Source organism: Petromyzon marinus, unplaced genomic scaffold (assembly GCF_048934315.1).
Source record: "Petromyzon marinus isolate PM22_M1 ecotype Great Lakes invasive population unplaced genomic scaffold, UKy_Petmar_22M1.pri1.0 PM_G_Scaffold_1, whole genome shotgun sequence".
NCBI lineage: Eukaryota > Metazoa > Chordata > Hyperoartia > Petromyzontiformes > Petromyzontidae > Petromyzon > Petromyzon marinus.
The window spans coordinates 1,446,151-1,518,239 of NW_027422650.1; positions in this window are offsets into that span (position 1 = coordinate 1,446,151).

The window sequence follows — 72,089 nt, forward strand, 5'->3', positions numbered from 1 at the left end:
GCTGACTTGGAAGTCACCTATACAAGACAACCAGCACAATGTCCCCCAAGCAATATGGCTGACTTGGAAGTCACCTATACAAGACAACCTGCACAATGTCCCCCATGCAATATGGCTGACTTGGAAGTCACCTATACGACATGGTCACCAGCACAATGTCCCCCATGCAATATGGCTGACTTGGAAGTCACCTATACAATACAACCAGCACAATGTCCCCCATGCAATATGGCTGACTTGGAAGTCACCTATACAATACAACCAGCACAATGTCCCCCATGCAATATGGCTGATTTGGAAGTCACCTATACAACACAACCAGCACAATGTCCCCCATTCAATATGGCTGACTTGGAAGTCACCTATACAAGACAACCAGCACAATGTCCCAAATGCAATATGGCTGACTTGGAAGTCACCTATAGAACATGGCCACCAGCACAATGTCCCCCATGCAATATGGCTGACTTGGAAGTCACCTATACAAAATGGCAACCAGCACAATGTCCCCCATGCAATATGGCTGACTTGGAAGTCACCTATACAATACAACCAGCACAATGTCCCCCAAGCAATATGGCTGACTTAGAAGTCACCTATACAAGACAACCAGCACAATGTCCCCCATGCAATATGGCTAACTTGGAAGTCACCTATACAACACAACCAGCACAATGTCCCCCATGCAATATGGCTCACTTGGAAGTCACCTATACAACATGGCATCCAGCACAATGTCCCCCATGCAATATGGCTGACTTTGAAGTCACCTATACAACATGGCAACCAGCACAATGTCCCCCATGCAATATGGCTGACTTGGAAGTCACCTATACAACATGTCAACCAGCACAATGTCCCCCATGCAATATGGCTGACTTGGAAGTCACCTATACAAGAAACCAGCACAATGTCCCCCATGCAATGTGGGTGACTTGGAAGTCACCTATAGAACATGGCCACCAGCACAATGTCCCCCATGCAATATGGCTGACTTGGAAGTCACCTATACAACATGGCAACCAGTACAATGTCCCCCAAGCAATATGGCTCACTTGGAAGTCACCTATAGAACGTGGCAACCGGCACAATGTCCCGTAAGCAATATGGCTGACTTGGAAGTCACCTATACAACATGGCAACCAGCACAATGTCCTCCATGCAATATGGCTGACTTTGAAGTCACCTATAGAACATGGCCACCAGCACAATGTCCCCCATGCAACACGGCTGACTTGGAAGTCACCTATACAAGACAACCAGCACAATGTCCCCCATGCAATATGGCTGACTTGGAAGTCACCTATACAACACAACCAGCACAATGTCCCCCAAGCAATATGGCTCACTTGGAAGTCACCTATACAACATGGCAACCAACACAATGTCCCCCATGCAATATGGCTGACTTGGAAGTCACCTAAACAACATGGCAACCAGCACAATGTCCCCCATGCAATATGGCTGACTTGGAAGGCACCTATAGGACATGGCAACCAGCACAATGTCCCCCATGCAATATGGCTGACTTGGAAGTCACCTATACAACACAACCAGCACAATGTCCCTCAAGCAATATGGCTCACTTGGAAGTCACCTATACAACATGGCAACCAGCACAATGTCCCCCATGCAATATGCCTGACTTGGAAGTCACCTATACAACATGGCAACCAGCACAATGTCCCCCATGCAATATGGCTGACTTGGAAGTCACCTATACAAGACAACCAGCACAATGTCCCCATGCAATATGGCTGACTTGGAAGTCACCTATACAACATGGCAACCAGCACAATGTCCCCCATACAATATGGCTGACTTGGAAGTCACCAATACAATACAACCAGCACAATGTCCCCCAAGCAATATGGCTGACTTGGAAGTCACCTATAGAACATGGCCACCAGCACAATGTCTCCCATGCAATATGGCTGACTTGGAAGTCACCTATACAAGACAACCAGCACAATGTCCCCCATGCAATATGGCTGACTTGGAAGTCACCTATAGAACATGGCCACCAGCACAATGTCCCCCATGCAATATGGCTGACTTGGAAGTCACCTATAGGACAATGCAACCAGCACAATGTCCCCCATGCAATATGGCTGACTTGGAAGTCACCTATAGAACATGGCCACCAGCACAATGTCCCCCAAGCAATATGGCTCACTTGGAAGTCACCTATACAATACAGCCAGCACAATGTCCCCCATGCAATATGGCTGACTTGGAAGTCACCTATACAATACAACCAGCACAATGTCCCAAATGCAATATGGCTGACTTGGAAGTCACCTATACAACATGGCAACCAGCACAATGTCCCCCATGCAATATGGCTGACTTGGAAGTCACCTATAAAATACAACCAGCACAATGTCCCCCAAGCAATATGGCTGACTTGGAAGTCACCTATAGAACATGGCCACCAGCACAATGTCCCCCATGCAATATGGCTGACTTGGAAGTCACCTATACAAAATGGCAACCAGCACAATGTCCCCCATGCAATATGGCTGACTTGGAAGTCACCTATACAATACAACCAGCACAATGTCCCCCAAGCAATATGGCTGACTTAGAAGTCACCTATACAAGACAACCAGCACAATGTCCCCCATGCAATATGGCTAACTTGGAAGTCACCTATACAACACAACCAGCACAATGTCCCCCATGCAATATGGCTCACTTGGAAGTCACCTATACAACATGGCATCCAGCACAATGTCCCCCATGCAATATGGCTGACTTTGAAGTCACCTATACAACATGGCAACCAGCACAATGTCCCCCATGCAATATGGCTGACTTGGAAGTCACCTATACAACATGTCAACCAGCACAATGTCCCCCATGCAATATGGCTGACTTGGAAGTCACCTATACAAGAAACCAGCACAATGTCCCCCATGCAATGTGGGTGACTTGGAAGTCACCTATAGAACATGGCCACCAGCACAATGTCCCCCATGCAATATGGCTGACTTGGAAGTCACGTATACAACATGGCAACCAGTACAATGTCCCCCAAGCAATATGGCTCACTTGGAAGTCACCTATAGAACGTGGCAACCGGCACAATGTCCCGTAAGCAATATGGCTGACTTGGAAGTCACCTATACAACATGGCAACCAGCACAATGTCCCCCATGCAATATGGCTGACTTTGAAGTCACCTATAGAACATGGCCACCAGCACAATGTCCCCCATGCAACACGGCTGACTTGGAAGTCACCTATACAAGACAACCAGCACAATGTCCCCCATGCAATATGGCTGACTTGGAAGTCACCTATACAACACAACCAGCACAATGTCCCCCAAGCAATATGGCTCACTTGGAAGTCACCTATACAACATGGCAACCAACACAATGTCCCCCATGCAATATGGCTGACTTGGAAGTCACCTAAACAACATGGCAACCAGCACAATGTCCCCCATGCAATATGGCTGACTTGGAAGGCACCTATAGGACATGGCAACCAGCACAATGTCCCCCATGCAATATGGCTGACTTGGAAGTCACCTATACAACACAACCAGCACAATGTCCCTCAAGCAATATGGCTCACTTGGAAGTCACCTATACAACATGGCAACCAGCACAATGTCCCCCATGCAATATGCCTGACTTGGAAGTCACCTATACAACATGGCAACCAGCACAATGTCCCCCATGCAATATGGCTGACTTGGAAGTCACCTATACAAGACAACCAGCACAATGTCCCCATGCAATATGGCTGACTTGGAAGTCACCTATACAACATGGCAACCAGCACAATGTCCCCCATACAATATGGCTGACTTGGAAGTCACCAATACAATACAACCAGCACAATGTCCCCCAAGCAATATGGCTGACTTGGAAGTCACCTATAGAACATGGCCACCAGCACAATGTCTCCCATGCAATATGGCTGACTTGGAAGTCACCTATACAAGACAACCAGCACAATGTCCCCCATGCAATATGGCTGACTTGGAAGTCACCTATAGAACATGGCCACCAGCACAATGTCCCCCATGCAATATGGCTGACTTGGAAGTCACCTATAGGACAATGCAACCAGCACAATGTCCCCCATGCAATATGGCTGACTTGGAAGTCACCTATAGAACATGGCCACCAGCACAATGTCCCCCAAGCAATATGGCTCACTAGGAAGTCACCTATACAATACAGCCAGCACAATGTCCCCCATGCAATATGGCTGACTTGGAAGTCACCTATACAATACAACCAGCACAATGTCCCAAATGCAATATGGCTGACTTGGAAGTCACCTATACAACATGGCAACCAGCACAATGTCCCCCATGCAATATGGCTGACTTGGAAGTCACCTATAAAATACAACCAGCACAATGTCCCCCAAGCAATATGGCTGACTTGGAAGTCACCTATACAAGACAACCAGCACAATGTCCCCCATGCAATATGGCTGACTTGGAAGTCACCTATACAACATGGCAACCAGTACAATGTCCCCCAAGCAATATGGCTCACTTGGAAGTCACCTATAGAACGTGGCAACCGGCACAATGTCCCGTAAGCAATATGGCTGACTTGGAAGTCACCTATACAACATGGCAACCAGCACAATGTCCCCCATGCAATATGGCTGACTTTGAAGTCACCTATAGAACATGGCCACCAGCACAATGTCCCCCATGCAACACGGCTGACTTGGAAGTCACCTATACAAGACAACCAGCACAATGTCCCCCATGCAATATGGCTGACTTGGAAGTCACCTATACAACACAACCAGCACAATGTCCCCCAAGCAATATGGCTCACTTGGAAGTCACCTATACAACATGGCAACCAACACAATGTCCCCCATGCAATATGGCTGACTTGGAAGTCACCTAAACAACATGGCAACCAGCACAATGTCCCCCATGCAATATGGCTGACTTGGAAGGCACCTATAGGACATGGCAACCAGCACAATGTCCCCCATGCAATATGGCTGACTTGGAAGTCACCTATACAACACAACCAGCACAATGTCCCTCAAGCAATATGGCTCACTTGGAAGTCACCTATACAACATGGCAACCAGCACAATGTCCCCCATGCAATATGCCTGACTTGGAAGTCACCTATACAACATGGCAACCAGCACAATGTCCCCCATGCAATATGGCTGACTTGGAAGTCACCTATACAAGACAACCAGCACAATGTCCCCATGCAATATGGCTGACTTGGAAGTCACCTATACAGCATGGCAACCAGCACAATGTCCCCCATACAATATGGCTGACTTGGAAGTCACCAATACAATACAACCAGCACAATGTCCCCCAAGCAATATGGCTGACTTGGAAGTCACCTATAGAACATGGCCACCAGCACAATGTCTCCCATGCAATATGGCTGAATTGGAAGTCACCTATACAAGACAACCAGCACAATGTCCCCCATGCAATATGGCTGACTTGGAAGTCACCTATAGAACATGGCCACCAGCACAATGTCCCCCATGCAATATGGCTGACTTGGAAGTCACCTATAGGACAATGCAACCAGCACAATGTCCCCCATGCAATATGGCTGACTTGGAAGTCACCTATAGAACATGGCCACCAGCACAATGTCCCCCAAGCAATATGGCTCACTTGGAAGTCACCTATACAATACAGCCAGCACAATGTCCCCCATGCAATATGGCTGACTTGGAAGTCACCTATACAATACAACCAGCACAATGTCCCAAATGCAATATGGCTGACTTGGAAGTCACCTATACAACATGGCAACCAGCACAATGTCCCCCATGCAATATGGCTGACTTGGAAGTCACCTATAAAATACAACCAGCACAATGTCCCCCAAGCAATATGGCTGACTTGGAAGTCACCTATACAAGACAACCAGCACAATGTCCCCCATGCAATATGGCTGACTTGGAAGTCACCTATACAACATGGCAACCAGTACAATGTCCCCCAAGCAATATGGCTCACTTGGAAGTCACCTATAGAACGTGGCAACCGGCACAATGTCCCGTAAGCAATATGGCTGACTTGGAAGTCACCTATACAACATGGCAACCAGCACAATGTCCCCCATGCAATATGGCTGACTTTGAAGTCACCTATAGAACATGGCCACCAGCACAATGTCCCCCATGCAACACGGCTGACTTGGAAGTCACCTATACAAGACAACCAGCACAATGTCCCCCATGCAATATGGCTGACTTGGAAGTCACCTATACAACACAACCAGCACAATGTCCCCCAAGCAATATGGCTCACTTGGAAGTCACCTATACAACATGGCAACCAACACAATGTCCCCCATGCAATATGGCTGACTTGGAAGTCACCTAAACAACATGGCAACCAGCACAATGTCCCCCATGCAATATGGCTGACTTGGAAGGCACCTATAGGACATGGCAACCAGCACAATGTCCCCCATGCAATATGGCTGACTTGGAAGTCACCTATACAACACAACCAGCACAATGTCCCTCAAGCAATATGGCTCACTTGGAAGTCACCTATACAACATGGCAACCAGCACAATGTCCCCCATGCAATATGCCTGACTTGGAAGTCACCTATACAACATGGCAACCAGCACAATGTCCCCCATGCAATATGGCTGACTTGGAAGTCACCTATACAAGACAACCAGCACAATGTCCCCATGCAATATGGCTGACTTGGAAGTCACCTATACAACATGGCAACCAGCACAATGTCCCCCATACAATATGGCTGACTTGGAAGTCACCAATACAATACAACCAGCACAATGTCCCCCAAGCAATATGGCTGACTTGGAAGTCACCTATAGAACATGGCCACCAGCACAATGTCTCCCATGCAATATGGCTGACTTGGAAGTCACCTATACAAGACAACCAGCACAATGTCCCCCATGCAATATGGCTGACTTGGAAGTCACCTATAGAACATGGCCACCAGCACAATGTCCCCCATGCAATATGGCTGACTTGGAAGTCACCTATAGGACAATGCAACCAGCACAATGTCCCCCATGCAATATGGCTGACTTGGAAGTCACCTATAGAACATGGCCACCAGCACAATGTCCCCCAAGCAATATGGCTCACTTGGAAGTCACCTATACAATACAGCCAGCACAATGTCCCCCATGCAATATGGCTGACTTGGAAGTCACCTATACAATACAACCAGCACAATGTCCCAAATGCAATATGGCTGACTTGGAAGTCACCTATACAACATGGCAACCAGCACAATGTCCCCCATGCAATATGGCTGACTTGGAAGTCACCTATAAAATACAACCAGCACAATGTCCCCCAAGCAATATGGCTGACTTGGAAGTCACCTATACAAGACAACCAGCACAATGTCCCCCATGCAATATGGCTGACTTGGAAGTCACCTATACGACATGGCCACCAGCACAATGTCCCCCATGCAATATGGCTGACTTGGAAGTCACCTATTCAATACAACCAGCACAATGTCCCCCATGCAATATGGCTGACTTGGAAGTCACCTATACAATACAACCAGCACAATGTCCCCCATGCAATATGGCTGATTTGGAAGTCACCTATACAACACAACCAGCACAATGTCCCCCATGCAATATGGCTGACTTGGAAGTCACCTATACAAGACAACCAGCACAATGTCCCAAATGCAATATGGCTGACTTGGAAGTCACCTATAGAACATGGCCACCAGCACAATGTCCCCCATGCAATATGGCTGACTTGGAAGTCACCTATACAAAATGGCAACCAGCACAATGTCCCCCATGCAATATGGCTGACTTGGAAGTCACCTATACAATACAACCAGCACAATGTCCCCCAAGCAATATGGCTGACTTGGAAGTCATCTATACAAGACAACCAGCACAATGTCCCCCATGCAATATGGCTGACTTGGAAGTCACCTATACAACACAACGAGCACAATGTCCCCCATGCAATATGGCTCACTTGGAAGTCACCTATACAACATGGCATCCAGCACAATGTCCCCCATGCAATATGGCTGACTTTGAAGTCACCTATACAACATGGCAACCAGCACAATGTCCCCCATGCAATATGGCTGACTTGGAAGTCACCTATACAACATGGCAACCAGCACAATGTCCCCCATGCAATATGGCTGACTTGGAAGTCACCTATACAAGAAACCAGCACAATGTCCCCCATGCAATGTGGCTGACTTGGAAGTCACCTATAGAACATGGCCACCACCACAATGTCCCCCATGCAATATGGCTGACTTGGAAGTCACCTATACAACATGGCAACCAGTACAATGTCCCCCAAGCAATATGGCTCACTTGGAAGTCACCTATAGAACGTGGCAACCGGCACAATGTCCCCCAAGCAATATGGCTGACTTGGAAGTCACCTATACAATACAACCAGCACAATGTCCCAAATGCAATATGGCTGACTTGGAAGTCACCTATAGAACATGGCCACCAGCACAATGTCCCCCATGCAATATGGCTGACTTGGAAGTCACCTATACAACATGGCAACCAGCACAATGTCCCCCATGCAATATGGCTGACTTGGAAGTCACCTATAAAATACAACCAGCACAATGTCCCCCAAGCAATATGGCTGACTTGGAAGTCACCTATACAAGACAACCAGCACAATGTCCCCCATGCAATATGGCTGACTTGGAAGTCACCTATACGACATGGCCACCAGCACAATGTCCCCCATGCAATATGGCTGACTTGGAAGTCACCTATACAATACAACCAGCACAATGTCCCCCATGCAATATGGCTGACTTGGAAGTCACCTATACAATACAACCAGCACAATGTCCCCCATGCAATATGGCTGATTTGGAAGTCACCTATACAACACAACCAGCACAATGTCCCCCATGCAATATGGCTGACTTGGAAGTCACCTATACAAGACAACCAGCACAATGTCCCAAATGCAATATGGCTGACTTGGAAGTCACCTATAGAACATGGCCACCAGCACAATGTCCCCCATGCAATATGGCTGACTTGGAAGTCACCTATACAATACAACCAGCACAATGTCCCCCAAGCAATATGGCTGACTTGGAAGTCACCTATACAAGACAACCAGCACAATGTCCCCCATGCAATATGGCTGACTTGGAAGTCACCTATACAACACAACGAGCACAATGTCCCCCATGCAATATGGCTCACTTGGAAGTCAGCTATACAACATGGCATCCAGCACAATGTCCCCCATGCAATATGGCTGACTTTGAAGTCACCTATACAACATGGCAACCAGCACAATGTCCCCCATGCAATATAGCTGACTTGGAAGTCACCTATACAACATGGCAACCAGCACAATGTCCCCCATGCAATATGGCTGACTTGGAAGTCACCTATACAAGAAACCAGCACAATGTCCCCCATGCAATGTGGCTGACTTGGAAGTCACCTATAGAACATGGCCACCAGCACAATGTCCCCCATGCAATATGGCTGACATGGAAGTCACCTATACAACATGGCAACCAGTACAATGTCCCCCAAGCAATATGGCTCACTTGGAAGTCACCTATAGAACGTGGCAACCGGCACAATGTCCCCCAAGCAATATGGCTGACTTGGAAGTCACCTATACAATACAACCAGCACAATGTCCCAAATGCAATATGGCTGACTTGGAAGTCACCTATAGAACATGGCCACCAGCACAATGTCCCCCATGCAATATGGCTGACTTGGAAGTCACCTATACAACATGGCAACCAGCACAATGTCCCCCTTGCAATATGGCTGACTTGGAAGTCACCTATAAAATACAACCAGCACAATGTCCCCCAAGCAATATGGCTGACTTGGACGTCACCTATACAAGACAACCAGCACAATGTCCCCCATGCAATATGGCTGACTTGGAAGTCACCTATACGACATGGCCACCAGCACAATGTCCCCCATGCAATATGGCTGACTTGGAAGTCACCTATACAATACAACCAGCACAATGTCCCCCATGCAATATGGCTGACTTGGAAGTCACCTATACAATACAACCAGCACAATGTCCCCCATGCAATATGGCTGATTTGGAAGTCACCTATACAACACAACCAGCACAATGTCCCCCATGCAATATGGCTGACTTGGAAGTCACCTATACAAGACAACCAGCACAATGTCCCCCATGCAATATGGCTGACTTGGAAGTCACCTATACAAAATGGCAACCAGCACAATGTCCCCCATGCAATATGGCTGACTTGGAAGTCACCTATACAATACAACCAGCACAATGTCCCCCAAGCAATATGGCTGACTTAGAAGTCACCTATACAAGACAACCAGCACAATGCCCCCCATGCAATATGGCTGACTTGGAAGTCACCTATACAACACAACCAGCACAATGTCCCCCATGCAATATGGCTCACTTGGAAGTCACCTATACAACATGGCATCCAGCACAATGTCCCCCATGCAATATGGCTGACTTTGAAGTCACCTATACAACATGGCAACCAGCACAATGTCTCCAATGCAATATGGCTGACTTGGAAGTCACCTATACAACATGGCAACCAGCACAATGTCCCCCATGCAATATGGCTGACTTGGAAGTCACCTATACAAGAAACCAGCACAATGTCCCCCATCCAATGTGGCTGACTTGGAAGTCACCTATAGAACATGGCCACCAGCACAATGTCCCCCATGCAATATGGCTGACTTGGAAGTCACCTATACAACATTGCAACCAGTACAATGTCCCCCAAGCAATATGGCTCACTTGGAAGTCACCTATAGAACGTGGCAACCGGCACAATGTCCCCCAAGCAATATGGCTGACTTGGAAGTCACCTATACAACATGGCAACCAGCACAATGTCCCCCATGCAATATGGCTGACTTGGAAGTCACCTATAGAACATGGCCACCAGCACAATGTCCCCCATGCAACACGGCTGACTTGGAAGTCACCTATACAAGACAACCAGCACAATGTCCCCCATGCAATATGGCTGACTTGGAAGTCACCTATACAACACAACCAGCACAATGTCCCCCAAGCAATATGGCTCACTTGGAAGTCACCTATACAACATGGCAACCAGCACAATGTCCCCCATGCAATATGGCTGACTTGGAAGTCACCTATACAACATGGCAACCAGCACAATGTCCCCCATGCAATATGGCTGACTTGGAAGGCACCTATAGGACATGGCAACCAGCACAATGTCCCCCATGCAATATGGCTGACTTGGAAGTCACCTATACAACACAACCAGCACAATGTCCCCCAAGCAATATGGCTCACTTGGAAGTCACCTATACAACATGGCAACCAGCACAATGTCCCCCATGCAATATGCCTGACTTGGAAGTCACCTATACAACATGGCAACCAGCACAATGTCCCCCATGCAATATGGCTGACTTGGAAGTCACCTATACAAGACAACCAGCACAATGTCCCCCATGCAATATGGCTGACTTGGAAGTCACCTATACAACATGGCAACCAGCACAATGTCCCCCATGCAATATGGCTGACTTGGAAGTCACCTATACAATACAACCAGCACAATGTTCCCCAAGCAATATGGCTGACTTGGAAGTCACCTATAGAACATGGCCACCAGCACAATGTCTCCCATGCAATATGGCTGACTTGGAAGTCACCTATACAAGACAACCAGCACAATGTCCCCCATGCAATATGGCTGACTTGGAAGTCACCTATAGAACATGGCCACCAGCACAATGTCCGCCATGCAATATGGCTGACTTGGAAGTCACCTATAGGACAATGCAACCAGCACAATGTCCCCCATGCAATATGGCTGACTTGGAAGTCACCTATAGAACATGGCCACCAGCACAATGTCCCCCAAGCAATATGGCTCACTTGGAAGTCACCTATACAATACAACCAGCACAATGTCCCCCATGCAATATGGCTGACTTGGAAGTCACCTATACAATACAACCAGCACAATGTCCCAAATGCAGTATGGCTGACTTGGAAGTCACCTATGTGACATGGCCACCAGCACAATGTCCCCCATGCAATATGGCTGACTTGGAAGTCACCTATACAATACAACCAGCACAATGTCCCCCATGCAATATGGCTGACTTGGAAGTCACCTATACAATACAACCAGCACAATGTCCCCCATGCAATATGGCTGATTTGGAAGTCACCTATACAACACAACCAGCACAATGTCCCCCATGCAATATGGCTGACTTGGAAGTCACCTATACAACACAACCAGCACAATGTCGCCCATGCAATATGGCTCACTTGAAAGTCACCTATACAATATGGCATCCAGCACAATGTCCCCCATGCAATATGGCTGACTTTGAAGTCACCTATACAACATGGCAACCAGCACAATGTCCCCCATGCAATATGGCTGACTTGGAAGTCACCTATACAACATGGCAACCAGGACAATGTCCCCCATGCAATATGGCTGACTTGGAAGTCACCTATACAAGAAACCAGCACAATGTCTCCCATGCAATGTGGCTGACTTGGAAGTCACCTATAGAACATGGCCACCAGCAAAATGTCCCCCATGCAATATGGCTGACTTGGAAGTCACCTATACAACATGGCAACCAGTACAATGTCCCCCAAGCAATATGGCTCACTTGGAAGTTACCTATAGAACGTGGCAACCGGCACAATGTCCCCCAAGCAATATGGCTGACTTGGAAGTCACCTATACAACATGGCAACCAGCACAATGTCCCCCATGCAATATGGCTGACTTGGAAGTCACCTATAGAACATGGCCACCAGCACAATGTCCCCCATGCAACACGGCTGACTTGGAAGTCACCTATACAAGACAACCAGCACAATGTCCCCCATGCAATATGGCTGACTTGGAAGTCACCTATACAACACAACCAGCACAATGTCCCCCAAGCAATATGGCTCACTTGGAAGTCACCTATACAGCATGGCAACCAGCACAATGTCCCCCATGCAATATGGCTGACTTGGAAGTCACCTATACAACATGGCAACCAGCACAATGTCCCCCATGCAATATGGCTGACTTGGAAGTCACCTATAGGACATGGCAACCAGCACAATGTCCCCCATGCAATATGGCTGACTTGGAAGTCACCTATAGAACATGGCCACCAGCACAATGTCCCCCAAGCAATATGGCTCACTTGGAAGTCACCTATACAATACAACCAGCACAATGTCCCCCATGCAATATGGCTGACTTGGAAGTCACCTTTACAATACAACCAGCACAATGTCCCAAATGCAATATGGCTGACGTGGAAGTCACCTATAGAACAGGGCAACCAGCACAATGTCCCCCAAGCAATATGGCTGACTTGGAAGTCACCTATACAAGACAACCAGCACAATTTCCCCCATGCAATATGGCTGACTTGGAAGTCACCTATAGGACATGGCAACCAGCACAATGTCCCTCATGCAATATGGCTGACTTGGAAGTCACCTATACAACATGGCAACCAACACAATGTCCCCCATGCAATATGGCTGACTTGGAAGTCACCTATAGAACATGGCCACCAGCACAATGTCCCCCATGCAATATGGCTGACTTGGAAGTCACCTATACAATACAACCAGCACAATGTCCCCCATGCAATATGGCTGACTTGGAAGTCACCTATAGAACATGGCCACCAGCACAATGTCCCCCATGCAATATGGCTGACTTGGAAGTCACCTATACAACATGGCAACCAGCACAATGTCCCCCATGCAATATGGCTGACTTGGAAGTCACCTATACAATACAACCAGCACAATGTCCCCCAAGCAATATGGCTGACTTGGAAGTCACCTATACAATACAACCAGCACAATTTCCCCCATGCAATATGGCTGATTTGGAAGTCACCTATACAACACAACCAGCACAATGTCCCCCATGCAATATGGCTGACTTGGAAGTCACCTATACAAGACAACCAGCACAATGTCCCAAATGCAATATGGCTGACTTGGAAGTCACCTATAGAACATGGCCACCAGCACAATGTCCACCATGCAATATGGCTGACTTGGAAGTCACCTATACAACATGGCAACCAGCACAATTTCCCCCATGCAATATGGCTGACTTGGAAGTCACCTATACAATACAACCAGCACAATGTCCCCCAAGCAATATGGCTGACTTGGAAGTCACCTATACAATACAACCAGCACAATGTCCCCCATGCAATATGGCTGACTTGGAAGTCACCTATACAACACAACCAGCACAATGTCCCCCATGCAATATGGCTGACTTGGAAGTCACCTATACAACACAACCAGCACAATGTCCCCCTTGCAATATGGCTCACTTGGAAGTCACCTATACAACATGGCATCCAGCACAATGTCCCCCATGCAATATGGCTGACTTTGAAGTCACCTATACAACATGGCAACCAGCACAATGTCCCCCATGCAATATGGCTGACTTGGAAGTCACCTATACAACATGGCAACTAGCACAATGTCCCCCATGCAATATGGCTGACTTGGAAGTCACCTATACAAGACAACCAGCACAATGTCCCCCATGCAATATGGCTGACTTGGAAGTCACCTATACAATACAACCAGCACAATGTCCCCCATGCAATATGGCTGACTTGGAAGTCACCTATACAACACAACCAGCACAATGTCCCCCATGCAATATGGCTGACTTGGAAGTCACCTATACAACACAACCAGCACAATGTCCCCCATGCAATATGGCTCACTTGGAAGTCACCTATACAACATGGCATCCAGCACAATGTCCCCCATGCAATATGGCTGACTTTGAAGTCACCTATACAACATGGCAACCAGCACAATGTCCCCCATGCAATATGGCTGACTTGGAAGTCACCTATACAACATGGCAACCAGCACAATGTCCCCCATGCAATATGGCTGACTTGGAAGTCACCTATACAAGAAACCAGCATAATGTCCCCCATGCAATGTGGCTGACTTGGAAGTCACCTATAGAACATGGCCACCAGCACAATGTCCCCCATGCAATATGGCTGACTTGGAAGTCACCTATACAACATGGCAACCAGCACAATGTCCCCCAAGCAATATGGCTCACTTGGAAGTCACCTATAGAACGTGGCAACCGGCACAATGTCCCCCAAGCAATATGGCTGACTTGGAAGTCACCTATACAACATGGCAACCAGCACAATGTCCCCCATGCAATATGGCTGACTTGTAAGTCACCTATAGAACATGGCCACCAGCACAATGTCCCCCATGCAACACGGCTGACTTGGAAGTCACCTATACAAGACAACCAGCACAATGTCCCCCATGCAATATGGCTGACTTGGAAGTCACCTATACAACACAACCAGCACAATATCCCCCAAGCAATATGGCTCACTTGGAAGTCACCTATACAACATGGCAACCAGCACAATGTCCCCCATGCAATATGGCTGACTTGGAAGTCACCTATACAACATGGCAACCAGCACAATGTCCCCCATGCAATATGGCTGACTTGGAAGTCACCTATAGGACATGGCAACCAGCACAATGCCCCCCATGCAATATGGCTGACTTGGAAGTCACCTATAGAACATGGCCACCAGCACAATGTCCCCCAAGCAATATGGCTCACTTGGAAGTCACCTATACAATACAACCAGCACAATGTCCCCCATGCAATATGGCTGACTTGGAAGTCACCTATACAATACAACCAGCACAATGTCCCAAATGCAATATGGCTGACTTGGAAGTCACCTATAGAACATGGCCACCAGCACAATGTCCCCCATGCAATATGGCTGACTTGGAAGTCACCTATAGAACATGGCAACCAGCACAATGTCCCCCAAGCAATATGGCTGACTTGGAAGTCACCTATACAAGACAACCAGCACAATTTCCCCCATGCAATATGGCTGACATTGAAGTCACCTATAGGACATGGCAACCAGCACAATGTCCCCCATGCAATATGGCTGACTTGGAAGTCACCTATACAATACAACCAGCACAATGTCCCCCATGCAATATGGCTGACTTGGAAGTCACCTATACAACATGGCAACCAGCACAATGTCCCCCAAGCAATATGGCTGACTTGGAAGTCACCTATAGAACATGGCAACCAGCACAATGTCCCCCAAGCAATATGGCTGACTTGGAAGTCACCTATAGAACATGGCCACCAGCACAATGTCCCCCAAGCAATATGGCTGACTTGGAAGTCACCTATAGAACATGGCAACCAGCACAATGTCCCCCAAGCAATATGGCTGACTTGGAAGTCACCTATACAAGACAACCAGCACAATGTCCCCCATGCAATATGGCTGACTTGGAAGTCACCTATAGGACATGGCAACCAGCACAATGTCCCCCATGCAATATGGCTGACTTGGAAGTCACCTATAGAACATGGCCACCAGCGCAATGTCCCCCAAGCAATATGGCTGACTTGGAAGTCACCTATACAACATGGCAACCAGCACAATGTCCCCCATGTAATATGGCTGACTTGGAAGTCACCTATACAATACAACCAGCACAATATCCCCCATGCAATATGGCTGACTTGGAAGTCACCTATACAATACAACCAGCACAATGTCCCAAATGCAATATGGCTGACTTGGAAGTCACCTATAGGACATGGCAACCAGCACAATGTCCCCCATGCAATATGGCTGACTTGGAAGTCACCTATACAATACAACCAGCACAATGTCCCCCATGCAATATGGCTGACTTGGAAGTCACCTATACAACATGGCAACCAGCACAATGTCCCCCATGCAATATGGCTGACTTGGAAGTCACCTATAGAACATGGCCACCAGCACAATGTCCCCCATGCAATATGGCTGACTTGGAAGTCACCTATACAATATGGCAACCAGCACAATGTCCCCCATGCAATATGGCTGACTTGGAAGTCACCTATAGAACATGGCCACCAGCACAATGTCCCCCAAGCAATATGGCTGACTTGGAAGTCACCTATACAACATGGCAACCAGCACAGTGCCCCCCATGCAATATGGCTGACTTGGAAGTCACCTATACAATACAACCAGCACAATGTCCCCCATGCAATATGGCTGACTTGGAAGTCACCTATACAATACAACCAGCACAATGTCCCAAATGCAATATGGCTGACTTGGAAGTCACCTATAGAACATGGCCACCAGCACAATGTCCCCCATGCAATATGGCTGACTTGGAAGTCACCTATACAACATGGCAACCAGCACAATGTCCCCCATGCAATACGGCTGACTTGGAAGTCACCTATACAATACAACCAGCACAATGTCCCCCAAGCAATATGGCTGACTTGGAAGTCACCTATACAAGACAACCAGCACAATGTCCCCCATGCAATATGGCTGACTTGGAAGTCACCTATACAATACAACCAGCACAATGTCCCCCATGCAATATGGCTGATTTGGAAGTCACCTATACAACACAACCAGCACAATGTCCCCCATGCAATATGGCTGACTTGGAAGTCACCTATACAAGACAACCAGCACAATGTCCCAAATGCAATATGGCTGACTTGGAAGTCACCTATAGAACATGGCCACCAGCACAATGTCCACCATGCAATATGGCTGACTTGGAAGTCACCTATACAACATGGCAACCAGCACAATTTCCCCCATGCAATATGGCTGACTTGGAAGTCACCTATACAATACAACCAGCACAATGTCCCCCAAGCAATATGGCTGACTTGGAAGTCAACTATACAAGACAACCAGCACAATGTCCCCCATGCAATATGGCTGACTTGGAAGTCACCTATACAATACAACCAGCACAATGTCCCCCAAGCAATATGGCTGACTTGGAAGTCACCTATACAATACAACTAGCACAATGTCCCAAATGCAATATGGCTGACTTGGAAGTCACCTATAGAACATGGCCACCAGCACAATGTCCCCCATGCAATATGGCTGACTTGGAAGTCACCTATAGAACATGGCAACCAGCACAATGTCCGCCAAGCAATATGGCTGACTTGGAAGTCACCTATACAAGACAACCAGCACAATTTCCCCCATGCAATATGGCTGACTTGAAAGTCACCTATAGGACATGGCAACCAGCACAATGTCCCCCATGCAATATGGCTGACTTGGAAGTCACCTCTACAATACAACCAGCACAATGTCCCCCATGCAATATGGCTGACTTGGAAGTCACCTGTATAACATGGCAACCAGCACAATGTCCCCCATGCAATATGGCTGACTTGGAAGTCACCTATAGAACATGGCCACCAGCACAATGTCCCCCATGCAATATGGCTGACTTGGAAGTCACCTATACAACATGGCAACCAGCACAATGTCCCCCAAGCAATATGGCTGACTTGGAAGTCACCTATAGAACATGGCCACCAGCACAATGTCCCCCAAGCAATATGGCTGACTTGGAAGTCACCTATAGAACATGGCAACCAGCACAATGTCCCCCAAGCAATATGGCTGACTTGGAAGTCACCTATACAAGACAACCAGCACAATGTCCCCCATGCAATATGGCTGACTTGGAAGTCACCTATAGGACATGACAACCAGCACAATGTCCCCCATGCAATATGGCTGACTTGGAAGTCACCTATAGAACATGGCCACCAGCACAATGTCCCCCAAGCAATATGGCTGACTTGGAAGTCACCTATACAACATGGCAACCAGCACAATGTCCCCCATGCAATATGGCTGACTTGGAAGTCACCTATACAATACAACCAGCACAATGTCCCCCATGCAATATGGCTGACTTGGAAGTCACCTATACAATACAACCAGCACAATGTCCCAAATGCAATATGGCTGACTTGGAAGTCACCTATAGAACATGGCCACCAGCACAATGTCCCCCATGCAATATGGCTGACTTGGAAGTCACCTATACAACATGGCAACCAGCACAATGTCCCCCATGCAATATGGCTGACTTGGAAGTCACCTATACAATACAACCAGCACAATGTCCCCCAAGCAATATGGCTGACTTGGAAGTCACCTATACAAGACAACCAGCACAGTGTCCCCCATGCAATATGGCTGACTTGGAAGTCACCTATACAATACAACCAGCACAATGTCCCCCATGCAATATGGCTGATTTGGAAGTCACCTATACAACACAACCAGCACAATGTCCCCCATGCAATATGGCTGACTTGGAAGTCACCTATACAAGACAACCAGCACAATGTCCCAAATGCAATATGGCTGACTTGGAAGTCACCTATAGAACATGGCCACCAGCACAATGTCCACCATGCAATATGGCTGACTTGGAAGTCACCTATACAACATGGCAACCAGCACAATTTCCCCCATGCAATATGGCTGACTTGGAAGTCACCTATACAATACAACCAGCACAATGTCCCCCAAGCAATATGGCTGACTTGGAAGTCACCTATACAATACAACCAGCACAATGTCCCCCATGCAATATGGCTGACTTGGAAGTCACCTATACAACACAACCAGCACAATGTCCCCCATGCAATATGGCTGACTTGGAAGTCACCTATACAACACAACCAGCACAATGTCCCCCATGCAATATGGCTCACTTGGAAGTCACCTATACAACATGGCATCCAGCACAATGTCCCCCATGCAATATGGCTGACTTTGAAGTCACCTATACAACATGGCAACCAGCACAATGTCCCCCATGCAATATGGCTGACTTGGAAGTCACCTATACAACATGGCAACTAGCACAATGTCCCCCATGCAATATGGCTGACTTGGAAGTCACCTATACAAGACAACCAGCACAATGTCCCCCATGCAATATGGCTGACTTGGAAGTCACCTATACAATACAACCAGCACAATGTCCCCCATGCAATATGGCTGACTTGGAAGTCACCTATACAACACAACCAGCACAATGTCCCCCATGCAATATGGCTCACTTGGAAGTCACCTATACAACATGGCATCCAGCACAATGTCCCCCATGCAATATGGCTGACTTTGAAGTCACCTATACAACATGGCAACCAGCACAATGTCCCCCATGCAATATGGCTGACTTGGAAGTCACCTATACAACATGGCAACCAGCACAATGTCCCCCATGCAATATGGCTGACTTGGAAGTCACCTATACAAGAAACCAGCACAATGTCCCCCATGCAATGTGGCTGACTTGGAAGTTACCTATAGAACATGGCCACCAGCACAATGTCCCCCATGCAATATGGCTGACTTGGAAGTCACCTATACAACATGGCAACCAGCACAATGTCCCCCAAGCAATATGGCTCACTTGGAAGTCACCTATAGAACGTGGCAACCGGCACAATGTCCCCCAAGCAATATGGCTGACTTGGAAGTCACCTATACAACATGGCAACCAGCACAATGTCCCCCATGCAATATGGCTGACTTGGAAGTCACCTATAGAACATGGCCACCAGCACAATGTCCCCCATGCAACACGGCTGACTTGGAAGTCACCTATACAAGACAACCAGCACAATGTCCCCCATGCAATATGGCTGACTTGGAAGTCACCTATACAACACAACCAGCACAATATCCCCCAAGCAATATGGCTCACTTGGAAGTCACCTATACAACATGGCAACCAGCACAATGTCCCCCATGCAATATGGCTGACTTGGAAGTCACCTATACAACATGGCAACCAGCACAATGTCCCCCATGCAATATGGCTGACTTGGAAGTCACCTATAGGACATGGCAACCAGCACAATGTCCCCCATGCAATATGGCTGACTTGGAAGTCACCTATAGAACATGGCCACCAGCACAATGTCCCCCAAGCAATATGGCTCACTTGGAAGTCACCTATACAATACAACCAGCACAATGTCCCCCATGCAATATGGCTGACTTGGAAGTCACCTATACAATACAACCAGCACAATGTCCCAAATGCAATATGGCTGACTTGGAAGTCACCTATAGAACATGGCCACCAGCACAATGTCCCCCATGCAATATGGCTGACTTGGAAGTCACCTATAGAACATGGCAACCAGCACAATGTCCCCCAAGCAATATGGCTGACTTGGAAGTCACCTATACAAGACAACCAGCACAATTTCCCCCATGCAATATGGCTGACATTGAAGTCACCTATAGGACATGGCAACCAGCACAATGTCCCCCATGCAATATGGCTGACTTGGAAGTCACCTATACAATACAACCAGCACAATGTCCCCCATGCAATATGGCTGACTTGGAAGTCACCTATACAACATGGCAACCAGCACAATGTCCCCCATGCAATATGGCTGACTTGGAAGTCACCTATAGAACATGGCCACCAGCACAATGTCCCCCATGCAATATGGCTGACTTGGAAGTCACCTATACAACATGGCAACCAGCACAATGTCCCCCAAGCAATATGGCTGACTTGGAAGTCACCTATAGAACATGGCCACCAGCACAATGTCCCCCAAGCAATATGGCTGACTTGGACGTCACCTATAGAACATGGCAACCAGCACAATGTTCCCCAAGCAATATGGCTAACTTGGAAGTCACCTATACAAGACAACCAGCACAATGTCCCCCATGCAATATGGCTGACTTGGAAGTCACCTATAGGACATGGCAACCAGCACAATGTCCCCCATGCAATATGGCTGACTTGGAAGTCACCTATAGAACATGGCCACCAGCGCAATGTCCCCCAAGCAATATGGCTGACTTGGAAGTCACCTATACAACATGGCAACCAGCACAATGTCCCCCATGTAATATGGCTGACTTGGAAGTCACCTATACAATACAACCAGCACAATATCCCCCATGCAATATGGCTGACTTGGAAGTCACCTATACAATACAACCAGCACAATGTCCCAAATGCAATATGGCTGACTTGGAAGTCACCTATAGGACATGGCAACCAGCACAATGTCCCCCATGCAATATGGCTGACTTGGAAGTCACCTATACAATACAACCAGCACAATGTCCCCCATGCAATATGGCTGACTTGGAAGTCACCTATACAACATGGCAACCAGCACAATGTCCCCCATGCAATATGGCTGACTTGGAAGTCACCTATAGAACATGGCCACCAGCACAATGTCCCCCATGCAATATGGCTGACTTGGAAGTCACCTATACAATATGGCAACCAGCACAATGTCCCCCAAGCAATATGGCTGACTTGGAAGTCACCTATAGAACATGGCCACCAGCACAATGTCCCCCAAGCAATATGGCTGACTTGGAAGTCACCTATAGAACATGGCAACCAGCACAATGTCCCCCAAGCAATATGGCTGACTTGGAAGTCACCTATACAAGACAACCAGCACAATGTCCCCCATGCAATATGGCTGACTTGGAATTCACCTATAGGACATGGCAACCAGCACAATGTCCCCCATGCAATATGGCTGACTTGGAAGTCACCTATAGAACATGGCCACCAGCACAATGTCCCCCAAGCAATATGGCTGACTTGGAAGTCACCTATACAACATGGCAACCAGCACAATGTCCCCCATGTAATATGGCTGACTTGGAAGTCACCTATACAATACAACCAGCACAATGTCCCCCATGCAATATGGCTGACTTGGAAGTCACCTATACAATACAACCAGCACAATGTCCCAAATGCAATATGGCTGACTTGGAAGTCACCTATAGAACATGGCCACCAGCACAATGTCCCCCATGCAATATGGCTGACTTGGAAGTCACCTATACAACATGGCAACCAGCACAATGTCCCCCATGCAATATGGCTGACTTGGAAGTCGCCTATACAATACAACCAGCACAATGTCCCCCAAGCAATATGGCTGACTTGGAAGTCACCTATACAAGACAACCAGCACAATGTCCCCCATGCAATATGGCTGACTTGGAAGTCACCTATACAATACAACCAGCACAATGTCCCCCATGCAATATGGCTGATTTGGAAGTCACCTATACAACACAACCAGCACAATGTCCCCCATGCAATATGGCTGACTTGGAAGTCACCTATACAAGACAACCAGCACAATGTCCCAAATGCAATATGGCTGACTTGGAAGTCACCTATACAACATGGCAACCAGCACAATGTCCCCCAAGCAATATGGCTGACTTGGAAGTCACCTATAGAACATGGCAACCAGCACAATGTCCCCCAAGCAATATGGCTGACTTGGAAGTCACCTATACAAGACAACCAGCACAATGTCCCCCATGCAATATGGCTGACTTGGAAGTCACCTATAGGACATGGCAACCAGCACAATGTCCCCCATGCAATATGGCTGACTTGGAAGTCACCTATAGAACCTGGCCACCAGCACAATGTCCCCCAAGCAATATGGCTGACTTGGAAGTCACCTATACAACATGGCAACCAGCACAATGCCCCCCATGCAATATGGCTGACTTGGAAGTCACCTATACAATACAACCAGCACAATGTCCCCCATGCAATATGGCTGACTTGGAAGTCACCTATACAATACAACCAGCACAATGTCCCAAATGCAATATGGCTGACTTGGAAGTCACCTATAGAACATGGCCACCAGCACAATGTCCCCCATGCAATATGGCTGACTTGGAAGTCACCTATACAACATGGCAACCAGCACAATGTCCCCCATGCAATATGGCTGACTTGGAAGTCACCTATACAATACAACCAGCACAATGTCCCCCAAGCAATATGGCTGACTTGGAAGTCACCTATACAAGACAACCAGCACAATGTCCCCCATGCAATATGGCTGACTTGGAAGTCACCTATACAACACAACCAGCACAATGTCCCCCATGCAATATGGCTGACTTGGAAGTCACCTATACAAGACAACCAGCACAATGTCCCAAATGCAATATGGCTGACTTGGAAGTCACCTATAGAACATGGCCACCAGCACAATGTCCACCATGCAATATGGCTGACTTGGAAGTCACCTATACAACATGGCAACCAGCACAATTTCCCCCATGCAATATGGCTGACTTGGAAGTCACCTATACAATACAACCAGCACAATGTCCCCCAAGAAATATGGCTGACTTGGAAGTCACCTATACAACATGGCAACCAGCACAATGTCCCCCATGCAATATGGCTGACTTGGAAGTCACCTATAGGACATGGCCACCAGCACAATGTCCCCATGCAATATGGCTCACTTGTAAGTCACCTATACAACATGGCAACCAGCACAATGTCCCCCATGCAATATGGCTGACTTGGAAGTCACCTATGCAACATGGCAACCAGCACAATGTCCCCCATGCAATATGGCTGACTTGGAAGTCACCTATACAATACAACCAGCACAATGTCCCCTATGCAATATGGCTGACTTGGAAGTCACCTATACAACACAACCAGCACAATGTCCCCCATGCAATATGGCTGACTTGGAAGTCACCTATACAACACAACCAGCACAATGTCCCCCATGCAATATGGCTGACTTGGAAGTCACCTATACAACATGGCAACCAGCACAATGTCCCCCATGCAATATGGCTGACTTGGAAGTCACCTATACAACATGGCAACCAGCACAATGTCCCCCAAGCAATATGGCTGACTTGGAAGTCACCTATAGAACATGGCCACCAGCACAATGTCCCCCATGCAATATGGCTGACTTGGAAGTCCCTATACAAGACAACCAGCACAATGTCCCCCATGCAATATGGCTGACTTGGAAGTCACCTATAGAACATGGCCACCAGCACAATGTCCCCCATGCAATATGGCTGACTTGGAAGTCACCTATAGAACATGGCCACCATCACAATGTCCCCCATGCAATATGGCTGACTTGGAAGTCACCTATACAACACAACCAGCACAATGTCCCCCATGCAATATGGCTGACTTGGAAGTCACCTATAGAACATGGCAACCAGCACAATGTCCCCCAAGCAATATGGCTGACTTGGAAGTCACCTATACAAGACAACCAGCACAATGTCCCCCATGCAATATGGCTGACTTGGAAGTCACCTATGGGACGTGGCAACCAGCACAATGTCCCCCATGCAATATGGCTGACTTGGAAGTCACCTATACAATACAACCAGCACAATGTCCCCCATGCAATATGGCTGACTTCGAAGTCACCTATACAATACAACCAGCACAATGTCCCCCATGCAAAATGGCTGACTTGGAAGTCACCTATACAACACAACCAGCACAATGTCCCCCAAGCAATATGGCTGACTTGGAAGTCACCTATAGAACATGGCAACCAGCACAATGTCCCCCATGCAATATGGCTGACTTGGAAGTCACCTATACAACATGGCAACCAGCACAATGTCCCCCATGCAATATGGCTGACTTGGAAGTCACCTATAGAACATGGCCACCAGCACAATGTCCCCAATGCAACACGGCTGACTTGGAAGTCACCTATACAAGACAACCAGTACAATGTCCCCCATGCAATATGGCTGACTTGGAAGTCACCTATACAACATGGCAACCAGCACAATGTCCCCCATGCAATATGGCTGACTTGGATGTCACCTATAGAACATGGCGACCAGCACAATGTCCCCCATGCAACACGGCTGACTTGGAAGTCACCTATACAATACAACCAGCACAATGTCCCCCATGCAATATGGCTGACTTGGAAGTCACCTATACAATACAACCTGCACAATGTCCCCCATGCAATATGGCTGACTTGGAAGTCACCTATACAACACAACCAGCACAATGTCGCCCATGCAATATGGCTGACTTGGAAGTCACCTATACAATACAACCAGCACAATGTCACCCAAGCAATATGGCTGACTTGGAAGTCACCTATAGAACATGGCCACCAGCACAATGTCCCCCATGCAATATGGCTGACTTGGAAGTCACCTATACAACATGGCAATCAGCACAATGTCCCCCATGCAATATGGCTGACTTGGAAGTCACCTATACAAGATGGCAACCAGCACAATGTCCCCCATGCAATATGGCTGACTTGGATGTCACCTATAGAACATGGCCACCAGCACAATGTCCCCCATGCAACACGGCTGACTTGGAAGTCACCTATACAATACAACCAGCACAATGTCCCCCATGCAATATGGCTGACTTGGAAGTCACCTATACAATACAACCAGCACAATGTCCCCCATGCAATATGGCTGACTTGGAAGTCACCTATACAACACAACCAGCACAATGTCCCCCATGCAATATGGCTGACTTGGAAGTCACCTATACAATACAACCAGCACAATGTCCCCCAAGCAATATGGCTGACTTGGAAGTCACCTATAGAACATGGCCACCAGCACAATGTCCCCCATGCAATATGGCTGAATTGGAAGTCACCTATACAAGACAACCAGCACAATGTCCCCCATGCAATATGGCTGACTTGGAAGTCACCTATACAACACAACCAGCACAATGTCCCCCAAGCAATATGGCTGACTTGGAAGTCACCTATAGAACATGGCAACCAGCACAATGTCCCCCAAGCAATATGGCTGACTTGGACGTCACCAATACAAGACAACCAGCACAATGTCTCCCATGCAATATGGCTGACTTGGAAGTCACCTATAGGACATGGCAACCAGCACAATGTCCCCCATGCAATATGGCTGACTTGGAAGTCACCTATACAATACAACCAGCACAATGTCCCCTATGCAATATGGCTGACTTGGAAGTCACCTATACAACACAACCAGCACAATGTCCCCCATGCAATATGGCTGACTTGGAAGTCACCTATACAACACAACCAGCACAATGTCCCCCATGCAATATGGCTGACTTGGAAGTCACCTATACAACATGGCAACCAGCACAATGTCCCCCATGCAATATGGCTGACTTGGAAGTCACCTATACAACATGGCAACCAGCACAATGTCCCCCAAGCAATATGGCTGACTTGGAAGTCACCTATAGAACATGGCCACCAGCACAATGTCCCCCATGCAATATGGCTGACTTGGAAGTCACCTATACAAGACAACCAGCACAATGTCCCCCATGCAATATGGCTGACTTGGAAGTCACCTATAGAACATGGCCACCAGCACAATGTCCCCCATGCAATATGGCTGACTTGGAAGTCACCTATAGAACATGGCCACCAGCACAATGTCCCCCATGCAATATGGCTGACTTGGAAGTCACCTATACAACACAACCAGCACAATGTCCCCCATGCAATATGGCTGACTTGGAAGTCACCTATAGAACATGTCAACCAGCACAATGTCCCCCAAGCAATATGGCTGACTTGGAAGTCACCTATACAAGACAACCAGCACAATGTCCCCCATGCAATATGGCTGACTTGGAAGTCACCTATAGGACATGGCAACCAGCACAATGTCCCCCATGCAATATGGCTGACTTGGAAGTCACCTATACAATACAACCAGCACAATGTCCCCCATGCAATATGGCTGACTTGGAAGTCACCTATACAATACAACCAGCACAATGTCCCCCATGCAATATGGCTGACTTGGAAATCACCTATACAACACAACCAGCACAATGTCCCCCAAGCAATATGGCTGACTTGGAAGTCACCTATAGAACATGGCAACCAGCACAATGTCCCCCAAGCAATATGGCTGACTTGGACGTCACCTATACAAGACAACCAGCACAATGTCCCCCATGCAATATGGCTGACTTGGAAGTCACATATAGGACATGGCAACCAGCACAATGTCCCCCATGCAATATGGCTGACTTGGAAGTCACCTATACAATACAACCAGTACAATGTCCCCCATGCAATATGGCTGACTTGGAAGTCACCTATACAATACAACCAGCACAATGTCCCCCATGCAATATGGTTGACTTGGAAGTCACCTATACAACACAACCAGCACAATGTCCCCCATGCAATATGGCTGACTTGGAAGTCACCTATACAACATGGCAACCAGCACAATGTCCCCCATGCAATATGGCTGACTTGGAAGTCACCTATACAACATGGCAACCAGCACAATGTCCCCCATGCAATATGGCTGACTTGGAAGTCACCTATAGAACATGGCCACCAGCACAATGTCCCCAATGCAACACGGCTGACTTGGAAGTCACCTATACAAGACAACCAGTACAATGTCCCCCATGCAATATGGCTGACTTGGAAGTCACCTATACAACATGGCAACCAGCACAATGTCCCCCATGCAATATGGCTGACTTGGATGTCACCTATAGAACAAGGCCACCAGCACAATGTCCCCCATGCAACACGGCTGACTTGGAAGTCACCTATACAATACAACCAGCACAATGTCCCCCATGCAATATGGCTGACTTGGAAGTCACCTATACAATACAACCAGCACAATGTCCCCCATGCAATATGGCTGACTTGGAAGTCACCTATACAACACAACCAGCACAATGTCCCCCATGCAATATGGCTGACTTGGAACCACCTATACAATTCAACCAGCACAATGTCCCCCAAGCAATATGGCTGACTTGGAAGTCACCTATAGAACATGGCCACCAGCACAATGTCCCCCAAGCAATATGGCTGACTTGGAAGTCACCTATAGAACACGGCAACCAGCACAATGTCCCCCAAGCAATATGGCTGACTTGGACGTCACCTATACAAGACAACCAGCACAATGTCCCCCATGCAATATGGCTGACTTGGAAGTCACCTATAGGACATGGCAACCAGCACAATGTCCCCCATGCAATATGGCTGACTTGGAAGTCACCTATACAATACAACCAGCACAATGTCCCCTATGCAATATGGCTGACTTGGAAGTCACCTATACAACACAACCAGCACAATGTCCCCCATGCAATATGGCTGACTTGGAAGTCACCTATACAACACAACCAGCACAATGTCCCCCATGCAATATGGCTGACTTGGAAGTCACCTATACAACATGGCAACCAGCACAATGTCCCCCATGCAATATGGCTGACTTGGAAGTCACCTATACAACATGGCAACCAGCACAATGTCCCCCAAGCAATATGGCTGACTTGGAAGTCACCTATAGAACATGGCCACCAGCACAATGTCCCCCATGCAATATGGCTGACTTGGAAGTCACCTATACAAGACAACCAGCACAATGTCCCCCATGCAATATGGCTGACTTGGAAGTCACCTATAGAACATGGCCACCAGCACAATGTCCCCCATGCAATATGGCTGACTTGGAAGTCACCTATAGAACATGGCCACAAGCACAATGTCCCCCATGCAATATGGCTGACTTGGAAGTCACCTATACAACACAACCAGCACAATGTCCCCCATGCAATATGGCTGACTTGGAAGTCACCTATAGAACATGGCAACCAGCACAATGTCCCCCAAGCAATATGGCTGACTTGGAAGTCACCTATACAAGACAACCAGCACAATGTCCCCCATGCAATATGGCTGACTTGGAAGTCACCTATAGGACATGGCAACCAGCACAATGTCCCCCATGCAATATGGCTGACTTGGAAGTCACCTATACAATACAACCAGCACAATGTCCCCCATGCAATATGGCTGACTTGGAAGTCACCTATACAATACAACCAGCACAATGTCCCCCATGCAATATGGCTGACTTGGAAGTCACCTATAAAACACAACCAGCACAATGTCCCCCAAGCAATATGGCTGACTTGGAAGTCACCTATAGAACATGGCAACCAGCACAATGTCCCCCAAGCAATATGGCTGACTTGGACGTCACCTATACAAGACAACCAGCACAATGTCCCCCATGCAATATGGCTGACTTGGAAGTCACCTATAGGACATGGCAACCAGCACAATGTCCCCCATGCAATATGGCTGACTTGGAAGTCACCTATACAATACAACCAGCACAATGTCCCCCATGCAATATGGCTGACTTGGAAGTCACCTATACAATACAACCAGCACAATGTCCCCCATGCAATATGGCTGACTTGGAAGTCACCTATACAACACAACCAGCACAATGTCCCCCATGCAATATGGCTGACTTGGAAGTCACCTATACAACATGGCAACCAGCACAATGTCCCCCATGCAATATGGCTGACTTGGAAGTCACCTATACAACATGGCAACCAGCACAATGTCCCCCATGCAATATGGCTGACTTGGAAGTCACCTATAGAACATGGCCACCAGCACAATGTCCCCAATGCAACACGGCTGACTTGGAAGTCACCTATACAAGACAACCAGTACAATGTCCCCCATGCAATATGGCTGACTTGGAAGTCACCTATACAACATGGCAACCAGCACAATGTCCCCCATGCAATATGGCTGACTTGGATGTCACCTATAGAACATGGCCACCAGCACAATGTCCCCCATGCAACACGGCTGACTTGGAAGTCACCTATACAATACAACCAGCACAATGTCCCCCATGCAATATGGCTGACTTGGAAGTCACCTATACAATACAACCAGCACAATGTCCCCCATGCAATATGGCTGACTTGGAAGTCACCTATACAACACAACCAGCACAATGTCCCCCATGCAATATGGCTGACTTGGAAGTCACCTATACAATACAACCAGCACAATGTCCCCCATGCAATATGGCTGATTTGGAAGTCACCTATACAACATGGCAACCAGCACAATGTCCCCCATGCAATATGGCTGACTTGGAAGTCACCTATAGAACATGGCCACCAGCACAATGTCCCCAATGCAACACGGCTGACTTGGAAGTCACCTATACAAGACAACCAGTACAATGTCCCCCATGCAATATGGCTGACTTGGAAGTCACCTATACAACATGGCAACCAGCACAATGTCCCCCATGCAATATGGCTGACTTGGATGTCACCTATAGAACATGGCCACCAGCACAATGTCCCCTATGCAATATGGCTGACTTGGAAGTCACCTATACAAGACAACCAGCACAATGTCCCCCATGCAATATGGCTGACTTGGAAGTCACCTATAGAACATGGCCACCAGCACAATGTCCCCCATGCAATATGGCTGACTTGGAAGTCACCTATAGAACATGGCCACCAGCACAATGTCCCCCATGCAATATGGCTGACTTGGAAGTCACCTATACAACACAACCAGCACAATGTCCCCCATGCAATATGGCTGACTTGGAAGTCACCTATAGAACATGGCAACCAGCACAATGTCCCCCAAGCAATATGGCTGACTTGGAAGTCACCTATACAAGACAACCAGCACAATGTCCCCCATGCAATATGGCTGACTTGGAAGTCACCTATAGGACATGGCAACCAGCACAATGTCCCCCATGCAATATGGCTGACTTGGAAGTCACCTATACAATACAACCAGCACAATGTCCCCCATGCAATATGGCTGACTTGGAAGTCACCTATACAATGCAACCAGCACAATGTCCCCCATGCAATATGGCTGACTTGGAAGTCACCTATAAAACACAACCAGCACAATGTCCCCCAAGCAATATGGAAGACTTGGAAGTCACCTATAGAACATGGCAACCAGCACAATGTCCCCCAAGCAATATGGCTGACTTGGACGTCACCTATACAAGACAACCAGCACAATGTCCCCCATGCAATATGGCTGACTTGGAAGTCACCTATAGGACATGGCAACCAGCACAATGTCCCCCATGCAATATGGCTGACTTGGAAGTCACCTATACAATACAACCAGCACAATGTCCCCCATGCAATATGGCTGACTTGGAAGTCACCTATACAATACAACCAGCACAATGTCCCCCATGCAATATGGCTGACTTGGAAGTCACCTATACAACACAACCAGCACAATGTCCCCCATGCAATATGGCTGACTTGGAAGTCACCTATACAACATGGCAACCAGCACAATGTCCCCCATGCAATATGGCTGACTTGGAAGTCACCTATACAACATGGCAACCAGCACAATGTCCCCCATGCAATATGGCTGACTTGGAAGTCACCTATAGAACATGGCCACCAGCACAATGTCCCCAATGCAACACGGCTGACTTGGAAGTCACCTATACAAGACAACCAGTACAATGTCCCCCATGCAATATGGCTGACTTGGAAGTCACCTATACAACATGGCAACCAGCACAATGTCCCCCATGCAATATGGCTGACTTGGATGTCACCTATAGAACATGGCCACCAGCACAATGTCCCCCATGCAACACGGCTGACTTGGAAGTCACCTATACAATACAACCAGCACAATGTCCCCCATGCAATATGGCTGTCTTGGAAGTCACCTATACAATACAACCAGCACAATGTCCCCCATGCAATATGGCTGACTTGGAAGTCACCTATACAACACAACCAGCACAATGTCCCCCATGCAATATGGCTGACTTGGAAGTCACCTATACAATACAACCAGCACAATGTCACCCAAGCAATATGGCTGACTTGGAAGTCACCTATAGAACATGGCCACCAGCACAATGTCCCCCATGCAATATGGCTGACTTGGAAGTCACCTATACAACATGGCAACCAGCACAATGTCCCCCATGCAATATGGCTGACTTGGAAGTCACCTATACAACATGGAAACCAGCACAATGTCCCCCATGCAATATGGCTGACTTGGAAGTCACCTATAGAACATGGCCACCAGCACAATGTCCCCAATGCAACACGGCTGACTTGGAAGTCACCTATACAAGACAACCAGTACAATGTCCCCCATGCAATATGTCTGACTTGGAAGTCACCTATACAACATGGCAACCAGCACAATGTCCCCCATGCAATATGGCTGACTTGGATGTCTCCTATAGAACATGGCCACCAGCACAATGTCCCCCATGCAACACGGCTGACTTGGAAGTCACCTATACAATACAACCAGCACAATGTCCCCCATGCAATATGGCTGACTTGGAAGTCGCCTATACAATACAACCAGCACAATGTCCCCCATGCAATATGGCTGACTTGGAAGTCACCTATACAACACAACCAGCACAATGTCCCCCATGCAATATGGCTGACTTGGAAGTCACCTATACAATACAACCAGCACAATGTCCCCCATGCAATATGGCTGAATTGGAAGTCACCTATACAAGACAACCAGCACAATGTCCCCCATGCAATATGGCTGACTTGGAAGTCACCTATACAACACAACCAGCACAATGTCCCCCAAGCAATATGGCTGACTTGGAAGTCACCTATAGAACATGGCAACCAGCACAATGTCCCCCAAGCAATATGGCTGACTTGGACGTCACCTATACAAGACAACCAGCACAATGTCCCCCATGCAATATGGCTGACTTGGAAGTCACCTATAGGACATGGCAACAAGCACAATGTCCCCCATGCAATATGGCTGACTTGGAAGTCACCTATACAATACAACCAGCACAATGTCCCCCATGCAATATGGCTGACTTGGAAGTCACCTATACAACACAACCAGCACAATGTCCCCCATGCAATATGGCTGACTTGGAAATCACCTAAACAACACAACCAGCACAATGTCCCCCATGCAATATGGCTGACTTGGAAGTCACCTATACAACATGGCAACCAGCACAATGTCCCCCATGCAATATGGCTGACTTGGAAGTCACCTATACAACATGGCAACCAGCACAATGTCCCCCAAGCAATATGGCTGACTTGGAAGTCACCTATAGAACATGGCCACCAGCAAAATGTCCCCCATGCAATATGGCTGACTTGGAAGTCACCTATACAAGACAACCAGCACAATGTCCCCCATGCAATATGGCTGACTTGGAAGTCACCTATAGAACATGGCCACCAGCACAATGTCCCCCATGCAATATGGCTGACTTGGAAGTCACCTATAGAACATGGCCACCAGCACAATGTCCCCCATGCAATATGGCTGACTTGGAAGTCACCTATACAACACAACCAGCACAATGTCCCCCATGCAATATGGCTGACTTGGAAGTCACCTATACAACACAACCAGCACAATGTCCCCCATGCAATATGGCTGACTTGGAAGTCACCTATAGAACATGGTAACCAGCACAATGTCCCCCAAGCAATATGGCTGACTTGGAAGTCACCTATACAAGACAACCAGCACAATGTCCCCCATGCAATATGGCTGACTTGGAAGTCACCTATAGGACATGGCAACCAGCACAATGTCCCCCATGCAATATGGCTGACTTGGAAGTCACCTATACAATACAACCAGCACAATGTCCCCCATGCAATATGGCTGACTTGGAAGTCACCTATACAATACAACCAGCACAATGTCCCCCATGCAATATGGCTGACTTGGAAGTCACCTATAAAACACAACCAGCACAATGTCCCCCAAGCAATATGGCTGACTTGGAAGTCACCTATAGAACATGGCAACCAGCACAATGTCCCCCAAGCAATATGGCTGACTTGGAAGTCACCTATACAACACAACCAGCACAATGTCCCCCATGCAATATGGCTGACTTGGAAGTCACCTATACAATACAACCAGCACAATGTCACCCAAGCAATATGGCTGACTTGGAAGTCACCTATAGAACATGGCCACCAGCACAATGTCCCCCATGCAATATGGCTGACTTGGAAGTCACCTATACAACATGGCAACCAGCACAATGTCCCCCATGCAATATGGCTGACTTGGAAGTCACCTATACAACATGGCAACCAGCACAATGTCCCCCATGCAATATGGCTGACTTGGAAGTCACCTATAGAACATGGCCACCAGCACAATGTCCCCAATGCAACACGGCTGACTTGGAAGTCACCTATACAAGACAACCAGTACAATGTCCCCCATGCAATATGTCTGAATTGGATGCCACCTATAGAACATGGCCACCAGCACAATGTCCCCCATGCAACACGGCTGACTTGGAAGTCACCTATACAATACAACCAGCACAATGTCCCCCATGCAATATGGCTGACTTGGAAGTCACCTATACAATACAACCAGCACAATGTCCCCCATGCAATATGGCTGACTTGGAAGTCACCTATACAACACAACCAGCACAATGTCCCCCATGCAATATGGCTGACTTGGAAGTCACCTATACAATACAACCAGCACAATGTCCCCCATGCAATATGGCTGAATTGGAAGTCACCTATACAAGACAACCAGCACAATGTCCCCCATGCAATATGGCTGACTTGGAAGTCACCTATACAACACAACCAGCACAATGTCCCCCAAGCAATATGGCTGACTTGGAAGTCACCTATAGAACATGGCAACCAGCACAATGTCCCCCAAGCAATATGGCTGACTTGGACGTCACCTATACAAGACAACCAGCACAATGTCCCCCATGCAATATGGCTGACTTGGAAGTCACCTATAGGACATGGCAACCAGCACAATGTCCCCCATGCAATATGGCTGACTTGGAAGTCACCTATACAATACAACCAGCACAATGTCCCCCATGCAATATGGCTGACTTGGAAGTCACCTATACAACACAACCAGCACAATGTCCCCCATGCAATATGGCTGACTTGGAAATCACCTAAACAACACAACCAGCACAATGTCCCCCATGCAATATGGCTGACTTGGAAGTCACCTATACAACATGGCAACCAGCACAATGTCCCCCATGCAATATGGCTGACTTGGAAGTCACCTATACAACATGGCAACCAGCACAATGTCCCCCAAGCAATATGGCTGACTTGGAAGTCACCTATAGAACATGGCCACCAGCACAATGTCCCCCATGCAATATGGCTGACTTGGAAGTCACCTATACAAGACAACCAGCACAATGTCCCCCATGCAATATGGCTGACTTGGAAATCACCTATAGAACATGGCCACCAGCACAATGTCCCCCATGCAATATGGCTGACTTGGAAGTCACCTATAGAACATGGCCACCAGCACAATGTCCCCCATGCAATATGGCTGACTTGGAAGTCACCTATACAACACAACCAGCACAATGTCCCCCATGCAATATGGCTGACTTGGAAGTCACCTATACAACACAACCAGCACAATGTCCCCCATGCAATATGGCTGACTTGGAAGTCACCTATAGAACATGGCAACCAGCACAATGTCCCCCAAGCAATATGGCTGACTTGGAAGTCACCTATACAAGACAACCAGCACAATGTCCCCCATGCAATATGGCTGACTTGGAAGTCACCTATAGGACATGGCAACCAGCACAATGTCCCCCATGCAATATGGCTGACTTGGAAGTCACCTATACAATACAACCAGCACAATGTCCCCCATGCAATATGGCTGACTTGGAAGTCACCTATACAATACAACCAGCACAATGTCCCCCATGCAATATGGCTGACTTGGAAGTCACCTATAAAACACAACCAGCACAATGTCCCCCAAGCAATATGGCTGACTTGGAAGTCACCTATAGAACATGGCAACCAGCACAATGTCCCCCAAGCAATATGGCTGACTTGGACGTCACCTATACAAGACAACCAGCACAATGTCCCCCATGCAATATGGCTGACTTGGAAGTCACCTATAGGACATGGCAACCAGCACAATGTCCCCCATGCAATATGGCTGACTTGGAAGTCACCTATCCAATACAACCAGCACAATGTCCCCCATGCAATATGGCTGACTTGGAAGTCACCTATACAATACAACCAGCACAATGTCCCCCATGCAATATGGCTGACTTGGAAGTCACCTATACAACACAACCAGCACAATGTCCCCCATGCAATATGGCTGACTTGGAAGTCACCTATACAACATGGCAACCAGCAGAATGTCCCCCATGCAATATGGCTGACTTGGAAGTCACCTATACGACATGGCAACCAGCACAATGTCCCCCATGCAATATGGCTGACTTGGAAGTCACCTATAGAACATGGCCACCAGCACAATGTCCCCAATGCAACACGGCTCACTTGGAAGTCACCTATACAATACAACCAGCACAATGTCCCCCATGCAATATGGCTGACTTGGAAGTCACCTATACAATACAACCAGCACAATGTCCCAAATGCAATATGGCTGACTTGGAAGTCACCTATAGAACATGGCCACCAGCACAATGTCCCCCATGCAATATGGCTGACTTGGAAGTCACCTATAGGACATGGCAACCAGCACAATGTCCCCCATGCAATATGGCTGACTTGGAAGTCACCTATACAATACAACCAGCACAATGTCCCCCATGCAATATGGCTGACTTGGAAGTCACCTATACAATACAACCAGCACAATGTCCCCCATGCAATATGGCTGACTTGGAAGTCACCTATAAAACACAACCAGCACAATGTCCCCCAAGCAATATGGCTGACTTGGAAGTCACCTATAGAACATGGCAACCAGCACAATGTCCCCCAAGCAATATGGCTGACTTGGACGTCACCTATACAAGACAACCAGCACAATGTCCCCCATGCAATATGGCTGACTTGGAATTCACCTATAGGACATGGCAACCAGCACAATGTCCCCCATGCAATATGGCTGACTTGGAAGTCACCTATACAATACAACCAGCACAATGTCCCCCATGCAATATGGCTGACTTGGAAGTCACCTATACAATACAACCAGCACAATGTCCCCCATGCAATATGGCTGACTTGAAAGTCACCTATACAACACAACCAGCACAATGTCCCCCATGCAATATGGCTGACTTGGAAGTCACCTATACAACATGGCAACCAGCACAATGTCCCCCATGCAATATGGCTGACTTGGAAGTCACCTATACGACATGGCAACCAGCACAATGTCCCCCATGCAACACGGCTGACTTGGAAGTCACCTATACAAGACAACCAGTACAATGTCCCCCATGCAATATGGCTGACTTGGAAGTCACCTATACAACATGGCAACCAGCACAATGTCGCCCATGCAATATGGCTGACTTGGATGTCACCTATAGAACATGGCCACCAGCACAATGTCCCCCATGCAACACGGCTGACTTGGAAGTCACCTATACAATACAACCAGCACAATGTCCCCCATGCAATATGGCTGACTTGGAAGTCACCTATACAATACAACCAGCACAATGTCCCCCATGCAATATGGCTGACTTGGAAGTCACCTATACAACATGGCAACCAGCACAATGTCCCCCATGCAATATGGCTGACTTGGAAGTCACCTATACAACATGGCAACCAGCACAATGTCCCCCATGCAATATGGCTGACTTGGAAGTCACCTATACAACATGGCCACCAGCACAATGTCCCCAATGCAACACGGCTGACTTGGAAGTCACCTAAACAAGACAACCAGTACAATGTCCCCCATGCAATATGGCTGACTTGGAAGTCACCTATACAACATGGCAACCAGCACAATGTCCCCCATGCAATATGGCTGACTTGGATGTCACCTATAGAACATGGCCACCAGCACAATGTCCCCCATGCAACACGGCTGACTTGGAAGTCACCTATACAATACAACCAGCACAATGTCCCCCATGCAATATGGCTGACTTGGAAGTCACCTATACAATACAACCAGCACAATGTCCCCCATGCAATATGGCTGACTTGGAAGTCACCTATACAACACAACCAGCACAATGTCCCCCATGCAATATGGCTGACTTGGAAGTCACCTATACAATACAACCAGCACAATGTCACCCAAGCAATATGGCTGACTTGGAAGTCACCTATAGAACATGGCCACCAGCACAATGTCCCCCATGCAATATGGCTGACTTGGAAGTCACCTATACAACATGGCAACCAGCACAATGTCCCCCATGCAATATGGCTGACTTGGAAGTCACCTATACAACATGGAAACCAGCACAATGTCCCCCATGCAATATGGCTGACTTGGAAGTCACCTATAGAACATGGCCACCAGCACAATGTCCCCAATGCAACACGGCTGACTTGGAAGTCACCTATACAAGACAACCAGTACAATGTCCCCCATGCAATATGTCTGACTTGGAAGTCACCTATACAACATGGCAACCAGCACAATGTCCCCCATGCAATATGGCTGACTTGAATGTCACCTATAGAACATGGCCACCAGCACAATGTCCCCCATGCAACACGGCTGACTTGGAAGTCACCTATACAATACAACCAGCACAATGTCCCCCATGCAATATGGCTGACTTGGAAGTCACCTATACAATACAACCAGCACAATGTCCCCCATGCAATATGGCTGACTTGGAAGTCACCTATACAACACAACCAGCACAATGTCCCCCATGCAATATGGCTGACTTGGAAGTCACCTATACAATACAACCAGCACAATGTCCCCCATGCAATATGGCTGAATTGGAAGTCACCTATACAAGACAACCAGCACAATGTCCCCCATGCAATATGGCTGACTTGGAAGTCACCTATACAACACAACCAGCACAATGTCCCCCAAGCAATATGGCTGACTTGGAAGTCACCTATAGAACATGGCAACCAGCACAATGTCCCCCAAGCAATATGGCTGACTTGGACGTCACCTATACAAGACAACCAGCACAATGTCCCCCATGCAATATGGCTGACTTGGAAGTCACCTATAGGACATGGCAACCAGCACAATGTCCCCCATGCAATATGGCTGACTTGGAAGTCACCTATACAATACAACCAGCACAATGTCCCCCATGCAATATGGCTGACTTGGAAGTCACCTATACAACACAACCAGCACAATGTCCCCCATTCAATATGGCTGACTTGGAAATCACCTAAACAACACAACCAGCACAATGTCCCCCATGCAATATGGCTGACTTGGAAGTCACCTATACAACATGGCAACCAGCACAATGTCCCCCATGCAATATGGCTGACTTGGAAGTCACCTATACAACATGGCAACCAGCACAATGTCCCCCAAGCAATATGGCTGACTTGGAAGTCACCTATAGAACATGGCCACCAGCACAATGTCCCCCATGCAATATGGCTGACTTGGAAGTCACCTATACAAGACAACCAGCACAATGTCCCCCATGCAATATGGCTGACTTGGAAGTCACCTATAGAACATGGCCACCAGCACAATGTCCCCCATGCAATATGGCTGACTTGGAAGTCACCTATAGAACATGGCCACCAGCACAATGTCCCCCATGCAATATGGCTGACTTGGAAGTCACCTATACAACACAACCAGCACAATGTCCCCCATGCAATATGGCTGACTTGGAAGTCACCTATACAACACAACCAGCACAATGTCCCCCATGCAATATGGCTGACTTGGAAGTCACCTATAGAACATGGTAACCAGCACAATGTCCCCCAAGCAATATGGCTGACTTGGAAGTCACCTATACAAGACAACCAGCACAATGTCCCCCATGCAATATGGCTGACTTGGAAGTCACCTATAGGACATGGCAACCAGCACAATGTCCCCCATGCAATATGGCTGACTTGGAAGTCACCTATACAATACAACCAGCACAATGTCCCCCATGCAATATGGCTGACTTGGAAGTCACCTATACAATACAACCAGCACAATGTCCCCCATGCAATATGGCTGACTTGGAAGTCACCTATAAAACACAACCAGCACAATGTCCCCCATGCAATATGGCTGACTTGGAAGTCACCTATAGGACATGGCAACCAGCACAATGTCCCCCATGCAATATGGCTGACTTGGAAGTCACCTATACATTACAACCAGCACAATGTCCCCCATGCAATATGGCTGACTTGGAAGTCACCTATACAATACAACCAGCACAATGTCCCCCATGCAATATGGCTGACTTGGAAGTCACCTATAAAACACAACCAGCACAATGTCCCCCAAGCAATATGGCTGACTTGGACGTCACCTATAGAACATGGCAACCAGCACAATGTCCCCCAAGCAATATGGCTGACTTGGACGTCACCTATACAAGACAACCAGCACAATGTCCCCCATGCAATATGGCTGACTTGGAAGTCACCTATAGGACATGGCAACCAGCACAATGTCCCCCATGCAATATGGCTGACTTGGAAGTCACCTATCCAATACAACCAGCACAATGTCCCCCATGCAATATGGCTGACTTGGAAGTCACCTATACAATACAACCAGCACAATGTCCCCCATGCAATATGGCTGACTTGGAAGTCACCTATACAACACAACCAGCACAATGTCCCCCATGCAATATGGCTGACTTGGAAGTCACCTATACAACATGGCAACCAGCAGAATGTCCCCCATGCAATATGGCTGACTTGGAAGTCACCTATACGACATGGCAACCAGCACAATGTCCCCCATGCAATATGGCTGACTTGGAAGTCACCTATAGAACATGGCCACCAGCACAATGTCCCCAATGCAACACGGCTCACTTGGAAGTCACCTATACAATACAACCAGCACAATGTCCCCCATGCAATATGGCTGACTTGGAAGTCACCTATACAATACAACCAGCACAATGTCCCAAATGCAATATGGCTGACTTGGAAGTCACCTATAGAACATGGCCACCAGCACAATGTCCCCCATGCAATATGGCTGACTTGGAAGTCACCTATAGGACATGGCAACCAGCACAATGTCCCCCATGCAATATGGCTGACTTGGAAGTCACCTATACAATACAACCAGCACAATGTCCCCCATGCAATATGGCTGACTTGGAAGTCACCTATACAATACAACCAGCACAATGTCCCCCATGCAATATGGCTGACTTGGAAGTCACCTATAAAACACAACCAGCACAATGTCCCCCAAGCAATATGGCTGACTTGGAAGTCACCTATAGAACATGGCAACCAGCACAATGTCCCCCAAGCAATATGGCTGACTTGGACGTCACCTATACAAGACAACCAGCACAATGTCCCCCATGCAATATGGCTGACTTGGAAGTCACCTATAGGACATGGCAACCAGCACAATGTCCCCCATGCAATATGGCTGACTTGGAAGTCACCTATACAATACAACCAGCACAATGTCCCCCATGCAATATGGCTGACTTGGAAGTCACCTATACAATACAACCAGCACAATGTCCCCCATGCAATATGGCTGACTTGAAAGTCACCTATACAACACAACCAGCACAATGTCCCCCATGCAATATGGCTGACTTGGAAGTCACCTATACAACATGGCAACCAGCACAATGTCCCCCATGCAATATGGCTGACTTGGAAGTCACCTATACGACATGGCAACCAGCATAATGTCCCCCATGCAATATGGCTGACTTGGAAGTCACCTATAGAACATGGCCACCAGCACAATGTCCCCAATGCAACACGGCTGACTTGGAAGTCACCTATACAAGACAACCAGTACAATGTCCCCCATGCAATATGGCTGACTTGGAAGTCACCTATACAACATGGCAACCAGCACAATGTCGCCCATGCAATATGGCTGACTTGGATGTCACCTATAGAACATGGCCACCAGCACAATGTCCCCCATGCAACACGGCTGACTTGGAAGTCACCTATACAATACAACCAGCACAATGTCCCCCATGCAATATGGCTGACTTGGAAGTCACCTATACAATACAACCAGCACAATGTCCCCCATGCAATATGGCTGACTTGGAAGTCACCTATACAACATGGCAACCAGCACAATGTCCCCCATGCAATATGGCTGACTTGGAAGTCACCTATACAACATGGCAACCAGCACAATGTCCCCCATGCAATATGGCTGACTTGGAAGTCACCTATAGAACATGGCCACCAGCACAATGTCCCCAATGCAACACGGCTGACTTGGAAGTCACCTAAACAAGACAACCAGTACAATGTCCCCCATGCAATATGGCTGACTTGGAAGTCACCTATACAACATGGCAACCAGCACAATGTCCCCCATGCAATATGGCTGACTTGGATGTCACCTATAGAACATGGCCACCAGCACAATGTCCCCCATGCAACACGGCTGACTTGGAAGTCACCTATACAATACAACCAGCACAATGTCCCCCATGCAATATGGCTGACTTGGAAGTCACCTATACAATACAACCAGCACAATGTCCCCCATGCAATATGGCTGACTTGGAAGTCACCTATACAACACAACCAGCACAATGTCCCCCATGCAATATGGCTGACTTGGAAGTCACCTATACAATACAACCAGCACAATGTCACCCAAGCAATATGGCTGACTTGGAAGTCACCTATAGAACATGGCCACCAGCACAATGTCCCCCATGCAATATGGCTGACTTGGAAGTCACCTATACAACATGGCAACCAGCACAATGTCCCCCATGCAATATGGCTGACTTGGAAGTCACCTATACAACATGGAAACCAGCACAATGTCCCCCATGCAATATGGCTGACTTGGAAGTCACCTATAGAACATGGCCACCAGCACAATGTCCCCAATGCAACACGGCTGACTTGGAAGTCACCTATACAAGACAACCAGTACAATGTCCCCCATGCAATATGTCTGACTTGGAAGTCACCTATACAACATGGCAACCAGCACAATGTCCCCCATGCAATATGGCTGACTTGGATGTCACCTATAGAACATGGCCACCAGCACAATGTCCCCCATGCAACACGGCTGACTTGGAAGTCACCTATACAATACAACCAGCACAATGTCCCCCATGCAATATGGCTGACTTGGAAGTCACCTATAAAATACAACCAGCACAATGTCCCCCATGCAATATGGCTGACTTGGAAGTCACCTATACAACACAACCAGCACAATGTCCCCCATGCAATATGGCTGACTTGGAAGTCACCTATACAATACAACCAGCACAATGTCCCCCATGCAATATGGCTGAATTGGAAGTCACCTATACAAGACAACCAGCACAATGTCCCCCATGCAATATGGCTGACTTGGAAGTCACCTATACAACACAACCAGCACAATGTCCCCCAAGCAATATGGCTGACTTGGAAGTCACCTATAGAACATGGCAACCAGCACAATGTCCCCCAAGCAATATGGCTGACTTGGACGTCACCTATACAAGACAACCAGCACAATGTCCCCCATGCAATATGGCTGACTTGGAAGTCACCTATAGGACATGGCAACCAGCACAATGTCCCCCATGCAATATGGCTGACTTGGAAGTCACCTATACAATACAACCAGCACAATGTCCCCCATGCAATATGGCTGACTTGGAAGTCACCTATACAACACAACCAGCACAATGTCCCCCATTCAATATGGCTGACTTGGAAATCACCTAAACAACACAACCAGCACAATGTCCCCCATGCAATATGGCTGACTTGGAAGTCACCTATACAACATGGCAACCAGCACAATGTCCCCCATGCAATATGGCTGACTTGGAAGTCACCTATACAACATGGCAACCAGCACAATGTCCCCCAAGCAATATGGCTGACTTGGAAGTCACCTATAGAACATGGCCACCAGCACAATGTCCCCCATGCAATATGGCTGACTTGGAAGTCACCTATACAAGACAACCAGCACAATGTCCCCCATGCAATATGGCTGACTTGGAAGTCACCTATAGAACATGGCCACCAGCACAATGTCCCCCATGCAATATGGCTGACTTGGAAGTCACCTATAGAACATGGCCACCAGCACAATGTCCCCCATGCAATATGGCTGACTTGGAAGTCACCTATACAACACAACCAGCACAATGTCCCCCATGCAATATGGCTGACTTGGAAGTCACCTATACAACACAACCAGCACAATGTCCCCCATGCAATATGGCTGACTTGGAAGTCACCTATAGAACATGGTAACCAGCACAATGTCCCCCAAGCAATATGGCTGACTTGGAAGTCACCTATACAAGACAACCAGCACAATGTCCCCCATGCAATATGGCTGACTTGGAAGTCACCTATAGGACATGGCAACCAGCACAATGTCCCCCATGCAATATGGCTGACTTGGAAGTCACCTATACAATACAACCAGCACAATGTCCCCCATGCAATATGGCTGACTTGGAAGTCACCTATACAATACAACCAGCACAATGTCCCCCATGCAATATGGCTGACTTGGAAGTCACCTATAAAACACAACCAGCACAATGTCCCCCAAGCAATATGGCTGACTTGGAAGTCACCTATAGAACATGGCAACCAGCACAATGTCCCCCAAGCAATATGGCTGACTTGGAAGTCACCTATACAACACAACCAGCACAATGTCCCCCATGCAATATGGCTGACTTGGAAGTCACCTATACAATACAACGAGCACAATGTCACCCAAGCAATATGGCTGACTTGGAAGTCACCTATAGAACATGGCCACCAGCACAATGTCCCCCATGCAATATGGCTGACTTGGAAGTCACCTATACAACATGGCAACCAGCACAATGTCCCCCATGCAATATGGCTGACTTGGAAGTCACCTATACAACATGGCAACCAGCACAATGTCCCCCATGCAATATGGCTGACTTGGAAGTCACCTATAGAACATGGCCACCAGCACAATGTCCCCAATGCAACACGGCTGACTTGGAAGTCACCTATACAAGACAACCAGTACAATGTCCCCCATGCAATATGTCTGACTTGGAAGTCACCTATACAACATGGCAACCAGCACAATGTCCCCCATGCAATATGGCTGACTTGGATGTCACCTATAGAACATGGCCACCAGCACAATGTCCCCCATGCAACACGGCTGACTTGGAAGTCACCTATACAATACAACCAGCACAATGTCCCCCATGCAATATGGCTGACTTGGAAGTCACCTATACAATACAACCAGCACAATGTCCCCCATGCAATATGGCTGACTTGGAAGTCACCTATACAACACAACCAGCACAATGTCCCCCATGCAATATGGCTGACTTGGAAGTCACCTATACAATACAACCAGCACAATGTCCCCCATGCAATATGGCTGAATTGGAAGTCACCTATACAAGACAACCAGCACAATGTCCCCCATGCAATATGGCTGACTTGGAAGTCACCTATACAACACAACCAGCACAATGTCCCCCAAGCAATATGGCTGACTTGGAAGTCACCTATAGAACATGGCAACCAGCACAATGTCCCCCAAGCAATATGGCTGACTTGGACGTCACCTATACAAGACAACCAGCACAATGTCCCCCATGCAATATGGCTGACTTGGAAGTCACCTATAGGACATGGCAACCAGCACAATGTCCCCCATGCAATATGGCTGACTTGGAAGTCACCTATAGAACATGGCAACCAGCACAATGTCCCCCAAGCAATATGGCTGACTTGGAAGTCACCTATACAAGACAACCAGCACAATGTCCCCCATGCAATATGGCTGACTTGGAAGTCACCTATAGGACATGGCAACCAGCACAATGTCCCCCATGCAATATGGCTGACTTGGAAGTCACCTATACAATACAACCAGCACAATGTCCCCCATGCAATATGGCTGACTTGGAAGTCACCTATACAATACAACCAGCACAATGTCCCCCATGCAATATGGCTGACTTGGAAGTCACCTATAAAACACAACCAGCACAATGTCCCCCAAGCAATATGGCTGACTTGGAAGTCACCTATAGAACATGGCAACCAGCACAATGTCCCCCAAGCAATATGGCTGACTTGGACGTCACCTATACAAGACAACCAGCACAATGTCCCCCATGCAATATGGCTGACTTGGAAGTCACCTATAGGACATGGCAACCAGCACAATGTCCCCCATGCAATATGGCTGACTTGGAAGTCACCTATACAATACAACCAGCACAATGTCCCCCATGCAATATGGCTGACTTGGAAGTCACCTATACAATACAACCAGCACAATGTCCCCCATGCAATATGGCTGACTTGGAAGTCACCTATACGACATGGCAACCAGCACAATGTCCCCCATGCAATATGGCTGACTTGGAAGTCACCTATAGAACATGGCCACCAGCACAATGTCCCCAATGCAACACGGCTGACTTGGAAGTCACCTATACAAGACAACCAGTACAATGTCCCCCATGCAATATGGCTGACTTGGAAGTCACCTATACAACATGGCAACCAGCACAATGTCGCCCATGCAATATGGCTGACTTGGATGTCACCTATAGAACATGGCCACCAGCACAATGTCCCCCATGCAACACGGCTGACTTGGAAGTCACCTATACAATACAACCAGCACAATGTCCCCCATGCAATATGGCTGACTTGGAAGTCACCTATACAATACAACCAGCACAATGTCCCCCATGCAATATGGCTGACTTGGAAGTCACCTATACAACACAACCAGCACAATGTCCCCCATGCAATATGGCTGACTTGGAAATCACCTATACAACACAACCAGCACAATGTCCCCCATGCAATATGGCTGACTTGGAAGTCACCTATACAACATGGCAACCAGCACAATGTCCCCCATGCAATATGGCTGACTTGGAAGTCACCTATACAACATGGCAACCAGCACAATGTCCCCCAAGCAATATGGCTGACTTGGAAGGCACCTATAGAACATGGCCACCAGCACAATGTCCCCCATGCAATATGGCTGACTTGGAAGTCACCTATACAAGACAACCAGCACAATGTCCCCCATGCAATATGGCTGACTTGGAAGTCACCTATAGAACATGGCCACCAGCACAATGTCCCCCATGCAATAAGGCTGACTTGGAAGTCACCTATACAACACAACCAACACAATGTCCCCCATGCAATATGGCTGACTTGGAAGTCACCTATAGAACATGGCAACCAGCACAATGTCCCCCAAGCAATATGGCTGACTTGGAAGTCACCTATACAAGACAACCAGCACAATGTCCCCCATGCAATATGGCTGACTTGGAAGTCACCTATAGGACATGGCAACCAGCACAATGTCCCCCATGCAATATGGCTGACTTGGAAGTCACCTATACAATACAACCAGCACAATGTCCCCCATGCAATATGGCTGACTTGGAAGTCACCTATACAACACAACCAGCACAATGTCCCCCATGCAATATGGCTGACTTGGAAGTCACCTATACAACATGGCAACCAGCACAATGTCCCCCATGCAATATGGCTGACTTGGAAGTCACCTATACAACATGGCAACCAGCACAATGTCCCCCATGCAATATGGCTGACTTGGAAGCCACCTATAGAACATGGCCACCAGCACAATGTCCCCAATGCAACACGGCTGACTTGGAAGTCACCTATACAAGACAACCAGCACAATGTCCCCCATGCAATATGGCTGACTTGGAAGTCACGTATACAACATGGCAACCAGCACAATGTCCCCCATGCAATATGGCTGACTTGGATGTCACCTATAGAACATGGCCACCAGCACAATGTCCCCCATGCAACATGGCTGACTTGGAAGTCACCTATACAATACAACCAGCACAATGTCCCCCATGCAATATGGCTGACTTGGAAGTCACCTATACAATACAACCAGCACAATGTCCCCCATGCAATATGGCTGACTTGGAAGTCAGCTATACAACACAACCAGCACAATGTCCCCCATGCAATATGGCTGAATTGGAAGTCACCTATACAAGACAACCAGCACAATGTCCCCCATGCAATATGGCTGACTTGGAAGTCACCTATACAACACAACCAGCACAATGTCCCCCATGCAATATGGCTGACTTGGAAGTCACCTATAGGACATGGCAACCAGCACAATGTCCCCCATGCAATATGGCTGACTTGGAAGTCACCTATACAATACAACCAGCACAATGTCCCCCATGCAATATGGCTGACTTGGAAGTCACCTATACAACACAACCAGCACAATGTCCCCCATGCAATATGGCTGACTTGGAAATCACCTATACAACACAACCAGCACAATGTCCCCCATGCAATATGGCTGACTTGGAAGTCACCGACACAACATGGCAACCAGCACAATGTCCCCCATGCAATATGGCTGACTTGGAAGTCACCTATACAACATGGCAACCAGCACAATGTCCCCCAAGCAATATGGCTGACTTGGAAGTCACCTATAGAACATGGCCACCAGCACAATGTCCCCCATGCAATATGGCTGACTTGGAAGTCACCTATACAAGACAACCAGCACAATGTCCCCCATGCAATATGGCTGACTTGGAAGTCACCTATAGAACATGGCCACCAGCACAATGTCCCCCATGCAATATGGCTGACTTGGAAGTCACCTATAGAACATGGCCACCAGCACAATGTCCCCCATGCAATATGGCTGACTTGGAAGTCACCTATACAACACAACCACCACAATGTCCCCCATGCAATATGGCTGACTTAGAAGTCACCTATAGAACATGGCAACCAGCACAATGTCCCCCAAGCAATATGGCTGACTTGGAAGTCACCTATACAAGACAACCAGCACAATGTCCCCCATGCAATATGGCTGACTTGGAAGTCACCTATAGGACATGGCAACCAGCACAATGTCCCCCATGCAATATGGCTGACTTGGAAGTCACCTATACAATACAACCAGCACAATGTCCCCCATGCAATATGGCTGACTTGGAAGTCACCTATACAATACAACCAGCACAATGTCCCCCATGCAATATGGCTGACTTGGAAGTCACCTATACAATACAACCAGCACAATGTCCCCCATGCAATATGGCTGACTTGGAAGTCACCTATACAACACAACCAGCACAATGTCCCCCATGCAATATGGCTGACTTGGAAGTCACCTATACAACATGGCAACCAGCACAATGTCCCCCATGCAATATGGCTGACTTGGAAGTCACCTATACAACATGGCAACCAGCACAATGTCCCCCATGCAATATGGCTGACTTGGAAGTCACCTATAGAACATGGCCACCAGCACAATGTCCCCAATGCAACACGGCTGACTTGGAAGTCACCTATACAAGACAACCAGTACAATGTCCCCCATGCAATATGGCTGACTTGGAAGTCACCTATACAACATGGCAACCAGCACAATGTCCCCTATGCAATATGGCTGACTTGGATGTCACCTATAGAACATGGCCACCAGCACAATGTCCCCCATGCAACACGGCTGACTTGGAAGTCACCTATACAATACAACCAGCACAATGTCCCCCATGCAATATGGCTGACTTGGAAGTCACCTATACAATACAACCAGCACAATGTCCCCCATGCAATATGGCTGACTTGGAAGTCACCTATACAACACAACCAGCACAATGTCCCCCATGCAATATGGCTGACTTGGAAGTCACCTATAGGACATGGCAACCAGCACAATGTCCCCCATGCAATATGGCTGACTTGGAAGTCACCTATACAATACAACCAGCACAATGTCCCCCATGCAATATGGCTGACTTGGAAGTCACCTATACAACACAACCAGCACAATGTCCCCCATGCAATATGGCTGACTTGGAAATCACCTATACAACACAACCAGCACAATGTCCCCCATGCAATATGGCTGACTTGGAAGTAACCGACACAACATGGCAACCAGCACAATGTCCCCCATGCAATATGGCTGACTTGGAAGTCACCTATACAACATGGCAACCAGCACAATGTCCCCCAAGCAATATGGCTGACTTGGAAGTCACCTATAGAACATGGCCACCAGCACAATGTCCCCCATGCAATATGGCTGACTTGGAAGTCACCTATACAAGACAACCAGCACAATGTCCCCCATGCAATATGGCTGACTTGGAAGTCACCTATAGAACATGGCCACCAGCACAATGTCCCCCATGCAATATGGCTGACTTGGAAGTCACCTATAGAACATGGCCACCAGCACAATGTCCCCCATGCAATATGGCTGACTTGGAAGTCACCTATACAACACAACCAACACAATGTCCCCCATGCAATATGGCTGACTTAGAAGTCACCTATAGAACATGGCAACCAGCACAATGTCCCCCAAGCAATATGGCTGACTTGGAAGTCACCTATAAAAGACAACCAGCACAATGTCCCCCATGCAATATGGCTGACTTGGAAGTCACCTATAGGACATGGCAAACAGCACAATGTCCCCCATGCAATATGGCTGACTTGGAAGTCACCTATACAATACAACCAGCACAATGTCCCCCATGCAATATGGCTGACTTGGAAGTCACCTATACAATACAACCAGCACAATGTCCCCCATGCAATATGGCTGACTTGGAAGTCACCTATACAATACAACCAGCACAATGTCCCCCATGCAATATGGCTGACTTGGAAGTCACCTATACAACACAACCAGCACAATGTCCCCCATGCAATATGGCTGACTTGGAAGTCACCTATACAACATGGCAACCAGCACAATGTCCCCCATGCAATATGGCTGACTTGGAAGTCACCTATACAACATGGCAACCAGCACAATGTCCCCCATGCAATATGGCTGACTTGGAAGTCACCTATAGAACATGGCCACCAGCACAATGTCCCCAATGCAACACGGCTGACTTGGAAGTCACCTATACAAGACAACCAGTACAATGTCCCCCATGCAATATGTCTGACTTGGAAGTCACCTATACAACATGGCAACCAGCACAATGTCCCCCATGCAATATGGCTGACTTGGATGTCACCTATAGAACATGGCCACCAGCACAATGTCCCCCATGCAACACGGCTGACTTGGAAGTCACCTATACAATACAACCAGCACAATGTCCCCCATGCAATATGGCTGACTTGGAAGTCACCTATACAATACAACCAGCACAATGTCCCCCATGCAATATGGCTGACTTGGAAGTCACCTATACAACACAACCAGCACAATGTCCCCCATGCAATATGGCTGACTTGGAAGTCACCTATACAATACAACCAGCACAATGTCCCCCATGCAATATGGCTGAATTGGAAGTCACCTATACAAGACAACCAGCACAATGTCCCCCATGCAATATGGCTGACTTGGAAGTCACCTATACAACACAACCAGCACAATGTCCCCCAAGCAATATGGCTGACTTGGAAGTCACCTATAGAACATGGCAACCAGCACAATGTCCCCCAAGCAATATGGCTGACTTGGACGTCACCTATACAAGACAACCAGCACAATGTCCCCCATGCAATATGGCTGACTTGGAAGTCACCTATAGGACATGGCAACCAGCACAATGTCCCCCATGCAATATGGCTGACTTGGAAGTCACCTATAGAACATGGCAACCAGCACAATGTCCCCCAAGCAATATGGCTGACTTGGAAGTCACCTATACAAGACAACCAGCACAATGTCCCCCATGCAATATGGCTGACTTGGAAGTCACCTATAGGACATGGCAACCAGCACAATGTCCCCCATGCAATATGGCTGACTTGGAAGTCACCTATACAATACAACCAGCACAATGTCCCCCATGCAATATGGCTGACTTGGAAGTCACCTATACAATACAACCAGCACAATGTCCCCCATGCAATATGGCTGACTTGGAAGTCACCTATAAAACACAACCAGCACAATGTCCCCCAAGCAATATGGCTGACTTGGAAGTCACCTATAGAACATGGCAACCAGCACAATGTCCCCCAAGCAATATGGCTGACTTGGACGTCACCTATACAAGACAACCAGCACAATGTCCCCCATGCAATATGGCTGACTTGGAAGTCACCTATAGGACATGGCAACCAGCACAATGTCCCCCATGCAATATGGCTGACTTGGAAGTCACCTATACAATACAACCAGCACAATGTCCCCCATGCAATATGGCTGACTTGGAAGTCACCTATACAATACAACCAGCACAATGTCCCCCATGCAATATGGCTGACTTGGAAGTCACCTATACGACATGGCAACCAGCACAATGTCCCCCATGCAATATGGCTGACTTGGAAGTCACCTATAGAACATGGCCACCAGCACAATGTCCCCAATGCAACACGGCTGACTTGGAAGTCACCTATACAAGACAACCAGTACAATGTCCCCCATGCAATATGGCTGACTTGGAAGTCACCTATACAACATGGCAACCAGCACAATGTCGCCCATGCAATATGGCTGACTTGGATGTCACCTATAGAACATGGCCACCAGCACAATGTCCCCCATGCAACACGGCTGACTTGGAAGTCACCTATACAATACAACCAGCACAATGTCCCCCATGCAATATGGCTGACTTGGAAGTCACCTATACAATACAACCAGCACAATGTCCCCCATGCAATATGGCTGACTTGGAAGTCACCTATACAACACAACCAGCACAATGTCCCCCATGCAATATGGCTGACTTGGAAATCACCTATACAACACAACCAGCACAATGTCCCCCATGCAATATGGCTGACTTGGAAGTCACCTATACAACATGGCAACCAGCACAATGTCCCCCATGCAATATGGCTGACTTGGAAGTCACCTATACAACATGGCAACCAGCACAATGTCCCCCAAGCAATATGGCTGACTTGGAAGGCACCTATAGAACATGGCCACCAGCACAATGTCCCCCATGCAATATGGCTGACTTGGAAGTCACCTATACAAGACAACCAGCACAATGTCCCCCATGCAATATGGCTGACTTGGAAGTCACCTATAGAACATGGCCACCAGCACAATGTCCCCCATGCAATAAGGCTGACTTGGAAGTCACCTATACAACACAACCAACACAATGTCCCCCATGCAATATGGCTGACTTGGAAGTCACCTATAGAACATGGCAACCAGCACAATGTCCCCCAAGCAATATGGCTGACTTGGAAGTCACCTATACAAGACAACCAGCACAATGTCCCACATGCAATATGGCTGACTTGGAAGTCACCTATAGGACATGGCAACCAGCACAATGTCCCCCATGCAATATGGCTGACTTGGAAGTCACCTATACAATACAACCAGCACAATGTCCCCCATGCAATATGGCTGACTTGGAAGTCACCTATACAACACAACCAGCACAATGTCCCCCATGCAATATGGCTGACTTGGAAGTCACCTATACAACATGGCAACCAGCACAATGTCCCCCATGCAATATGGCTGACTTGGAAGTCACCTATACAACATGGCAACCAGCACAATGTCCCCCATGCAATATGGCTGACTTGGAAGCCACCTATAGAACATGGCCACCAGCACAATGTCCCCAATGCAACACGGCTGACTTGGAAGTCACCTATACAAGACAACCAGCACAATGTCCCCCATGCAATATGGCTGACTTGGAAGTCACGTATACAACATGGCAACCAGCACAATGTCCCCCATGCAATATGGCTGACTTGGATGTCACCTATAGAACATGGCCACCAGCACAATGTCCCCCATGCAACATGGCTGACTTGGAAGTCACCTATACAATACAACCAGCACAATGTCCCCCATGCAATATGGCTGACTTGGAAGTCACCTATACAATACAACCAGCACAATGTCCCCCATGCAATATGGCTGACTTGGAAGTCAGCTATACAACACAACCAGCACAATGTCCCCCATGCAATATGGCTGAATTGGAAGTCACCTATACAACATGGCAACCAGCACAATGTCCCCCATGCAATATGGCTGACTTGGATGTCACCTATAGAACATGGCCACCAGCACAATGTCCCCCATGCAACACGGCTGACTTGGAAGTCACCTATACAATACAACCAGCACAATGTCCCCCATGCAATATGGCTGACTTGGAAGTCACCTATACAATACAACCAGCACAATGTCCCCCATGCAATATGGCTGACTTGGAAGTCACCTATACAACACAACCAGCACAATGTCCCCCATGCAATATGGCTGACTTGGAAGTCACCTATACAATACAACCAGCACAATGTCCCCCATGCAATATGGCTGAATTGGAAGTCACCTATACAAGACAACCAGCACAATGTCCCCCATGCAATATGGCTGACTTGGAAGTCACCTATACAACACAACCAGCACAATGTCCCCCAAGCAATATGGCTGACTTGGAAGTCACCTATAGAACATGGCAACCAGCACAATGTCCCCCAAGCAATATGGCTGACTTGGACGTCACCTATACAAGACAACCAGCACAATGTCCCCCATGCAATATGGCTGACTTGGAAGTCACCTATAGGACATGGCAACCAGCACAATGTCCCCCATGCAATATGGCTGACTTGGAAGTCACCTATAGAACATGGCAACCAGCACAATGTCCCCCAAGCAATATGGCTGACTTGGAAGTCACCTATACAAGACAACCAGCACAATGTCCCCCATGCAATATGGCTGACTTGGAAGTCACCTATAGGACATGGCAACCAGCACAATGTCCCCCATGCAATATGGCTGACTTGGAAGTCACCTATACAATACAACCAGCACAATGTCCCCCATGCAATATGGCTGACTTGGAAGTCACCTATACAATACAACCAGCACAATGTCCCCCATGCAATATGGCTGACTTGGAAGTCACCTATAAAACACAACCAGCACAATGTCCCCCAAGCAATATGGCTGACTTGGAAGTCACCTATAGAACATGGCAACCAGCACAATGTCCCCCAAGCAATATGGCTGACTTGGACGTCACCTATACAAGACAACCAGCACAATGTCCCCCATGCAATATGGCTGACTTGGAAGTCACCTATAGGACATGGCAACCAGCACAATGTCCCCCATGCAATATGGCTGACTTGGAAGTCACCTATACAATACAACCAGCACAATGTCCCCCATGCAATATGGCTGACTTGGAAGTCACCTATACAATACAACCAGCACAATGTCCCCCATGCAATATGGCTGACTTGGAAGTCACCTATACGACATGGCAACCAGCACAATGTCCCCCATGCAATATGGCTGACTTGGAAGTCACCTATAGAACATGGCCACCAGCACAATGTCCCCAATGCAACACGGCTGACTTGGAAGTCACCTATACAAGACAACCAGTACAATGTCCCCCATGCAATATGGCTGACTTGGAAGTCACCTATACAACATGGCAACCAGCACAATGTCGCCCATGCAATATGGCTGACTTGGATGTCACCTATAGAACATGGCCACCAGCACAATGTCCCCCATGCAACACGGCTGACTTGGAAGTCACCTATACAATACAACCAGCACAATGTCCCCCATGCAATATGGCTGACTTGGAAGTCACCTATACAATACAACCAGCACAATGTCCCCCATGCAATATGGCTGACTTGGAAGTCACCTATACAACACAACCAGCACAATGTCCCCCATGCAATATGGCTGACTTGGAAATCACCTATACAACACAACCAGCACAATGTCCCCCATGCAATATGGCTGACTTGGAAGTCACCTATACAACATGGCAACCAGCACAATGTCCCCCATGCAATATGGCTGACTTGGAAGTCACCTATACAACATGGCAACCAGCACAATGTCCCCCAAGCAATATGGCTGACTTGGAAGGCACCTATAGAACTTGGCCACCAGCACAATGTCCCCCATGCAATATGGCTGACTTGGAAGTCACCTATACAAGACAACCAGCACAATGTCCCCCATGCAATATGGCTGACTTGGAAGTCACCTATAGAACATGGCCACCAGCACAATGTCCCCCATGCAATAAGGCTGACTTGGAAGTCACCTATACAACACAACCAACACAATGTCCCCCATGCAATATGGCTGACTTGGAAGTCACCTATAGAACATGGCAACCAGCACAATGTCCCCCAAGCAATATGGCTGACTTGGAAGTCACCTATACAAGACAACCAGCACAATGTCCCCCATGCAATATGGCTGACTTGGAAGTCACCTATAGGACATGGCAACCAGCACAATGTCCCCCATGCAATATGGCTGACTTGGAAGTCACCTATACAATACAACCAGCACAATGTCCCCCATGCAATATGGCTGACTTGGAAGTCACCTATACAACACAACCAGCACAATGTCCCCCATGCAATATGGCTGACTTGGAAGTCACCTATACAACATGGCAACCAGCACAATGTCCCCCATGCAATATGGCTGACTTGGAAGTCACCTATACAACATGGCAACCAGCACAATGTCCCCCATGCAATATGGCTGACTTGGAAGCCACCTATAGAACATGGCCACCAGCACAATGTCCCCAATGCAACACGGCTGACTTGGAAGTCACCTATACAAGACAACCAGCACAATGTCCCCCATGCAATATGGCTGACTTGGAAGTCACGTATACAACATGGCAACCAGCACAATGTCCCCCATGCAATATGGCTGACTTGGATGTCACCTATAGAACATGGCCACCAGCACAATGTCCCCCATGCAACATGGCTGACTTGGAAGTCACCTATACAATACAACCAGCACAATGTCCCCCATGCAATATGGCTGACTTGGAAGTCACCTATACAATACAACCAGCACAATGTCCCCCATGCAATATGGCTGACTTGGAAGTCAGCTATACAACACAACCAGCACAATGTCCCCCATGCAATATGGCTGAATTGGAAGTCACCTATACAAGACAACCAGCACAATGTCCCCCATGCAATATGGCTGACTTGGAAGTCACCTATACAACACAACCAGCACAATGTCCCCCATGCAATATGGCTGACTTGGAAGTCACCTATAGGACATGGCAACCAGCACAATGTCCCCCATGCAATATTGCTGACTTGGAAGTCACCTATACAATACAACCAGCACAATGTCCCCCATGCAATATGGCTGACTTGGAAGTCACCTATACAACACAACCAGCACAATGTCCCCCATGCAATATGGCTGACTTGGAAATCACCTATACAACACAACCAGCACAATGTCCCCCATGCAATATGGCTGACTTGGAAGTCACCGACACAACATGGCAACCAGCACAATGTCCCCCATGCAATATGGCTGACTTGGAAGTCACCTATACAACATGGCAACCAGCACAATGTCCCCCAAGCAATATGGCTGACTTGGAAGTCACCTATAGAACATGGCCACCAGCACAATGTCCCCCATGCAATATGGCTGACTTGGAAGTCACCTATACAAGACAACCAGCACAATGTCCCCCATGCAATATGGCTGACTTGGAAGTCACCTATAGAACATGGCCACCAGCACAATGTCCCCCATGCAATATGGCTGACTTGGAAGTCACCTATAGAACATGGCCACCAGCACAATGTCCCCCATGCAATATGGCTGACTTGGAAGTCACCTATACAACACAACCACCACAATGTCCCCCATGCAATATGGCTGACTTAGAAGTCACCTATAGAACATGGCAACCAGCACAATGTCCCCCAAGCAATATGGCTGACTTGGAAGTCACCTATACAAGACAACCAGCACAATGTCCCCCATGCAATATGGCTGACTTGGAAGTCACCTATAGGACATGGCAACCAGCACAATGTCCCCCATGCAATATGGCTGACTTGGAAGTCACCTATACAATACAACCAGCACAATGTCCCCCATGCAATATGGCTGACTTGGAAGTCACCTATACAATACAACCAGCACAATGTCCCCCATGCAATATGGCTGACTTGGAAGTCACCTATACAATACAACCAGCACAATGTCCCCCATGCAATATGGCTGACTTGGAAGTCACCTATACAACACAACCAGCACAATGTCCCCCATGCAATATGGCTGACTTGGAAGTCACCTATACAACATGGCAACCAGCACAATGTCCCCCATGCAATATGGCTGACTTGGAAGTCACCTATACAACATGGCAACCAGCACAATGTCCCCCATGCAATATGGCTGACTTGGAAGTCACCTATAGAACATGGCCACCAGCACAATGTCCCCAATGCAACACGGCTGACTTGGAAGTCACCTATACAAGACAACCAGTACAATGTCCCCCATGCAATATGGCTGACTTGGAAGTCACCTATACAACATGGCAACCAGCACAATGTCCCCTATGCAATATGGCTGACTTGGATGTCACCTATAGAACATGGCCACCAGCACAATGTCCCCCATGCAACACGGCTGACTTGGAAGTCACCTATACAATACAACCAGCACAATGTCCCCCATGCAATATGGCTGACTTGGAAGTCACCTATACAATACAACCAGCACAATGTCCCCCATGCAATATGGCTGACTTGGAAGTCACCTATACAACACAACCAGCACAATGTCCCCCATGCAATATGGCTGACTTGGAAGTCACCTATAGGACATGGCAACCAGCACAATGTCCCCCATGCAATATGGCTGACTTGGAAGTCACCTATACAATACAACCAGCACAATGTCCCCCATGCAATATGGCTGACTTGGAAGTCACCTATACAACACAACCAGCACAATGTCCCCCATGCAATATGGCTGACTTGGAAATCACCTATACAACACAACCAGCACAATGTCCCCCATGCAATATGGCTGACTTGGAAGTAACCGACACAACATGGCAACCAGCACAATGTCCCCCATGCAATATGGCTGACTTGGAAGTCACCTATACAACATGGCAACCAGCACAATGTCCCCCAAGCAATATGGCTGACTTGGAAGTCACCTATAGAACATGGCCACCAGCACAATGTCCCCCATGCAATATGGCTGACTTGGAAGTCACCTATACAAGACAACCAGCACAATGTCCCCCATGCAATATGGCTGACTTGGAAGTCACCTATAGAACATGGCCACCAGCACAATGTCCCCCATGCAATATGGCTGACTTGGAAGTCACCTATAGAACATGGCCACCAGCACAATGTCCCCCATGCAATATGGCTGACTTGGAAGTCACCTATACAACACAACCAACACAATGTCCCCCATGCAATATGGCTGACTTAGAAGTCACCTATAGAACATGGCAACCAGCACAATGTCCCCCAAGCAATATGGCTGACTTGGAAGTCACCTATAAAAGACAACCAGCACAATGTCCCCCATGCAATATGGCTGACTTGGAAGTCACCTATAGGACATGGCAAACAGCACAATGTCCCCCATGCAATATGGCTGACTTGGAAGTCACCTATACAATACAACCAGCACAATGTCCCCCATGCAATATGGCTGACTTGGAAGTCACCTATACAATACAACCAGCACAATGTCCCCCATGCAATATGGCTGACTTGGAAGTCACCTATACAATACAACCAGCACAATGTCCCCCATGCAATATGGCTGACTTGGAAGTCACCTATACAACACAACCAGCACAATGTCCCCCATGCAATATGGCTGACTTGGAAGTCACCTATACAACATGGCAACCAGCACAATGTCCCCCATGCAATATGGCTGACTTGGAAGTCACCTATACAACATGGCAACCAGCACAATGTCCCCCATGCAATATGGCTGACTTGGAAGTCACCTATAGAACATGGCCACCAGCACAATGTCCCCAATGCAACACGGCTGACTTGGAAGTCACCTATACAAGACAACCAGTACAATGTCCCCCATGCAATATGGCTGACTTGGAAGTCACCTATACAACATGGCAACCAGCACAATGTCCCCTATGCAATATGGCTGACTTGGATGTCACCTATAGAACATGGCCACCAGCACAATGTCCCCCATGCAACACGGCTGACTTGGAAGTCACCTATACAATACAACCAGCACAATGTCCCCCATGCAATATGGCTGACTTGGAAGTCACCTATACAATACAACCAGCACAATGTCCCCCATGCAATATGGCTGACTTGGAAGTCACCTATACAACACAACCAGCACAATGTCCCCCATGCAATATGGCTGACTTGGAAGTCACCTATACAACACAACCAGCACAATGTCCCCCATGTAATATGGCTGACTTGGAAGTCACCTATACAACACAACCAGCACAATGTCCCCCAAGCAATATGGCTCACTTGGAAGTCACCTATACAACATGGCAACCAGCACAATGTCCCCCATGCAATATGGCTGACTTGGAAGTCACCTATACAACATGGCAACCAGCACAATGTCCCCCAAGCAATATGGCTAACTTGGAAGTCACCTATACAACATGGTAACCAGCACAATGTCCCCCATGCAATATGGCTGACTTGGAAGTCACCTATAGAACATGGCCACCAGCCCAATGTCCCCCATGCAATATGGCTGACTTGGAAGTCACCTATACAACATGGCAACCAGCACAATGTCCCCCAAGGAATATGGCTGACTTGGAAGTCACCTATAGAACATGGCAACCAGCACAATGTCCCCCAAGCAATATGGCTGACTTGGAAGTCACCTATACAAGACAACCAGCACAATGTCCCCCATGCAATATGGCTGACTTGGAAGTCACCTATAGGACATGGCAACCAGCACAATGTCCCCCATGCAATATGGCTGACTTTGAAGTCACCTATACAATACAACCAGCACAATGTCCCCCATGCAATATGGCTAACTTGGAAGTCACCTATAGAACATGGCCACCAGCACAATGTCCCCCATGCAATATGGCTGACTTGGAAGTCACCTATAGAACATGGCAACCAGCACAATGACCCCCATGCAATATGGCTGACTTGGAAGTCACCTATACAATACAACCAGCACAATGTCCCCCATGCAATATGGCTGACTTGGAAGTCACCTATACAATACAACCAGCACAATGTCCCCCATGCAATATGGCTGACTTGGAAGTCACCTATACAACACAACCAGCACAATGTCCCCCATGCAATATGGCTGACTTGGAAGTCACCTATACAATACAACCAGCACAATGTCCCCCAAGCAATATGGCTGACTTGGAAGTCACCTATAGAACATGGCCACCAGCACAATGTCCCCCATGCAATATGGCTGAATTGGAAGTCACCTATACAAGACAACCAGCACAATGTCCCCCATGCAATATGGCTGACTTGGAAGTCACCTATACAACACAACCAGCACAATGTCCCCCAAGCAAAATGGCTGACTTGGAAGTCACCTATAGAACATGGCAACCAGCACAATGTCCCCCAAGCAATATGGCTGACTTGGACGTCACCTATAAAAGACAACCAGCACAATGTCCCCCATGCAATATGGCTGACTTGGAAGTCACCTATAGGACATGGCAACCAGCACAATGTCCCCCATGCAATATGGCTGACTTGAAAGTCACCAATACAACACAACCAGCATAATGTCCCCCATGCAATATGGCTGACTTGGAAGTCACCTATACAACATGGCAACCAGCACAATGTCCCCCATGCAATATGGCTGCCTTGGAAGTCACCTATACAACATGGCAACCAGCACAAGGTCCCCCATGCAATATGGCAGACTTGGAAGTCACCTATAGAACATGGCCACCAGCACAATGTCCCCAATGCAACACGGCTGACTTGGAAGTCACCTATACAAGACAACCAGTACAATGTCCCCCATGCAATATGGCTGACTTGGAAGTCACCTATAGAACATGGCCACCAGCACAATGTCCCCCATGCAATATGGCTGACTTGGAAGTCACCTATAGAACATGGCCACCAGCACAATGTCCCCCATGCAATATGGCTGACTTGGAAGTCACCTATACAACACAACCAACACAATGTCCCCCATGCAATATGGCTGACTTAGAAGTCACCTATAGAACATGGCAACCAGCACAATGTCCCCCAAGCAATATGGCTGACTTGGAAGTCACCTATACAAGACAACCAGCACAATGTCCCCCATGCAATATGGCTGACTTGGAAGTCACCTATAGGACATGGCAACCAGCACAATGTCCCCCATGCAATATGGCTGACTTGGAAGTCACCTATACAATACAACCAGCACAATGTCCCCCATGCAATATGGCTGACTTGGAAGTCACCTATACAATACAACCAGCACAATGTCCCCCATGCAATATGGCTGACTTGGAAGTCACCGACACAACATGGCAACCAGCACAATGTCCCCCATGCAATATGGCTGACTTGGAAGTCACCTATACAACATGGCAACCAGCACAATGTCCCCCAAGCAATATGGCTGACTTGGAAGTCACCTATAGAACATGGCCACCAGCACAATGTCCCCCATGCAATATGGCTGACTTGGAAGTCACCTATACAAGACAACCAGCACAATGTCCCCCATGCAATATGGCTGACTTGGAAGTCACCTATAGAACATGGCCACCAGCACAATGTCCCCCATGCAATATGGCTGACTTGGAAGTCACCTATAGAACATGGCCACCAGCACAATGTCCCCCATGCAATATGGCTGACTTGGAAGTCACCTATACAACACAACCAACACAATGTCCCCCATGCAATATGGCTGACTTAGAAGTCACCTATAGAACATGGCAACCAGCACAATGTCCCCCAAGCAATATGGCTGACTTGGAAGTCACCTATACAAGACAACTAGCACAATGTCCCCCATGCAATATGGCTGACTTGGAAGTCACCTATAGGACATGGCAACCAGCACAATGTCCCCCATGCAATATGGCTGACTTGGAAGTCACCTATACAATACAACCAGCACAATGTCCCCCATGCAATATGGCTGACTTGGAAGTCACCTATACAATACAACCAGCACAATGTCCCCCATGCAATATGGCTGACTTGGAAGTCACCTATACAATACAACCAGCACAATGTCCCCCATGCAATATGGCTGACTTGGAAGTCACCTATACAACACAACCAGCACAATGTCCCCCATGCAATATGGCTGACTTGGAAGTCACCTATACAACATGGCAACCAGCACAATGTCCCCCATGCAATATGGCTGACTTGGAAGTCACCTATACAACATGGCAACCAGCACAATGTCCCCCATGCAATATGGCTGACTTGGAAGTCACCTATAGAACATGGCCACCAGCACAATGTCCCCAATGCAACACGGCTGACTTGGAAGTCACCTATACAAGACAACCAGTACAATGTCCCCCATGCAATATGGCTGACTTGGAAGTCACCTATACAACATGGCAACCAGCACAATGTCCCCTATGCAATATGGCTGACTTGGATGTCACCTATAGAACATGGCCACCAGCACAATGTCCCCCATGCAACACGGCTGACTTGGAAGTCACCTATACAATACAACCAGCACAATGTCCCCCATGCAATATGGCTGACTTGGAAGTCACCTATACAATACAACCAGCACAATGTCCCCCATGCAATATGGCTGACTTGGAAGTCACCTATACAACACAACCAGCACAATGTCCCCCATGCAATATGGCTGACTTGGAAGTCACCTATAGGACATGGCAACCAGCACAATGTCCCCCATGCAATATGGCTGACTTGGAAGTCACCTATACAATACAACCAGCACAATGTCCCCCATGCAATATGGCTGACTTGGAAGTCACCTATACAACACAACCAGCACAATGTCCCCCATGCAATATGGCTGACTTGGAAATCACCTATACATCACAACCAGCACAATGTCCCCCATGCAATATGGCTGACTTGGAAGTCACCGACACAACATGGCAACCAGCACAATGTCCCCCATGCAATATGGCTGACTTGGAAGTCACCTATACAACATGGCAACCAGCACAATGTCCCCCAAGCAATATGGCTGACTTGGAAGTCACCTATAGAACATGGCCACCAGCACAATGTCCCCCATGCAATATGGCTGACTTGGAAGTCACCTATACAAGACAACCAGCACAATGTCCCCCATGCAATATGGCTGACTTGGAAGTCACCTATAGAACATGGCCACCAGCACAATGTCCCCCATGCAATATGGCTGACTTGGAAGTCACCTATAGAACATGGCCACCAGCACAATGTCCCCCATGCAATATGGCTGACTTGGAAGTCACCTATACAACACAACCAACACAATGTCCCCCATGCAATATGGCTGACTTAGAAGTCACCTATAGAACATGGCAACCAGCACAATGTCCCCCAAGCAATATGGCTGACTTGGAAGTCACCTATACAAGACAACCAGCACAATGTCCCCCATGCAATATGGCTGACTTGGAAGTCACCTATAGGACATGGCAACCAGCACAATGTCCCCCATGCAATATGGCTGACTTGGAAGTCACCTATACAATACAACCAGCACAATGTCCCCCATGCAATATGGCTGACTTGGAAGTCACCTATACAATACAACCAGCACAATGTCCCCCATGCAATATGGCTGACTTGGAAGTCACCTATACAATACAACCAGCACAATGTCCCCCATGCAATATGGCTGACTTGGAAGTCACCTATACAACACAACCAGCACAATGTCCCCCATGCAATATGGCTGACTTGGAAGTCACCTATACAACATGGCAACCAGCACAATGTCCCCCATGCAATATGGCTGACTTGGAAGTCACCTATACAACATGGCAACCAGCACAATGTCCCCCATGCAATATGGCTGACTTGGAAGTCACCTATAGAACATGGCCACCAGCACAATGTCCCCAATGCAACACGGCTGACTTGGAAGTCACCTATACAAGACAACCAGTACAATGTCCCCCATGCAATATGGCTGACTTGGAAGTCACCTATACAACATGGCAACCAGCACAATGTCCCCTATGCAATATGGCTGACTTGGATGTCACCTATAGAACATGGCCACCAGCACAATGTCCCCCATGCAACACGGCTGACTTGGAAGTCACCTATACAATACAACCAGCACAATGTCCCCCATGCAATATGGCTGACTTGGAAGTCACCTATACAATACAACCAGCACAATGTCCCCCATGCAATATGGCTGACTTGGAAGTCACCTATACAACACAACCAGCACAATGTCCCCCATGCAATATGGCTGACTTGGAAGTCACCTATACAACACAACCAGCACAATGTCCCCCATGTAATATGGCTGACTTGGAAGTCACCTATACAACACAACCAGCACAATGTCCCCCAAGCAATATGGCTCACTTGGAAGTCACCTATACAACATGGCAACCAGCACAATGTCCCCCATGCAATATGGCTGACTTGGAAGTCACCTATACAACATGGCAACCAGCACAATGTCCCCCAAGCAATATGGCTAACTTGGAAGTCACCTATACAACATGGTAACCAGCACAATGTCCCCCATGCAATATGGCTGACTTGGAAGTCACCTATAGAACATGGCCACCAGCCCAATGTCCCCCATGCAATATGGCTGACTTGGAAGTCACCTATACAACATGGCAACCAGCACAATGTCCCCCAAGGAATATGGCTGACTTGGAAGTCACCTATAGAACATGGCAACCAGCACAATGTCCCCCAAGCAATATGGCTGACTTGGAAGTCACCTATACAAGACAACCAGCACAATGTCCCCCATGCAATATGGCTGACTTGGAAGTCACCTATAGGACATGGCAACCAGCACAATGTCCCCCATGCAATATGGCTGACTTTGAAGTCACCTATACAATACAACCAGCACAATGTCCCCCATGCAATATGGCTAACTTGGAAGTCACCTATAGAACATGGCCACCAGCACAATGTCCCCCATGCAATATGGCTGACTTGGAAGTCACCTATAGAACATGGCAACCAGCACAATGACCCCCATGCAATATGGCTGACTTGGAAGTCACCTATACAATACAACCAGCACAATGTCCCCCATGCAATATGGCTGACTTGGAAGTCACCTATACAATACAACCAGCACAATGTCCCCCATGCAATATGGCTGACTTGGAAGTCACCTATACAACACAACCAGCACAATGTCCCCCATGCAATATGGCTGACTTGGAAGTCAACTATACAATACAACCAGCACAATGTCCCCCAAGCAATATGGCTGACTTGGAGGTCACCTATAGAACATGGCCACCAGCACAATGTCCCCCATGCAATATGGCTGAATTGGAAGTCACCTATACAAGACAACCAGCACAATGTCCCCCATGCAATATGGCTGACTTGGAAGTCACCTATACAACACAACCAGCACAATGTCCCCCAAGCAAAATGGCTGACTTGGAAGTCACCTATAGAACATGGCAACCAGCACAATGTCCCCCAAGCAATATGGCTGACTTGGACGTCACCTATACAAGACAACCAGCACAATGTCCCCCATGCAATATGGCTGACTTGGAAGTCACCTATAGGACATGGCAACCAGCACAATGTCCCCCATGCAATATGGCTGACTTGAAAGTCACCAATACAACACAACCAGCATAATGTCCCCCATGCAATATGGCTGACTTGGAAGTCACCTATACAACATGGCAACCAGCACAATGTCCCCCATGCAATATGGCTGCCTTGGAAGTCACCTATACAACATGGCAACCAGCACAAGGTCCCCCATGCAATATGGCTGACTTGGAAGTCACCTATAGAACATGGCCACCAGCACAATGTCCCCAATGCAACACGGCTGACTTGGAAGTCACCTATACAAGACAACCAGTACAATGTCCCCCATGCAATATGGCTGACTTGGAAGTCACCTATAGAACATGGCCACCAGCACAATGTCCCCCATGCAATATGGCTGACTTGGAAGTCACCTATAGAACATGGCCACCAGCACAATGTCCCCCATGCAATATGGCTGACTTGGAAGTCACCTATACAACACAACCAACACAATGTCCCCCATGCAATATGGCTGACTTAGAAGTCACCTATAGAACATGGCAACCAGCACAATGTCCCCCAAGCAATATGGCTGACTTGGAAGTCACCTATACAAGACAACCAGCACAATGTCCCCCATGCAATATGGCTGACTTGGAAGTCACCTATAGGACATGGCAACCAGCACAATGTCCCCCATGCAATATGGCTGACTTGGAAGTCACCTATACAATACAACCAGCACAATGTCCCCCATGCAATATGGCTGACTTGGAAGTCACATATACAATACAACCAGCACAATGTCCCCCATGCAATATGGCTGACTTGGAAGTCACCTATACAATACAACCAGCACAATGTCCCCCATGCAATATGGCTGACTTGGAAGTCACCTATACAACACAACCAGCACAATGTCCCCCATGCAATATGGCTGACTTGGAAGTCACCTATACAACATGGCAACCAGCACAATGTCCCCCATGCAATATGGCTGACTTGGAAGTCACCTATACAACATGGCAACCAGCACAATGTCCCCCATGCAATATGGCTGACTTGGAAGTCACCTATAGAACATGGCCACCAGCACAATGTCCCCAATGCAACACGGCTGACTTGGAAGTCACCTATACAAGACAACCAGTACAATGTCCCCCATGCAATATGGCTGACTTGGAAGTCACCTATACAACATGGCAACCAGCACAATGTCCCCTATGCAATATGGCTGACTTGGATGTCACCTATAGAACATGGCCACCAGCACAATGTCCCCCATGCAACACGGCTGACTTGGAAGTCACCTATACAATACAACCAGCACAATGTCCCCCATGCAATATGGCTGACTTGGAAGTCACCTATACAATACAACCAGCACAATGTCCCCCATGCAATATGGCTGACTTGGAAGTCACCTATACAACACAACCAGCACAATGTCCCCCATGCAATATGGCTGACTTGGAAGTCACCTATACAACACAACCAGCACAATGTCCCCCATGTAATATGGCTGACTTGGAAGTCACCTATACAACACAACCAGCACAATGTCCCCCAAGCAATATGGCTCACTTGGAAGTCACCTATACAACATGGCAACCAGCACAATGTCCCCCATGCAATATGGCTGACTTGGAAGTCACCTATACAACATGGCAACCAGCACAATGTCCCCCAAGCAATATGGCTAACTTGGAAGTCACCTATACAACATGGTAACCAGCACAATGTCCCCCATGCAATATGGCTGACTTGGAAGTCACCTATAGAACATGGCCACCAGCCCAATGTCCCCCATGCAATATGGCTGACTTGGAAGTCACCTATACAACATGGCAACCAGCACAATGTCCCCCAAGCAATATGGCTGACTTGGAAGTCACCTATAGAACATGGCAACCAGCACAATGTCCCCCAAGCAATATGGCTGACTTGGAAGTCACCTATACAAGACAACCAGCACAATGTCCCCCATGCAATATGGCTGACTTAAAAGTCACCTATAGGACATGGCAACCAGCACAATGTCCCCCATGCAATATGGCTGACTTTGAAGTCACCTATACAATACAACCAGCACAATGTCCCCCATGCAATATGGCTAACTTGGAAGTCACCTATAGAACATGGCCACCAGCACAATGTCCCCCATGCAATATGGCTGACTTGGAAGTCACCTATAGAACATGGCAACCAGCACAATGACCCCCATGCAATATGGCTGACTTGGAAGTCACCTATACAATACAACCAGCACAATGTCCCCCATGCAATATGGCTGACTTGGAAGTCACCTATACAATACAACCAGCACAATGTCCCCCATGCAATATGGCTGACTTGGAAGTCACCTATACAACACAACCAGCACAATGTCCCCCATGCAATATGGCTGACTTGGAAGTCACCTATACAATACAACCAGCACAATGTCCCCCAAGCAATATGGCTGACTTGGAAGTCACCTATAGAACATGGCCACCAGCACAATGTCCCCCATGCAATATGGCTGAATTGGAAGTCACCTATACAAGACAACCAGCACAATGTCCCCCATGCAATATGGCTGACTTGGAAGTCACCTATACAACACAACCAGCACAATGTCCCCCAAGCAAAATGGCTGACTTGGAAGTCACCTATAGAACATGGCAACCAGCACAATGTCCCCCAAGCAATATGGCTGACTTGGACGTCACCTATACAAGACAACCAGCACAATGTCCCCCATGCAATATGGCTGACTTGGAAGTCACCTATAGGACATGGCAACCAGCACAATGTCCCCCATTCAATATGGCTGACTTGAAAGTCACCAATACAACACAACCAGCATAATGTCCCCCATGCAATATGGCTGACTTGGAAGTCACCTATACAACATGGCAACCAGCACAATGTCCCCCATGCAATATGGCTGCCTTGGAAGTCACCTATACAACATGGCAACCAGCACAAGGTCCCCCATGCAATATGGCTGACTTGGAAGTCACCTATAGAACATGGCCACCAGCACAATGTCCCCAATGCAACACGGCTGACTTGGAAGTCACCTATACAAGACAACCAGTACAATGTCCCCCATGCAATATGGCTGACTTGGAAGTCACCTATACAACATGGCAACCAGCACAATGTCCCCCATGCAATATGGCTGACTTGGATGTCACCTATAGAACATGGCCACAAGCACAATGTCCCCCATGCAACACGGCTGACTTGGAAGTCACCTATACAATACAACCAGCACAATGTCCCCCATGCAATATGGCTGACTTGGAAGTCACCTATACAATACAACCAGCACAATGTCCCCCATGCAATATGGCTGACTTGGAAGTCACCTATACAACACAACCAGCACAATGTCCCCCATGCAATATGGCTGACTTGGAAGTCACCTATACAATACAACCAGCACAATGTCCCCCAAGCAATATGGCTGACTTGGAAGTCACCTATAGAACATGGCCACCAGCACAATGTCCCCCATGCAATATGGCTTAATTGGAAGTCACCTATACAAGACAACCAGCACAATGTCCCCCATGCAATATGGCTGACTTGGAAGTCACCTATACAATACAACCAGCACAATGTCCCCCATGCAATATGGCTGACTTGGAAGTCACCTATACAACACAACCAGCACAATGTCCCCCATGTAATATGGCTGACTTGGAAGTCACCTATACAACATGGCAACGATCACAATGTCCCCCATGCAATATGGCTCACTTGGAAGTCACCTATACAACATGGCAACCAGCACAATGTCCCCCATGCAATATGGCTGACTTGGAAGTCACCTATACAACATGGCAACCAGCACAATGTCCCCCAAGCAATATGGCTAACTTGGAAGTCACCTATACAACATGGCAACCAGCACAATGTCCCCCATGCAATATGGCTGACTTGGAAGTCACCTATAGAACATGGCCACCAGCACAATGTCCCCCATGCAATATGGCTGACTTGGAAGTCACCTATACAACATGGCAACCAGCACAATGTCCCCCAAGCAATATGGCTGACTTGTAAGTCACCTATAGAACATGGCAACCAGCACAATGTCCCCCAAGCAATATGGCTGACTTGGAAGTCACCTATACAAAACAACCAGCACAATGTCCCCCATGCAATATGGCTGACTTGGAAGTCACCTATAGGACATGGCAACCAGCACAATGTCCCCCATGCAATATGGCTGACTTGGAAGTCACCTATACAATACAACCAGCACAATGTCCCCCATGCAATATGGCTGACTTGGAAGTCACCTATACAATACAACCAGCACAATGTCCCCCATGCTATATGGCTGACTTCGAAGTCACCTATACAACACAACCAGCACAATGTCCCCCATGTAATATGGCTGACTTGGAAGTCACCTATACAACACAACCAGCACAATGTCCCCCAAGCAATATGGCTCACTTGGAAGTCACCTATACAACATGGCAACCAGCACAATGTCCCCCATGCAATATGGCTCACTTGGAAGTCACCTATACAACATGGCAACCAGCACAATGTCCCCCATGCAATATGGCTGACTTGGAAGTCACCTATACAACATGGCAACCAGCACAATGTCCCCCAAGCAATATGGCTGACTTGGAAGTCACCTATACAACATGGCAACCAGCACAATGTCCCCCATGCAATATGGCTGACTTGGACGTCACCTATACAACATGGCAACCAGCACAATGTCCCCCATGCAATATGGCTGACTTGGAAGTCACCTATAGAACATGGCCACCAGCACAATGTCCCCCATGCAATATGGCTGACTTGGAAGTCACCTATACAACATGGCAACCAGCACAATGTCCCCCATGCAATATGGCTGACTTGGAAGTCACCTATACAACATGGCAACCAGCACAATGTCCCCCATGCAATATGGCTGACTTGGAAGTCACCTATAGAACATGGCCACCAGCACAATGTCCCCCATGCAAAACGGCTGA